We start from the raw sequence: 72,089 nt of genomic DNA on the forward strand, positions 1-72,089 counted from the left end.
TAGGTAAAAAGTTTCTTGTCTGATTCAAATTTATTCTGGTGTCATCTACCAAAGAGAAAATGAATACAATAATAAAGTACACTTTTCATATACTTCTCATTTCCCTATGGAAGGATGGCTCCAGAAGAAAGGGGAAATGTAAGTCATTGAATCAATGTGCTGGGTCTTAACAGCTTCTAAATCTTTTATATCTAGTTCAGTGTGTAAAGAAAAGACTGAAGGAATATTGGTGAATAAACCTAATGAAACAGAACCTTGAATCTACTCTTTTCATTCTTGACGTTGTATGTTTTTATTAATTGTGAACCTGTTAACTCCAAACCCACATCTGGGTCTGATCACCTTGATACTCAGGCACTGAGCCACCATTATGTTACAATGTCTCTGAAAGAAAGGAAGCACATCAAATGAGCAAAAGAGTTTAAAGTATTAACCTCAAGTTGATAAATATGTAGCTATTTTGAAGAAGATGGTGCTATGGAATGTTTCTTTAGCTCTAAAAGAGATTAGAGATATAAATATAAATAGCATTAAGGAGAACAATACTGAGGAAGGTGACACATTGCATAATTTTTAAGGTAACATTTTTAATGTTTATTTTAATATACATTTTTTCTTTAAAATGGTCATAGTTGTTTTGAACATTGATGTTTCATTTGACAGGAAGTAAAGCAGAATTATGATAGGGGTATTAACAATATAATTTGACAGGGTATATACAAAAATGTATTATGAAAATGTCAGCTCTATCATAGTTCTAGCAAGCTCGGTACTTGTTTTACTGTTTGATTTTTCTCTTCAAAACACTTCAATTTGCCATTACCTGGATTTGAATGCAGGGCTTTGTACAACTTGCTCCTGTGCTGGCATTGAACCACTAAGAATATAATTGTACCATGGCCTTCTGACCAGGGTGGCTTCAAACCATGATTTTCTCAATCCCAGCCTCCTAAATAGCCAGAATTACAGCTGAACCAAAAGCACTGAGAATCTTCAACATTTTTGAGTATAAAATATTGATCAAATCCTGTTTCCTCTACTTGAGTTGATGTCTAGATATTGAAATAATCTGACTTCCCATGTTATGTGGAAAAAAATTTTGAAATAAAATTATATAACCTGTTATTTTTTTTCTGCAAGTGGATAAAATATAAATATTTCCAGTCTATCTAACTAAATTGATGAAAATTCCATGACATTTTACTCTAATTTAATTGTAATGTTTGTCTAATTTTTACAGCTGAATTTGTAAAATTGTGTCTGGGTTTGGAGATTTGCTCTTTCCTAAGACCTTGTAATCAATAATCCTATGTTTCCATTTAATGTTAAGGATGGCTTGACTGTGCCAATGATGACAGACACGACTTTTGTTAACAGATAAAACCTTATCTTTAATTAATGATTCTGGGAAAAGAAAGAAAATCCAAAGTGACAAGGCCCTTATATTCTATTGCCAGGCAACTTGACATTTGCATTGAAATCCATTTCTTTTGTCATTTACAGAGCTATGCCTTCCCATTATCTTTTAACTAAAGCAATGTATAATATTCATTGAAGAGGAAAAATAAAATCATGAGTAAAGACATGTTTAAAGATAAGGTGCAGGCTGGGAGTTTGGCCTAGTGGTTAAAGTGCTTGCCTAGCATGCATGAAGACCCGGGTTCGATTCCTCGGTACCACATACATAGAAAAAAAGCCGGAAGTGGTGGTGAGGCTCAAGTGGTAGTGCTCTAGCCTTGAGAAAGTCCAAGGACAGTGCTCAGGCCCTGAGCTCAAGCCCAGGACTGGCAAAAAAATAATTAAATAAAGATAAGGTGAAGAGTTAAAAGGTAGGCAAATCATTTGTTGAAGGAGACCAAAACCAATTTATTAAAACAATTTTATTTTTAATCTTATGCAAAATTTTTAATAACTTGTAATACACTATTTATATATCTAATAGGGCATAATCAACAATGAAATTTTCTACTGAAGGTATTTTTTTATAAAATGTGTTTTTCCAATATGTAGACATTTATGGGGGATTTAAATTATGGATAATTCCAAGTATTTCAGCTGCTATATGTGTACTAGACTAAACGTCTTCATTTTACAGCTAAATTTACACTTGCACAGACTTTCATGAAAACAGATATTTTATGCTCATAACACTATTATATACATTTAAGTCTATCTGTATATTAACATCAATGATTTTCTGTTTATAACATAGCATATCCACCTATTTATACATCTAAGTAAATACTTGCAGATGGATATGTATACCTATGTATCCAATAATTATATGTAGAATATTAACTTTTTGATCATCTCCACGGAACTATTATTCATAATGAAAAGTTTTTAATTACTTTCAAGAACAAAGTTTTTAAGTCAATGATAGGCACTTTTGTATGCATTTATAATATTCTATGCAAAATTTCATGCAAAAATTGCATAGTCTTGGCTAAGGAATTTGGTATTTGTCTTTCCAATGAGCCTACTAATTCTCTGCTGTAGCTGGTTGCACATGTCCAACAGTTTTTGAAAGAACATGGGAAATAAATGAGAATATAACTAGTCAAAATAATCACTAACAATGGAAAAGAGTAAGCAGGATGAAATTTTTGAAAATGAACTCTTTTTATGTATGATAATGAGAAGATAAATTATATCCAATATATCCTTTTCATTTCCAGCTAATGACAAATTGTTTGTGATAATATATAGCTCTACACATTATTCTCAATAACTGAGATGTGGAAACAACCCACATGCTCCACAAGGGATGAGTGGATCAAAAAATGTGGTACACAATGAAATTTTACACAGCTATTAGAAAGACTATAGTTATGTCATTCATAGAAAAATGTATGCAAGTTGAGCAGATCATATTAAGTGAGGTAAGCCAAGCTCAGAGAACAATTGATCCATGTTCTCCTGATATATAGAAATTGTATCTAAAATGTGCTGGGTTGTAAAAATTGTAAAGGACTCTGGATACTCACAGTAGGACCAAAAAGAGGATACATTTGGAGAAAAACATAAAGGTGAAATAGCCTCTTCATAGTTAAATAAAATCATTTACATAGTGAAACAAACTCTAGATATGGAAATAAGAGAAGTGACATAGTACATTAAGCACAACAATCACCCATGATGAAGCTCTTCTTTCCATATCCTAGAGATCCTTTCATTTAGTCCCATCCTATATTACCTTGTGTATCTATAGGTCAACCATTCTTGAAAACAGTGTAGTGGTTCCTCAAAAAAATAAATGTAGAGCCACCCTATGACTCACAAATTCCATTCCTGGTCATTTATATAAATGATCACAAATCATATTACAGTAAAGCCACCAGAACAACCATGTTCATAGCAGCACTACTTATCATAACCATGATATGGAATAAGCCTAGATGTTCCTCAATGAATGAATGGTCAAGCAAATATGATATACATATATATATATATATATATACTGGAATTTTGCTCATCCATTAGAAATCATGACATTGTGCAATTTATAAAAAAATGGAAAGTCTTGGAAATATATGTGCATGTGTAGATGTGTATGCATATGTAAATATGTACATGTATAGAAAATTGAAATAAGTCAGTCCCAGTGAGACAATAGTGGCATGGTTTTTGTATGTGGAAGCTAAAATTAATCTACAAAACTGTAAGTTACTACATGGGTTGTTATGTAAATGGCTATAGGTGCTTTAACTAAAATACGATAGATTCATTGGAGAACGAATAAAATGTAGTTATTTAAAAAGGTAAAGGCAAAGCCCAATAAACTAAGTCCTAGTAAAAGAGATTTGCAAGTGGTGAGATGAGTCAAATTAAAAGAGGTAGATGAATAAAGAAGAGAAGAGAAAGAGAAGGCAGTCAAAAATTCAATGTATATACTACAAAATTAAGAAAAGAAAAGGGTAAGTCAGGAAGGTTGAGTGAGAATATTTAAAGGGGTGGCAGTTATAAAATTGCAGAACATTCATGAACTTCTCTGTTAAATGGCATCCTTTATAGAACTACTTAAAGTTGATAAAAAGATTATCTCCCAGGCTTCTGGAAGCAAAGTCTCTGATCGAGTAGAGAATATCAGTGGAAGGATAGTTAATAAGTGGCTATATAGTGAATGGTATAATCCCTTTTGCTACAGGAGATAAGAAGGAGCAGCACATTACTAGGATCAAACATAAGGTTGAGGTTAAAGTCCCAGTCTTACCTATTGCACATCCAGAAGAAAATATACAATCCACCCATAAATCTTTAAGAATCAAAGTGGATCATCTCAGCTGAAGTTTGGGATTTTTAGGAAAAAAATGACAAGTGTACATATAGAATATAAATGAATTCAAGATAGTAGGTGAAAGAACTCAGTGAGATGTACAGAGCAAATAGAAATGAAAGACTAAATCAGAACACAGAGGTCTGACAATATGTAAGGGTAATACCAGGAAACTCATTTATCATTCCTTTTGGCTACAGCAGTTCTAAACTATGGCAGAAAGCAGCTTCTGGATAATCATACTATCTCTTGTCAAAGTGGAATTGAATGAGCAAGATAAATTGACATATTGTGAGACAAAATGACAATGATTAAGTACTGGCCATGAACTGAACTACTTGATCCAATTACATGTAGCATACAGGGGTAGAGTGACCTTTAGAATGAGTCTAAGGTAAAATGGCCTACATTTGAAAGCTTCCTTTTCATAAAGCTTGAAAAGAATGGAGAGACTCCATGCTTTTATTAAAAAAAAAAAGTAGAGTACTTACAATCAGGCATTAAATTATGGCTGACCACAGGTCTTAAAATACTGTGGTAGTACAAGTATTACAATGGATGAATTAAAAGCTCTTAGTTTAATTTACAGATGGTATATCACTTAACAGTGTAATTATCTACCCAATCATTTTAGAATGAAATTGTCTCATGTTCATAAAATTTTTCTTTAAATGAATATTTTTTATTCAAGGCTTTTTTCTTAGTCTCAGAAATTGGATAACAATGTTTTTAAGGTTTGAGATTATTGTCTAGCAAAAGAGATAAAATATATGTAAAATTAGATTAAATTTACATTGTGGTCAATTTCATGATACAACCATATAAATAATATGCCATCATTAAAATTCATTCTATTTAGCAGTATGTACTCTATAACAAGCACCCTATGTTGACACTTAATATATGGTAATGACTTTATACTTCAACTTACTCAAATAAATATTTTATTTACTTCAGAATTCTACATAAAAAGGTATCATAAAAAATTGGGCTAATGAAGAAATAGAAAAAAAGAAGACAGGAATGTTGATTCATTTGAATAATTTAGTGATATTTGACTCTGTAATTAATATATAAATGGTAGAATAGTATATAACACTATCACTAAGAAAGTAGTATTTGAGAAAGTTCTTATAAAGCAAGATTTTTCTTAGGAGGTGAATCCAGAAAAGTACTTCTGATATATGTTAGTTGAATATAGAATAGTCCCAGTACATGGTCAAGGGTTGAGAAAGGAAATTTGGAAAGATCACACCACCTGTGGAAATGACTTGCATGTATTGCAGTTACGGATTGATATTTTGTTCATAATTTTTGGGTTGAATTCCTAACAATCAATACTTCATAATGTGACTTTCTGTAGAGATAGAACTTTCTTGATGAGCTCCTTCATGGCTCCAGGTTTCCTGCTCACCCTCAGTGGAACTATGTCATTTATGAGATTCATTAGTAATGAAAATTGTTTTTTGTGTTTTGGTTTTGCTCCCCTATTGTATCTTACCACATCTACACAATTATATCTAATCATTTCTGTTATTAGAAATGCGAAGATCTCATGATGCCAAAGTAAAAAATAACAAAGTAGGGTGTGTTGTTTGTTTTTTGGGGGGTGTGAATGAGGGAGGTGTGTGTGTGTGTCTGAATGATATTGATTACCGATAACAGAAAGCCTCAAGGTTTATTGACTGTTAGAGGTCGAAGGTTAGACAAATAGTTTTTCATATTTAGTATTAAAATAAATAAATAAAATACATAAATGTTTTTTAAATATTAGAAAAGATTTGCTTATAATTTTACATACTTGAAACTTATTCTTATTTTTACAAATAATTGATACAGCTGTATAAAGTTTACAAACACAGACTTATGCATTTTAGCCAGAAATATAGGAAACTATATTAGAATCAATTGAAATGATAGGTATTTAAGCATAATTATAAGGTGAACATTTAAAAACTGACTTATATGAATTATGAATTTATTAACACTCAGTTTCCTAAATAATCAAAATCCGTTAGAAAAAATAGAAAATACATAACAATCATCTTTAAAGTAAGCAGTATCCGTTAATGGCACCAGATTGTTATTAATGACATAATATTTTAATAGATAAAGACTGCTTTCTGCCAGTTCTGAGCTTTTAATTCAAGGCCTGAGCATTGTCCTTGTGCTTTCTCAAGGCTAGTGCTCTAAAACTTGAGCCAAAGCACCAATTTTGGCTTTTCTATGTATGTTGTACCTAGGAATCAAACCCTGGTCTTTGTGTGTGCTAGGTGAGCACTCTAACACTAGGCCAAACTCCAGGCCCCAAAAGAATTAGGTTTAATTGCACATTTCATAAAAAATTTTTGACCTTCCCTTATAATATTGTTAATTCAATGACAGTGAACTGAATAGTATACGTTTTAAAAATAATATTTACCTTTTATATATTCTGACATATACCCATATACTTTGTATGTTTTCAACTCTTTGGATTTTTTTTTGCCAGTTCTGGGCTTGAACTCAGGGCCTGAGCACTGTCCTTGGGCTTTTTCAGAGGTAGCCTTCTACCACCTGAGCCACAGAACTACTTCTGGCTTTTTGTCTGTATGTAGTGCTCCTGCATACTATGCAAGTGTTCTACCACTATACCAAACTCCCTGCCCTCCTTGGGATTTTTTTAATCCATTCACTTTTTTTTATTTTGTAATACCCCTGTAGGACAAATATTTTGTGTCCAAACATATTTCTTTATTATAACAAGACAGGGAAGCAAAACTATATTCAATTGAGTAGTCTTGGTCAAGTAAGGTCAGACTGGTTATTACGTTGATCCTTGTTTTCCAAGATCTCTCTATAGAGATTTCCATTGATTCCTAGCACAATCCAGCTCCCAGGAAGTGATTTCTGCGCTTCTATGATGAAGCCTTACCAGCAGAGAAAATGACGCTCATTTGGAGGAAAGGGATCATCTGCTTTGTGAAGCTCCTCTTTCTTTAAAGTGTGGTTTCAAGTCCCTTGTTGGGCACGCGCGCGCACACACACACACACACACACACACACACACACACACACACTCACACACAATCATTCTTGTCATTCCAGGAATTCAGAATGACTGACAACAACTGGAAACTTTTAAATCCATTCTTTGGCTGTAGGATGCCTTTGTTAGTCTTACATATATATACATTTCATGCCTGAAGTTATTTGAGATATAATTCATTTAAAAATGTGTATATATATATATATACATATACATATACATTAACTTTAGTTAGTTGCTCTGAAAGGTTATAATTCAACATGGCACTTTTAGCTAAGGTGTTGCATGAAATTTTAAGAAAATTAAGGAAGATAAGACAATATTTGAAAAGTATAGTAACATTAGAGAGTAGACTTAGAGACAGAAATAGAGCAAATCCAGTGGTTTAGGAAAATGATTGGCAGGGTTGAGTCAAAACACTGCAATTGTAGTTATGCTGTGTTCTTGACTTAACTTTTTTAAGAGCATGAACAATTATATGATTTTTAAAGAATTTATTAGAACATAATTAAAATTAGGCTGAGGGTTTGTATGTCATAGATACATATTAATCTATGTAATAAAACATTATGTCTATAGAGTCATAAATTTTTAAATGTCCATGTTTTTCACAACTGCAACAAGGATTTCATCAGGTAAATTCCTTTGTTCACTAACAAAGCAAAGCAACACAAGAAGCATGTGAAATACACTCATGCATCTGAAATATAGCATACTCAGAAAAATTAGCTAAGGAATCTTGGAATAAAAAAAATGGAATGAAACATTAAAGCTGCTCCAAAATATGAAGGTCTGTGACAAGACTAAAGTGATAACAAATAGACCATTCATAAAGTTTTTTAGTATTAACAACTTAAAATCCAGTGGGATAGTCTGTTGTAACTGGCAAAATATTATTTTTATAATTAGACAATGATAATTTTCTTAAATTTCATAGAAGAATGCTTTCATTTAGAGAGAAAAGTTTGTGACCCATAATTTACAGCATACTCTTTCTCTTCTCAATGTAAAATGTTTTAAAAATGTGGTAAATTTTAAAAAATTTGTATACTTACAAGAATTATATTACACATAATTTTAAGATCATGATCAGGGTTTTAAGTGTGGCTAATTTACCATAGACACTCTTACACAAAATTATCCGTTATGTAACTAAATATATTGATGCTATTTTCAGGGTTCTGTGAGAATAACCGTATGAAGATATAAACATAATTTTATGTTATTATAAGTCAGCATGGGTTAACAAATAGAGACAACCAAAACAATATTGCTGAACCAAAGTAGGTCATGCAATTCCTGAGTCCAGCTGTAAAAATGTAAACCACAGGAAGAATCTAGGGAAAAATTACCTGGTTCATTTAGGGGGTGGGTAGAATTGATAGTATCCCAAGATCCTCAGGATGGTGACAGGAGAAAAATAAAATATGAAGTTGCAATGTAATGTGCAACAGAAACAAATATATTCTTTTGTGATTCCTAGAAGCTGAAAACAGTTTAGGAAAAGAAATGATATCATACTTCTTCTATCTTCAACTACAACAACAAAAATAAAAACAAATACAAATACGGGTTTTTTTTTTAGGTCCCAGGAGTTATAGAAAGAGTTATTAGCAGCATTGACTAAATATGTGGAACAACTTAAAAATCTGAATATATTTGATTAGTATAGATAAAGCTATTTTTTCCAGGTGAAGTTAATATCCTTTTACTCTTTCTTTCTATCTTTCTTTCTTTCATTCTTTCTTTGCTTCTTTTTTTTTCCATTTTAACTTTGCTTATATGGCACTCAGGAATTGAACCCAGCACCTCATGCATGCAAGGTGAACATGCTACCACTAAGCCATATTCCCTGCTCCAATATTCTTTTTTTAATTAAAAAATATTAGTAAAATTTTTGTTTCTCTGTCATACTTCAACACCTAAAAGTAAAGTAAAAATATAAGTGTATTCTTTAAGAATCTGTCTCAGCAATTATATAGAAGACTTGTTCTTGGGAAATAAGACAAATAGACATAAAACAATTGTCTTTGATGGAATTTGAAATTTCTAACTCTTGAGTCTCTCTGAGGCTATTATCTTATAATAATGACACAGGATATCCAAATCAGTAAATGAATATATTTTACAACTCTGAATAGTCTTTCTTTCACCCTTCTGACATTAACTATTATTGTGAGAAAAAAATATTCCAGAGCTCTGAATGTATTCATATTTATTCTAACATTTTTCTCATTATTTTGTTGCCAGTTTATCCATAAGTGAATATAGCTGCATTGGACTGGGACTTCTGGGGACAGATGAAAATAAATTATTGTCCCTGGTATTTTGTTCTTTATTTCTCTTCATTTCACATACTATAGAGAAAAAAAATCAAAACAGTAATGCATGGTCTCTGTTATTCTATCTGTTCATGGAAAATTTAAAAGAAAAGAAAACTTTTTAAATAACCATGGCTGCAAACTATATGCAGAGTGGAATTGAGAAACATGTCTACATAGATAACTTGCTACTATGAATAATACATTATTCTGAATAAAGAATTAATATGATGTAGCCAGTTATCAGGACAAGAAAACCTGTACGTTTTTTTGTGTAGTAAGTTCATGAAAATTTTGCGATAATATACCTAAGAAAATAATAAAATTGCTGTTTAATATAATATATAAAATTCTTGTTTAATGCAGATTATATGACTTAAATAACATCAACACAGCTACAGGCTGCAAAATGAATATCCACTCACACATGTTGAAGGTGATTATTTTCCAAAACACATGCTAAAATATGATAATAGCTTCATATACAATCCATCCTCATGGTACTAATGTAGATATAGGAATTAAAACCTGTTTCTTTAAATACATACTTCATTAAAATACTCACGTTTTTGTCTTTGCTATAATTTGTTTTGGGGAAAATGTGATTATAATAGCATAGGATTTAAAATGTTCAGATTCATATATATGCTAGCAACATAGACATGTTTGTGAAGTCTTAAAGCCATTCAGGAACAACGTTTTGTGCATTGCTTCCATTTTTGTTGCAGTGCACCCTTTCTAGTGATTAACTATCAACAGTTAAGAAATAATGATTTAAATTCATATGGCCATAGGAAGCTAGCTCTTGAGTTATTGTGATCCTCTGCTAATAATATCATAGACATAGTCTAGTTGTTACGAATAAGGGAAACCTTGCTATGTGAATTTCTTTGGGTCTGGCTTGCTTTGCTTAATATAACTTTTCTCCAAGTCTTTCCATTGTCTTACCAGTGAGACAATGGCCATCTTTCTAATGGAAATATGTAATTCCATTGTGTGTGTGTGTATATATATATATATATATATATACCACTTAATCCACTAATCCACTGAGGGCATTTGGGATGGTTCCATATTTTACTTATAGTAAGTAATACTGCAGTGAACATGGTTGTGTGGGTAGCTTTAGTGTCCCCTTGTTTGTGGTCTTGGGTAACATGCCCAGGAGGGGGATTCCAAGGTCATACAGCAGCTCTATCTTCATTTTAGTCTTCTTCTTTCTCTTTATGTGGTACTGAGGAATCAAGTCAAGGACTTTATGCATGCTAGGCAAGCACTCTACCACTAAGCAACATTCCCTGTGTTTCATCTTTAGTGAACATGTTTACACTCCTAGCAATATTGTAGTAGTGTTCCCTTTTGGCCATATCCCCACTGGCATCTGTTATTGGTATTTTTATTTATAATGGCCATTAGAACTAGCACGAGACAGAGGCATATGCCAATATAAAATGAAGCTTATCAAAATGAACTCCAAGAAAGGGAAACAAGAGGTATTTATAATGTACAGTTTTCAGTTCTTTCTTCTTGTCTCTTCTGGTTTCTTTTTGTCTCCTCTGTTTATGCTGATTTTGTCACTATTTTTGATTTCTGTACTCTTTGTCTTGTATACATATTTATCTGATTTGCAACACCCTTCCATACATCATCTTTACAATAAAAAATAATAATATTGATTTCACTGATAGTGAAGTTCAACTGGATTTATGGGTAGATATGGAATATTACTTGGAATCATTCAGTTGAAAGATAAGCAAGTCGATTCTCAGAACAAAGTGTAATAATTCAGTTACTTCTAGAGGAATTGCAATTTCAAATCTATCTAGAAGTTCCCTCTACTAAAGTCCAATACACTTAATCACTATACAAAGGTCTGCATCAAAAGAAACATTCATTCTAAAAATTATAACTTTCACTGTTCTTTTAAGTCTGATCAGTCTTTTACTTTTCATTGATTTGATAAATGTTAGTAATGATTTCTATAAACTGTCAAATGCTCACATGTAGTTCTTTTACTTAGATATCAATTAGTCCACTGTAACACATATAAGACATTATCCTACAATTAAATGATATTCTGCTCATCACTTACAATGCATCCACAATTACAGAAATTCAAATTCTAATTGTCTTTTTAAAGAATATGTCACTTCCTATCTGCTTCTTTCCTTTACCAATTCAACCTCTTCCCATGGAAAGTGAAGCTCACAGGGCTCACTTGACCATTATTCTTGAAGGAAAAAAAAGGAACTTTCAAAGTATGCAAATGCTATGCAATGTTTCTTTCTACTGTTGAGTGGCAAACATCATCAACTATGTTATAAACAAATACATTTTTGCATTATACACACAAGTTGCTCAAATAATGTCCCCTGCACATGGCAGTTTATTGTCATATTTGAGATTGACAAATATTTTTATGTAACTACCTTCTCTCTTACATATTGAATAATACAAAACACTTGGATATTACATATGCATGATATAACTTTCATTTCATGGAAACTGACATGATACAAAGGAATACTGTTTTCCAGAATAATATTTTTGCTCAAGGTGCCAAAGTAATCAAGTGGAATTTATGTCATGACAGTGGGACTCAGAAAATTGTTCTCATACTTTCAAAAAGAGGAATTCACTTTAGATGTTTGCCAGTCTTTGGTGCCAAACACTGTTTACTGTCTGAAATTCATAATTATCTTTACACTTCAATCTTTTTAACAACAAAAGCTTATCATTCCTCCTTATCATCAAATCTTATCCATTTGAGTGCTAAAATAATGTTTTCCTGGGTCTTAGAACAAAGGGTAGTTTACATTATTTTCACACATGAAAATTTTGGTTTCATGTTAGTTAAGTTAGATTTATGCAAAATGGATGGAACATAAACAGCTACATAAACTCAAACAAATACGTTTTCTAAGCCTCTGTTTAGATCCTTAATGAAGCCTGGAAAAAATAGGAGTGTTGTACAATTTAGCATTTTTTAATGATCAATAATTATTTTCTTGTAAATTTGTTCTCTCTGTAGTCCTTATACGATTTTGTATGATCAACTATATAGTGCTCAGTAAAGCTGTCTGCTGAAACTTCATTCATCAATATATATGTTTTCTACAATCTAAATTAACATAAATCAGATGCTCAAGAAAGTTTTATTTGATCAGGAGTTGTACACAAAAAAGGTAATTAGATCAGAATCATTGCCCTGTCATTCTACCTCATTTCCAAATAAATCAAAACAAATTTCATTGTTTTATGTTCATACGTGTTCATGAAATATTTTGATTCTATTCATCCTCTCCATTCAACCTTCTCTGCCATTAGCACCCATGCTTTGGAAAGGGTGTATATGGTAAGAATTCTCATTATTGGTAGTAGCTGGTTGTTCAGTTAGTTTAAACATACTATTTCAACATTGTCATTTTTGAGAGTTGAAACTCCTTTCTTTATAATTTGCAACATAAATTCTAACAGTTTTTGTCTCTTTACAATAGGTCAAAATTTCTTCCTAGGCAAGACATGTAAAAGCCTGTAGAAATTTCTTGTGAAAAAAGTATTTTCCCAATTAAAATCTAGTTTTTCTTTCACTTTTGTCTAGAATGCCCTAGACAAAGTGGGGAAGCACAACTTGCTAGTAGTGATGGGCATAGATTTTTTTATTGTTTATAAGTTAACTACTATTTCTTTCTCCTACCCTTTCAGGGTTATAGACATTTTATCATACAGCAAGAGATAAAAAACACTTGATATGATATTAATTTCCCTAAACCAAATTCCTTACTCAGAAATGTGATGCTCCCTTGATGATGTTAATTTATAGATTTATTGAAATTAGTGGTTCATCTACTTTTCCTGAACTATTCCATTCTGGGTCATGGTTACCATTCCTTTAGTTGTGTTATTTCCCTGTCATACAATAGAAATATTATTACCATTACCTTTAACAAGTTTTTTAAAGGTTTCTCTTCAAGATGTCAGTTAAATGATAATACACTATCCTCATTATCATTTCTTCATCATTCTCCTCCCTTTCTATATCAAACTTCACTAATGTCAATTTTTTACTTCTATTTTATGTATGAATGGAATATTATGACGGTATTCACACACACCCTCCTCTTTCTATTTATCTATGCTCTCCTTTACTGCCCAAACTTTTCAGACAAAATATGTAAGTTTTCAAAATATGAGATAGGATTGCTTTGGTAAATGAGATATTGTCTCTGTAGAACTATCAACTCTGTGAACGCTTCTGTGGTAGCATATAAACAGTCATAAATGCTCCAAATTATTTTATTTATCCAAAACAGACTAAGCACAATGATTTGGCACTCCTGATCTTACCATATGATATTTGGTAGATTGAATTACAACTGACGGGATAACTGGTCTATCATTTGTGTACTGTTATAGAAGTGTGTGTGTGACTTGTCCATACATACAGTCAATACCACTTGCTCAAACTCATCTTCTCCACCAGTCTTCCTCCATAGAACTCATCCTCTAACCTCTTTCCACACCAGTCTACAAAAGCTTCCTGTTCTAGTTCTACACACACACACACACACACACGTGTATATATAAATATACATATATATATGAAGTGCTCGATCCTGTTTCCTTTTCTTTGCCCTTTCTTCCCCTGACTTTCTTTTGCTACTACTCACATTCCTATTTTATGTTCTTGTTAACATTTTGTTGAAGGAAGTTTCACAATAGTTTGTACAAGCATATATACTAGTTCAATCTATTTGATACCTTTGCTTAAACTTACACTTCCCCTCTCCTCCACCACCTGTCATTCAACAGCTCTCGGTGACTTCCATTCATTCACATCTTCAAAGTTTGAATGTGGACAATCTTGAAATAGACACATTTTCCCATGTACTGGGATTTGAGCTCAGGGTTTTGACATGGTAGGCAGAAATCTAAACATATCCAGATCTCTTACATTAGTTTCTTTTTGTCCTGAAAAGATAATTGTGTTTTTTCTCCATAAATGGTCTTGGTGTAAAATTTTCCTGCATTCATCCTCTCATATATCTGAGATTTAAGATTCCAAGCACTATGTTTGTCTTCTTGTTGGGAATGAAAATCTTCTTAATTTTGTTCTGGGACTGAATTCACACATGATCCTTCTGTTCTTGGCTTCCTTAGTAGCTGTAATTAATATACGCTATGATGCCTGGCCTCTCCAGAAATTTAATTTTTCTTTTATCCTATACATGCTCTCTGGGAATGTCAGAGATGTTGTCTTTGTATTAACTCTGTCCTGTGGCTCCTAACTGTTGCAGCAGTTCGAATTTTTATAACCTTGCCCTCCTATTCCATTGCAATCCATATTGTTCCAGAAATTATTTGAATAATCATAAAACAACTCTGTGCCAGAAAAGGCAAGTGCCACATTTTACTTAGCAGTGGCATTATTCCTGTGCTATTTGGATGTTTGTAAATGAGAACCCAGACTTAATTTGTGATACAGAGGCTTTTTTAAAAATCACAATTACTGCACCAATCAATATTACAACATAATAAGTAATGCCAACAAACTGGGTAAGATAAGGAAGTAGAAGAGAGAGAAGAATTATATATATATGAATATATATAATTGGAAAATATTTTTGAGTAATCAGGGAAAGAAATCTAAATTTTAGGAGATCCTCGATAATCCTTAATTATGTGACAATGTGAACTAGTTAAGAGTTATTCTGGCTAAATTACTGTATCTAAGAGGCTGAGATTTGAAACAAGAAAAAAAAAACTATGACTAAAATCACACACAAACAAAGTGATAGCTTCAGTACTTAATAAAGGAAGTCCAGGACACTGTCCTTGTGGTAAACTTAAGAGAATCTACAATCAATTAGAATAGTATTTAATTATCTTCGTGGTTGATTATGTATATAAAGAAACTTGTAGGAGTTCTATTGTGAAATGTCCTTCTTTGTAAAGACTTGGAACTATCTTCCTGAAAGATTTTATTTTTGTTTTTGGTTACACACTATTATTATACATTTTGATTATGCAATATAATTGTGCATGATTTGATTACACATTATTTTTTTATTGAAAATTCATCAAGTTAACATTCAGTGTGGTCTATGATATTTACATTTTTCCAGCTTTCCCCACCCCAGAAACACAAACAAAACAGTTTTATTCAAACTTCCTTTAATACATTTAATCTCATTTATGTCTGGAAATGATATCCTGTTTTGAATCATATATTTTATGTGGCTTAGTTTCAATAGAACGGACTAAAACTTCTTTTTCTTCGATACAGTATCATTTAACACTGTTAAGTCATTTTTTTTTTCCAGTCCTGGGCTTGTGCTCAGGGCCTGAGCACTGTTCTTGGACTTTCTCAAGGCTAGAACTCTACCACTTGAGCCCCAGCACCACTTCCGGCTTTTTCTATGTATGTGGTACCAAGGAATTGAACCCGGGTCTTCGTGCATGCTAGGCAAGCACTTTAACCACTAGGCCAAATTCCCGGCCTGTTAAGTCATTTTTATTTTGTACAAAGTAAAAGGAAATTAAAATTTTCTGAGAATTAATGTTAGTCATTCTAAATATAGTTTGTGTCATTTTAGATGGAAAAGAGAATAGTTACAAACTGAAAAGATAAACCATTAAATAAAGCCATCCTCATTTCTATGATTAAAACATCCATGTGTAAGTGGATGTGTAGATCCAGTATCACTTCCCACTTCGTATGTATACCAACATGACTTAAGTATTGCCTGGAGAAAAATATAAGTAAAATTATTTGCATTCACCTTGAAATTGAACAGTTTATATAATTTAACTTTTGTACTGGAATTTTGATATAACCTTTCTTCACATTTCTTTTTCCGTCCTTAAATGAGTGATGGGTTTGTATTTCATTTTCCTACTGTCATGTGGCAGAGGACAGGCTGAGTCAGTTTCCTACTCCCTATTGCTAAAACTACTCCCCCCCCCACCTCCTATTTCAGCCTTGTAGAAGCATCTGCTGCTATGCAGTTACCCACTGTATCATGCTCATAGGGTCAGAATGAAACCTATATTTCAGAAGTGGCCATCTGTGGCAGCAAAATAGTTTTTGCTCAAGAAGATACACTGCATAATCATATATAATCAAGCATTGCACTTCAACTGAGCTTTAGAATCTAAATAAAGCAATCATGTAAAAATGTCCAATGGTTAAAAACACTTATCCTTTGACAAGAGGTTTTTATGCTTTCTATATGTTCTAATTTGGGGAAAAAAAAGCATTAGAGAATTTTTAACTTTCTAGCATCATTATTGAAGTAAAAACCTAAATGAAACACAAAGAATATGAGCTTTGCTTTTACACAGAAAAGAAAATTATATTTAATGCTTAAAGGATTTTTTTTCCTTATAGGCTGTCTCATAAAACTGTGAAAACCTAAAAGATCACATATGTTAAATAGCATTTACTAGAAATTGCCTAAATCAATCTACTTATAGTCATATATCTCATTTTCTTCTTTCATATTTCATAAGGATGAAATATTCTCTCCCTACCCTCCTGTCTAGCATCTCATATGTCCTTCACTTTATACCATTCTATAGGCCTTGATTTAGCATCCCAATACAATACAGAAGAATAAAAATTCAGTAAACCAAGCCAGCAATGATGTTTACAAAATAAGTCATTTCTTGTAAAATTAAAATACTTTTAAAATGTTTAGGATAACAAACGAAAGTATTATGGATAGAAACGGAAATGAGCTATGAAATAAAACAGAGTAAGTCACAGTCAGTATCTGGAAAGACTGTAAAGGATTTGAGGAAAAGGAGGATGTAGTTGGGCAAAGACATACACAGCATAGTGGACAGATTCTGATAGGTTCGGAGACAAAATAATTTTAAGTTTCTTGGTTACATGGAAATTCCACTCTTCCCACATGTAAGTTCCCTTTCTCTGCTTCTCTAGTGTTTATTTTTCTTGATTAGTACTTCAATATCTAGTTCTTCCTTAAATCTAGATAAGGTCCAATAACTAAATTTTATCTAAGGGGATGTAAGACTAGCTTTTAGACTTGTAATGCAGAATGATAAGCAGAACATTGCTTCAACTTCTTTTTTTCTTTTTTTTAACCTTGTCTGAGACTCAAATTATTTGAACGTGGGGATACATGTATAAAAAACTGCTTTGCATAATTTTTCTAAAGTTTATCTGCATAATTCTGACTAGAATTACATGTAAAATGCGGTAGAAATAATTGGTGCGTGAATTCATACAATAAAGGTCTGTTGTAATGGCAAAGGTTCTGAAACATATTTAAAATACTGAGGTAGTAATAAGTACTTTGAAATAGGAAATATTATAAATGGAACTGAAATGCATAAATATTGTGTGAAAATGTTTAGTATGTGTTAGTATTACTGAAGTTTAAATAATAAATATTTGAGGATAAACTAATAAATTAATTGAAACCTATCTAGAAAATCCCCAGGTCTTGGTTTCAGCAAATAACCACTCCTTATGATGTAAAAAAATGGAAAAGGAAACATGGAAAGTATTATGTGGACATGTAAAGCAGTTTGCATTTTAGCCAAAATATCTGCAGTGTTCAAAAGTACTTGTAGAGATCTCCGTCATCCAAACAAGAAAAAGAGATTTATGTCAGAGTGAATCACTCATGAATGTAACTACATGAATACTATGAAATAGAATCTAATGTCTTTTGCCATTACTACACACTAAAGAATTATGATTCATAATTTAAATAAGTAAATGCCCTAGGCAAAGCATTTGAACACCCTCTCACTTTATTGATAGATGCATTTAAGCTAAACTGCTCACAGCTTTATTTAACTGATTAGTGACCTAAGTAAAATTACTGAAAATATATCTGTTCTCCTTTATAGTTGTGCACCATTGGCCCAAATAACTAGTAGGATAACAAAATTAATGTGCCCTCGGTGTGGAAGAAAATGGAATATGGAAATATACCTGTAATGGCATAAATTAAAGCAATCATAAACTTTTGAGCAAGTGACTCTTAGAGCACAATTTAATAATTTAAGAAATGACTCATTCCCTATTCTTATAGAACTTTCAAGATACAAATTTTGTTTAATTATTTCCATGTCATATTGGGACATGACATGTGAAAGGGTATGAATGTATGTGAATTAATGCACCTTCTAACTGGCAAATATCATGTAACCCTTCTATTAATTACAATAAATATATATATAATAAAATAACATGAATATCTGATTAAATGTTATTTTTTAAATCTTCCAATAGGCCAATTCACTTATCTTTCTTTTTGATGCCTTTTATTCCAATGAATAAATACTTTTTTCCCAATTTTGATTGAATAAATGAGATCAAATATGTCTTTATCTCTTGCACTCATCAATAGAATGGCTGTTCTTTGAACAGACAAAAGAGAATGAATATAATTTTTGAGCATAATTATTTTAAAATTAAATATATTTTATTTTTCAAAAGTAAAGAATAGAACGACTAGTCACACAATGATAATTTCTAAAGTATAATTATTCTGATTCATTTTTAAAATTTTGTGTTTTAGAATAATTTTGAAATGTGAAACTTGATAGCTAAATCTATTCCAGAATGATAAAAAAATTCTTTTAATTATATTCTCACAGCATTATAAAACCATGTAGTTATGAAAGGACCTGCAGGATATAGAAACAAAAGGTATATAATGAGTGATTTTTGTCCTTAATGTACTATATTATCTCTCATCTCTTTTGCTGTCCCTTGGTTATCTCATATTGTTTCAGAATATCACCTTGTTATCTGATATATTGTATATATGTTTATTTGGTTATGTGAAATCAGATAGGGAAGGGGGAAAAAAGATGAGGGGCAGGGGTTGGGGGAGGGAAATGGGGACCAAGACATGAGAAAGGGTATCAATGTCTGTGAAGTAATGCACCTTCTATCTGGTGAATATAATTTAACCCTTCTATTAATTACAATAAAAATATATGGAAAAAAACAAGTAGTTACTGAAATGATGATACAATGGCAAATTTAATGCCGTGAGAAAATGGCATAATGATATAAACAAAAAATCTTGTTCAATCTACTACATTCAATATCTATAGACTCAGAATTTAAACTACAGTCACTTAATCAAATTCTAGAATTTCTAATCTAATTTTGATTAGCTTTGCATCCTTTCCTGAGTATGTATCATTTATGATGATAGAAATTAAAGGAAAAAGTAGGGCCTGGGATTATGGATTAGTAGTAGATGCTTGCCTAGTCTGCACGAAGCCCTGGGTTTTATTCCTTGATACCACTTACTTGGAAAAAGCAGGAAGTGGTGCTGTGGCTTAAGTGCTACAGCACTTGCCTTGATAAAGCTCAAAGACACTGCCCAAGACCTGAATTTAAGCACAAAATTGGACAAAAATAAATATATAAGTATATTAGTAAGTTAAAAACTAAAGGCAATAAAATAAAACAAACACTACAGAAGTTTAAAACCATATACCAAAAAATATCCAGAATATTAATTAATCAAGGATTTTTTGTAACAATCCTAACTACAATATGTGTTTAGTCTATTCAGACATAAATAACAAAATAAAAAGATAAAGTTTTTAAGATATTCAACAGGAGCAGGAACAGATTTATAACTTTTCAGTATTAGCAATTTTTATCTAATTCAGTTGTTTTTTTAATATATCCAAATACATTCTCATATAAGCAAAGCAGTTTGACTACAGATCAATAACAACGTAAGTTGTATCAATATCAAAGTAATTGGTAATTAGTTTAATCCTAGAGTATTTCATACAAATCCAATTATGTTTTCCATTATAGAATCAAAGGCTATAAGGAAGTTGTGATTTCTAAAAAGCATCATTATCATCTCCAGAACTATTGTTGAATTGTCCAAATTGTTGAAGTCTGAGTTCACAAATTCTGAGCTTACATTGGTTTCGCCCCCAAATCCTTGAGCTTACATTTTTTACAAAACCAAAATACTTAAAGTGAAATCACCAGGACTGCATTGTTGCCTTTTGAGTGGCCTAGAGATTTTCAAATGCTGCTGTCATGAGAAGCCTTGACTATGCAAGAAGCCCATGAAATCGTATTTGGTTGGTTGAGATGCTACTGACTTTTAAGTAACCACTTAACTTCATTTGTCAATTAGACATTTTGCACATTAATTCTACATGTGACCTGAAATCACAATTTGCGAAGGGGTGCATCCCAGAACTGAGAAGTGTAAGTAAGCCAGGTAGTAGTGACAAAAGTTTAATGACCTAGATTTAGAAGATTAGCATGAGTGGATCTGTTAAGTGTGATGTTTTTTTTTGAAACAGTTTGTTACTATCTTGTTGACCTTCCTCATTTACAATGCCTATTACTTTCCTATTTCTCTTTTATTCCCTTTTAATTAAAAAAATTAGGAAACCAATTGTCATCAGCAAGAGGAACACACATAGTGTGGTTCTAGAAAGATGGATTTTGTTAGGATTGGTTTGATGTGGGTTGGTTTTCAAACAAATCACACACTTTCTGTGAACATAAAATTAGCTTGAGCTGAGAATGAGAAAATCAGATAGAAAATTACAATTTTCTTCTCCTGAGCATACTTCGTAATTGTTTCCATTATTTGACATGATGGAATATTCCTTCTTCCTAAACCATCTTCGTGTCTTTGGATTTTATTGTCTTCTGCTTTTATGTTATTTTTAATATTTAAGTTAATGCAGTACATTTTCCCTATTTTGATTTAAAAGGTGATAATGTATAGGCCTAAAAGGTCCTTTTCCAGTCCCCATATTTTGTTCTTTTCAGTTACTACTCCTTAAATTAAAAAAAAAATCTGTGTATTTTTTGGTGAATGAAAAAAATATTAAATGAAATACCAATAAAGCATATAAAAACATCAAGAAAGGCAGTATATATCAAATTAAATATATTCTACAGCTAAAAAATTTGAATCTCTCCAAAACAAATCTTCAAAGAAACAACCATCTCATTAAGAGATGGGCAGAAGACATAAAGAAACACTTCTCTGAAGAGGAAAAATGAATGGTCTATAGACACATGAAGAAATGCTTGACATCGCTGGCCATAAAGGAAATGCAAATCAAAACAACTTTAAGATTTCACCTCATTACACTTAGAGTGGTAATTATCAAGAAATCTTATAACAACAGATGCTGGCAGGGATGTGGCCAGGAGAGGTCATTACTACACTGTTGGAAAGCAGTATGGAGGTTCCTCACAAGACTGAACATAGAGCTCCCCTATGACCCAGCAATCCCACTACTTAGCATTTACTCAAAATCCAGTAATAAGGACATACTAAAGCCACTAGCACAATGATATTCAATGCACCACTACAAAGATGTCAACCCAGATGTCCCTCAGTTGATTGAGTGGATCAACAAGATGTGGTATTTATGCACAATGAAATTCTATGATGCCATCAGAAAGAATGGCCTCACCTCATTTGTAAGGAAATGGAAAGACTTAGAAAAAAATCATATGAAGTGAAGTAAGCCAGACCCAAAGAAACATAGGCTCATTGTTTTCCCTCACTTGTAGTAATTAGTACACATCTATGACTCTCCTAGCAGAGGATTACAATAGCACAAAACCTAGACACATAAGATGATATTGGATGAAACTAAATGAAAGGGACTCTAGGATGTGGAAACAAGAGCTTTATCTTGATTGACTGTTGTTCTTAGTGTACTATGTTGTTTCTCCTCTCCTTTGTTGCCTTTTGATTAATCTGATATTGTTATGGTATCTGACTTTGTTATATTGTGTATAGGTTTATTTGTTTATTTGAAATAAACAAGATGATTGGGAGGGTGTGGGGGAAGGAAATGGGGACAAAAACATATGGGGTATCAATGTGTGAGAAGTAATATACCCACTATCTGGCAAATGTAACTGTAACCCCTCTATACATTACCTCAATAATAAAAAATAAAAGGACAAAAAGAAATAACTATATTAATCAGCAGGAGTTTGAGAAGCAGAGAGTATATTCAAACTTGAATGTAAATGAGAACCCTCTTGGAGAAAGGCACAATCATCAAAGGAACTTTCACAAACAAGAAATGGATTTCATTCTTTAATAAAGAGAAGCAAAAAGTGAAGACAGCCAAAAACTCAGGAGGGATTATAACAAGTACAGTTAAGCATATCCTGGTTACCTGGCAACAGTACGATCACTTTATGCTAGTAATAGCCTAGCGGCAAAAAAAAAAATGCCCACAAGTAAATTAAATAAATAGCAGAAAGAGACCAAGTGGGGTTGCTTATTTCATCTCTTGGAAGAGCTAATGGAGAAGTTGCAGAAGATTTTTTTTCTTGCTGTTGTTAAATGTCATAGAGAAAGAATATAACCAAAACATTAAGGAATAAAGCTGACACAGATTATTCAAAAAACACTAAATGTTACTTAAATTACATTGTTTCCCCCTTGGCTCCTTGGCTAAAGCTTGCCTCTTTCTTCTTGGTCAGTATAAATTAATCAACCATTTCATTGTTTATATATGTGTTTCCATGGCTACTTTAATGGCAATTAGTGCCTGTAAAAAAAATAAAACCTAAAATTCTAGGACCAAAAATGTGATGCTTTTGAAGTATTTCTTATTGGAGATACAGAAACATTTGCACAGGCATGTTGTGGTTATTAATATTCATGTTAGTGGATTGTATTGGTGTATAATGGTGTATAGACTGAAAATCAAGGATATTTTCAAGAAAGCAAAATAAAAGTCAGGTAAGTACCTATAAGGTTTAGGTAGATAGAAAATTTAGATATACAAAAAGAAATAAAAGTGTCTGGCATTAACACTGGTGAAGGAATTTTTTAAAAGTGCTCATCTACTTTGTCCCAGCTTAAAATGCATTTGATTCTTTAACAAACCATGTTTGAAAAATGGGCAAAATAAAGATTTGGTGTTCCAAATTTACCTTGGAGGGAGATAAACCCAAATAGTGGAATTGAAAGTATCACTGTAGAGAAGAAAAACATGTGAAGGCGTATCAATGTTCAAGAAGTAATGTACTCTCTACCTGATGAATGTAACTCTAACCTCTCTATACATTACCTGGATAATAAAATAAAATTTACAAAAAACAAAGAAAAATAATCAGATATCACCACTTCAAAAGTAAATGTTTAACACTAGCCAGGGCTAAAGGAAAAAAAGTATGGACCAAAGAGCCCTGCTTTCTGACACAGACAATGAAGAGATTGAGATATCATGGGAAATAGTATGCTATTACACCAAGTTTGTGTTCATTTGAAGGTAACGTCTCAACTCAAATGGAAGAATCTCTGAGAGCAGAAAATCTCAGAGAAATCTCTTAGAATTCTGCTACTCAAGCTTATGGTCAGCTATCCTGAAGGGCAAAGGGGACAAAAAGACAACCGGGGATCTGGTCCCTCACTTTTAGAAGTCATTCTGCTTGCAGGCAAAATCTCTCTGAAAATTGTTAACAGGGAAGGAATTTACATGAAATTAAAAAAATTGCTGAAACATACATAGGGAAAGCATAATAAATGATGGCTTCCTCTGAGAAAGTTAAGAGAAAGTTCAGTGGTTTAATGAACTAAAACTTTTAGAACACATGAATGATAAATATTTAATTTGAATATAAGACAGATGCTTTCTAAAATAAGTTTTTGCAGTGACTATATAAATAATGTTTGGTTAAAGTTTAAATAGAGAAACTTAAGAGTTTTCTAAAGTTACATGTAGTGTCTCTACCAGCTAGTAATTTTTGTTACACTCTTTGCTTTTAAAAGAATCGAATGGTGCAGTCATCATGGAATTGTATAATACTGATGCAAGATGTTATAAGACATAAAAAGCATCCACCATTCCCAGGGATTAAAAATTGAAAGGGATATGGAATATTAAATAAGCCAAAAAAGCTCTTTTTTGTTCTTGAAGAATGTTTCCTTGAGTCTCATATGCAGAAAAGGTCAATTTTGCTTGTTATGTTAACAAATCTTACATAGGAAAGAGACCACACACTTATTTATATACAAGCACACACACCCAAAAATGGACATATTGAAGTGTATGTTTATATGTGCATAGATGTTTAGGTAACATGCATATCAGCTATGCCCCCATAGTTTCTGTGGCTTATAGCTGCGATAAGAAGTTCGGCAGGCTGTGGGAGAATCTTTGCAAAGTTCCTTTGAGTGAGCAGAATGTGGGAAATCACAGAAGATGGAAAAGCTTATTTTGGGGGAGTGATATTAAATGTAAAAAGTCAGCAGAAAGAAATGTCATTACATTGGAGTGAGAGATATCAAAGTTAAATTTAGACATATCAGAAGCTCTGGTTACCAAGTCTTCCAGAAAGGAGCTGTGATGATAAAGATCATAGGGAGACCCAGCATAGCTGTCAGCCTTTGAACTCTAACCAGGACCAAGCTGAGATGAAAGAAGCCACTGAAAAGATGAAGACATGCATTAGACACAACTTGGTGGAATTAAACTGCAAATCCCATTGCTCTCACACTGAAGTCAAGTCAGGAGAGAACAGGGAAAAAAGAGGCATAGATTTTTAAAAATGATCAAAAGACAGATCCTGCCAAATAGATAGCAAAGCTGAGCTCCTCCCTGGACCAAAATTTCTTGGCATCCTTACTGTTACAAAGGACAATTAAAGGCCTAAGATTAGGATTGGGTAGACGCTTTTGTTAGGAGAGATCCCTTTATCAAAAGATAGTGAGCAAAATGGAGATGTTTCTACTCCCAGAGAAGTTCCATTATCTAAAATCATTTCTTTATAAGAACATATGAAATAAATGCAATCAAAACAAGTTTAAATCATTGCAGGGGAAGACTAGGTAAATATGTTAATAAGATAGACTGAGATATAAACATTTGAGCAGACTATAATCATCAAGTAAATACATTATTTTTAGTCAGGCTAGTGGTATGGTAGGTGTATTCTTATTTTAGAAACTGACTTTGAAACTGTTTTCTTTTTTCTTTTTCTCTCAGTAACAATAATTAGATAACAGGTATTGACAACATTTGCAAAAACATAGTAGAATGATGTGCTTCAAAGGACCTAAGGCACTTATGTTACTAATAGCACTGTTGAGATTCTAGGCTGAAAATGAAAGGATATCTAGGATATGGAAACAAGAGCTTCCTCTTGTGTGATTGTTGTTCTTAATGTACTATGTTATTTCTCTTCTCTTTATTTGCCCTTTGATTAATCACATATTGTTACTGTATCTGACTTTGTTACCTGGCATATTGTATATATGTTTATTTATGTATTTGAAATAGGAAAGGGAAAAGGGGAATACAAGATGATTGGGAGTGTGTGAGGGGAGGAAAATGAGGACAAAACGTGAAAAGGGGTATCAATGTGTGAGAAGTAAAGCATCTATTACCTGGCAAATGTAACAGTAACTCCTCTATACATTACCCCGACAATAAAAATATATTTTCAGAAATACTTAACCAATGCATATTATTTATATTAAATTGAAGTCATACTTTCTATTTTGATATAAACATGTTGAGTGTTAAATGACATAGTTAAACTAAAACACTCAGCAGGCTCAGAAGCAATCAAATTTTTTAAAAAATGCAAAGCAAGGTTTATCAGTATCTATAATTGAATGGAACAAAACAAAAGCAAAGCAAACTCAGAATAAATTATAATAGTAAAAAGCAAGGAAAACAATAATGATTAGAGCAAAATAAATTATTTATTCACATTCTTAGTAATACATTTGGCCTTCATTCTAAATATATATATACATATTCTAAATTCTATATACATTATAAATAAATATGTATACATTTGATCATATATGAATATATATTTGAGTTTGCATCTATAAGAATATGAAGCTTCATTAATAAGGAAGCATGTTTTTAAACACATTTCTAAAGTCTACTCTTGTTATACTCATTGTGTTTTGTGCATTTTCACAATAGTTCAATGAATTGGTCCACTTTTCATGTCCTAAAGAATAGTATGACTCTGATGTTGATTGTTTTCCTGCTTACTCAGGAGGTTGAAATCAAGAGGATTGTGGTTTCAGGTTCCATTCAGCCTAAATGGAAATGTGCATGAGATTCTATCTCCAAAAATAAGCAGCAAATGGCTGGGCTACATGAATGACTCTGTTGATAGCGTACCAGTGGAGCAAGAAAATTCAGCAAATAAAGGCAATTGAGTTCAAACCTCACCAAGAAAAAAAAAACAAAAACCAAACCTACCTTGAGTCAGGAGCATAAGATAATTAGAAATAGCATTTTATTCTATTTTTATTTGTTTGTTTTCTTATTTGTTTTGGAGATTTGTAAGTTTATATAGCTTGCACAATGATACTGGATTTACCAAAACTGTTTTCTTATGATATCAATAATAAATATATTTGCTGACACACTGGGCAATATTAGGTTTCTCATGTTTAAACAATTGATTATTTTTTGACATACAGAAATGGATCATAGGCACAGAGTAACTTAAGTTTAATAATTCAAATGGCATCCTTTTCTTGATCATAGAGATTTCTGAAAATGATACTAGATTATAGTGAATGAAAATTAAAGCCATATTTTACTTGGGTTATTTTTGTTAGTTTTTTTTTATTACAAAGAATTGCAGGGCACCACAGAAAAGCTAGTCTTGTCAGAGTTAATATAAAATGCAATAGGAATCAGAAATTAATTGCCTTTGTAATTGTACACACATCTAACTTTCTGTAATTTATTTAATAAAATGACCCATTGTTTTTGTTAGTAGTCTTTCTGTATCATCATTCATGAAGGCTTATTTACCTTTCTTGATATCTGAATGTAAACAGCCATCTAGATATTTCTTTCCTTCAGATTTATAAATTCTGTCCATCTAGTCTTTCAAGGTATTTTACTGATAAAATGAAAAAGCTTACATATTTTTCTGTGCAACTCACAAAAAGTAAACAAATTTATTCAATTAATAAATAAAATGAGCTATAATTTTATAAACATTAAGTAGTGGAATAATTTTACAAAGTAATACAGATTTTCAAATGTTATACAAGGTTGAAATATAAGGAATGAAGTGAAACAGACACAAAATTCTATTATAAAATTTATTACAAAATCAATTATAAAATTCAATACATCTATTAGAAAAATTTTTGCCTCACAAATGCATAAAGAAAAACCCTGAAGATTTTCTTTTTTTTCACAGTTTTTTTATTGTAATTAATTAAAGGGTTATATGATATTTGCCAGATAGAAGGTGCATTAATTCATTAATTCACATATATTGATACCCTTTCACATGTCTTGGTCTCCATTACCCTCCCCTCCACCACCCTCCCATCTTGGTTTTCCCCCCTTTCCTATCCAATTTCAAATAACCAAATACAACTAAATCCAATATATCAGATAACAAAGTGAGATACTGTAACAATATGAGATAACCAAGGGACAGCAAAAGAGATGAGAGATAACATAGTACATTAAGGACAATAATCATTCATTGTATGGCTTTTGTTTCAATATCCTGGAGGTCTTTTCAATTAGCTTCATACTATATGGCCTTATGTATCAAGGTTTTGCTCTATTGCAGATCTCTGCTAGTAGAGCCCAAGGTTTCTACTGATTATGACAAATGAGGGGAACCATTGAGCCTAATTTCCTTTGAGTCTAGCTTACTTCATTTAATATGATTTTTTCTAAGACTTTCCATTTCCTAACAAATGGGGCAATGTCGTTTTTTCTGACAGCAGCATAGAATTCCATTGCGTACAAATACCACAACTTGTTGATCCGCTCATCAACTGAGCGACATCTAGGTTGGTTCCATATCTTTGCTATGATGAATAATGCTGCAATGAACATTGTTGTGGTAGTAGATTTAGTATGCCCTAGTTTCTGGATGGTTGGGTAAATGCCAAGTAGTAGAATTGCTCGGTCATAGGAGAGCTCTATGTTTAGCCTTTTGAGGCAATGCCATATTGCTTTCCATAGTGGTTGAATGAGTTTGCACTCCCACCAACAGTGTAGTAGGGATCCCTCCTAGCTACATACCCTCCAGCAACTGTTGTTATTCGTTTTCCTGATCCTGGCCATTCTAACTGGAGTGAGGTGGAATCTTAGAGTTGTTTTGATTTGCATTTCTTTTATGACCAGAGATGTTGGTCTATAGGCCATTTTTTTTCTTCTTCAGAGAAGACTCTCTTTAAGTCTTTGACCTATGGGATGGTTGTTTCTTTGGAGATTAGTTTTGGAAGAAGCAAAACCCTAAAGCAAAACCATAAAGAAAAACCCTGAAGAATTTCTTATTCCACTACCTTTCTGTAGAGTTTTTACTACAAAAATTATAATAATGTATAATTATAGATCCCTGTGTTTGACAACGTACTAATTACAATTACACTAGAGTATGCCACACACACACACACACACACACACACACACACACACACACACACGTAAACATGGCTAGAACATCCTGTGTCATTTTTTTTTATAGAGGAGGAAATTAGATATAAGAAATTTCAGAAAAGAACATATCATATTAAAATAAATCAAAAGAGTAATGAAAGCTTGAATCTTTATAAATAGAGAAAAGAGTTGTTCCTTGAAAAATTAAAAGGTCGGGGCCGGGAGTTTGGCCTAGTGGTAGAGTGCTTGCCCAGCATGCACGAAGACCCGCGTTCAATTCCTTGGTACCACATACTTAGAAAAAGCCAGAAATGGTGATGAGGCTCAACTGGTACAGTTCTAGCCTTGAGAAAAAATCCAAGGACAGCCCTCAGGCCCTGAGCTCAAGCCCAAGATTGGCAAAAAAAAAAAAAAAAAAAAAAAAGAGAAAAATTAAAAGGTCTTCTTTCTTGAAGTTAAACTAATAGTCTTACTGTATCAGACACAAAAAGAGTTCTGGACAGACATTTGTTTTTGCACATAGTCATGGCTTATTCTATATCAGAGTATGGGGCAGATTAATGTTACTAGGATCAGTGATATTATTTTGGCTCACATAATAACATAGCAGCATTTAGGTTTTCCACCCTCCACATTGTTCTAAGATTCATAGTGTTCGACATTTCCATCTTCCTAGTTAATGAAACCACTGTTTCCAAGTCTCTTAGATGCCCTGTACAACTCTCAAAACCCATTATGTGTATGCAACACAAATCTAACTTCACAAAGCAGATGCATTATGTAACTACTCAGCTCTTACACAAACAAAATACATCAAGAACAATGGAAAGATAAATAGTTTATATAGAACCACTGAAAAGGGGAAGAGAGGCCAGAACTCTTTCTTAGCCCAATGCCATTGAAATGAAAGGCACAGATTTTATTTATTGTGATAAGAAAACACCCTGAAATATGTTCTCTTGATATATTTGAAAGGTCTACAATGCAGTATTATTGGTTAGACATGAACATGAAGTTCTGTTCAGTAGATCTCTAGAACTTTTTAACAATTGCTTTTGCTCTTATAAATTACAAATATATTCCTTAGTATTAAGGCCAAATACATCATAAAATTTTTAAGAAGACTCATTGATATAAATGTGTTGTATAGATGTGTAAATTCAGATGAATTTTGTTACATTTAATTCCTCAAATTTTTAATGTGACTATAAAATACTATAATAGGAGTGAATTGGACATCCCTGATATTTTAATAAATATTTTTCTTCCTATGTTATGAGTTTCATCAAATTGGTACAAGTAAGTGTGTATGCAGAACACTTCTCGACTTCACAGAATACAATTTCCATAGGATTTGAGATATATATAGTGACTCAAATGCAAAAATCATAAAGAGCATCAGTATTAAACCATATGTTTTATTAGCTCTGTCTGTTTTTAAAAAAATGGTCTTAAAACAATAGTATTCTTGTAATACATACAATTTCAGGGACTCAAATGTTACTTTATAACATTATTCTAAGGAGAGGAAATAAAAAGTGGAAAAGAGGGAAGGATAGTCAGTCATCTTTAGATACTAAAGACAGAACAGGGAGCAGAGACTCCACAAGATATGCCTGTGGTGCCACAAAATTATGAAATACTCCAAAACCAAACTCACCATGAAACTACTTTTATTAAAGGCTACATGCAAATGGTAGCAACTGAACAAGTCCCTGATGAGCAAACCTATAAAAATTTGTGCAGAAAAGTAAATAAGAATATACTGAATTCAAACAAATTATTTTTATAAATATCCCTGTCCTGTATCTGTATTCATGCAAACTATGGAATATGAAATTAATTGAGTAAAAGTAAATTGATGTTACATGTCCAAAAATTTCACTAGATTCAATATGCAGTTCCTCTATAAGAAAATAAAATACAACATGCTATTTTCATGCAAAGATTTTGTAGCTTTACAGACTAGCACCAGGACATAATAGTTCTATCATTCAGTGGATGCTAAGAAATTCCATTTACTACCCCGAAAACCCTGACTCAAGCCCTCTACTTTTAATCCCAAGTACTCTGGAGTTTAAGATGAGGAGAATGACCATTTGAAAACAGGCATATCAAAATGGATAGAACCCACACGGTAGCATGTACATATAATTTCATGTATTTAAGAGATTGCAATCAAAATCATCACTCAAAGCAAATCTAGGCAATAGAATAGTGACCCCAACACAAAATAAGTCAGACATGATGACTCATCCCTTTAATCGTAGCTAAGGAAGAGATGTGCTTCAGAATATCACAGTCAGAAGCCACCTCCCCAAACTTTGAGGCCGTGTTCTCAATAAAACAAAAATTTCTGGGAGCATGGCTGAAATGGTAGAAAATAACAGATGTGTTAAGCCTGGAATTCAAACTGATTACTGCCAAAGAAAAGAAAGGAGAAAGGAGAAAGGAAAAAGGAAAAAAAAGAAGCAAAGCTAACACAAGGGAAGAGCAAGTCTCTGAAAAATAACAAGATACCATCCACTCCAAACTATATTTACACAAAATGTCAACAGGGTAATCATAACAGATGTCCATGGCTGAAGCAAAATTTCATGAAAAGCGATACATAGAGACCAGACTCTGATTCCAGCCAAATTCAGATGGCACCTTCTCTGCGATATTTCACATGGTACAGCCAGGATGACTTGGCATTTGCCAAGACTGAGGCAGACTTCATTGTCTACCATGCTTTTCTCAGCAGAGCAATGCCCTATGAATACACATGAGGTTGTCATCTTGTAAGCACAGTTGCACATGGACTTGAGCTTCTACATTCTGACCATGAACACTGAACTCTTGCAGTTTTCAAAATCAGTGAAAAGATAATTTAACAGACAATATCAATTTTTGTTTTAGCACAAGTAAAATTCTGGGCAAAATGTAAACATACTGAATGATGGTGGATCTCATTTTTTTTCTCATTCTAGTTTACATAAACCAGCCCACCCAAAGTTGAGAATTGCCTCAACACACTTCTCAATATACTAATGGTTTCTATTCTGTACCAAGATTGAATATTCGTCTATTGCTTAAGACAAGCTTAAAAGTTCATGGGAAGTGACAGCACGGTCATGCAGTGTGTAATTTTCAGGTCTTTTGTTTGGTGCTTTCACACAGATTCCTTTCTTGCTTCCATTTTTTTCCCCTCCTAAAGTCTAGAATTGAGTCAGTATGTCTGTACCTTATGTCTCCAAATTTCTACCGCTAGCTTCTGTTTATATATAATCATTATCTTATTGAATAATGAATATGGAAAAGAAACTTTCTGTCCCTACTGAAAAATAGTGAATTGTGTTAGTCAAAATGTCAGGTGATGAAGGAAAATTCCATCTTGTGATGAGATTGGAAGGCAGAAGTATTGGAATTGTTCTACCTCATATCTAGAATTGATTGCTCACCTGCTGTGAGCTACATATTCATAGTGATGTTAGAAAAGTTTGGGAATATAGAAAATATGTTTATTCATTTGGTAGTAAGGCAGCTGAATGTTGATATACAGAAAGGAAAAGAAAAACCAACAAAGACTGTATTAGCTAAAAATGCTGTGTGTCAGCATATATTATGTTCCAATCTATGTATTTTTTGAATTTCTTTTACTCTGTTTCCTCTAAAAGATCACAATTTACAGTAAGCAGAGACTGGTTGAATCAGTGGTTTTGCTATTTATACATGCTTTTGTTAAAATTGACTTCAAAAACTGTGACTCTCCTCTGCTCTCTGAGCATTACATTACTATGAAAATGTGAGTGATTGCTTTTTTATTAGCATGTTTCCAATAGATTATGATGTCTTAGCATATAAATTTCTCCCTTAATGAATGAGTCTTTTCATTAAAAGGGAGAATACTAATTCATATCATATTTCTCTCTAATCCCAAGCGGCATGTGCTAGGACTAAAGTGCTTATTGATTTAAATTTTATTACTTGTTTACTATGGAATAGAAAATGGGCTTTGCATTGTTTTTGAAATATTGATGCAACAACCTAATGTAAGCAGGCAGAAAGTAACATTACTGAGGAACTCAAATAAAATATAATGTATTTTTAATGAAAAGGTGAATTAGACAGCGTGAGCATATGGCTTTTACACAACTGTGCCCATTGTGTTGTATATATATATATATATATATATATATATATATATGACCAGAAATACCACTATTTCCTAATAGCTATTTTATAGGAAAAGTACAGTAAGCATTTATCATAATAATGCATAACAATGACAGCTTATGAAAATTATAGATATCTATATAATATAAATCTATCTATATATCTATTTTTCTTTCTATCTATCTTTTTATCTCTCTATGTATAGCCCCCTAAGTAGCCTTTTCTCAGAAATCCAGTTTCAGGTATAGAAAATCAGTCTCCCCAAATGCAATTATTTTATTTAAAAAATCAGTAGAAATCTTGGGCTCTTCTAGCAGAGATTTACAATAGAACAAAACCTGGATACATAAGGCCATATAGTATGACACTAAATGCAAGGACCTCCAGGATATAGAAACAAAAGCCATATAATGAGTGATTGTTTCCTTAATGAATTATGTTATCTCTCATCTCTTTTGCTGTCCCTTGGTTATCTCATATTGTTACAGTATTTTACCTTTTTATCTGATATATTGTATATATGCTTATTTGGTTATTTGAAACAGGATAGGGAAAGGGGGAAAACAAGATGAAGGGTGGGGGTTTGGGGAGGGAAATGGGGACTAAGATATGAGAAAGAGCATCAATGTTTGTGAAATAATGTACCTTCTATCTGGTGAATATAACTTCTACTAATTACAATAAAAATATATGACAAAACAGTACCCATTATACATAAAAAGTGTACATGGGATTATCTAAATTTTTTGAATTGAGACTAGTTCTATATATGCCAGGGACACATTTTGGCTCCAGATTATTCTTGTTATTTATCTTCCAGTAGCTTCTTGCTCATCATCTAGGAACAGTAAAAAGTCCCTCATGATACTAATACGTTGTTTCCTTCCATCTTTCTTGTTTTTCTAACCTTCTCTCATTATTAATGCTATCACTGGATCAAAATAATTTTAATCAAAATCCCCTATGATTCAGGGGCTTCAGTAAGCCAAACCTAGTCTTCAAATAGTCAACAAAGTTGAGTAATCTCCTTCAGAAAACTTGGGCAACCTATGGGAGACCAAACAAACGTGTTGGTTAGAAATCTCACCTCACGGCTAATGAGGATATGGGTTATACAAATACAACTCTTCCAATTGTACTGAATGACAGTCGAATTAGAGATCAGAAATGAGGATCCACCTCTGAGCACACCCATAAGCTTTTCTTCATGAAGCCAATACATTTTTTGAAAGTTATGTAAATGATTGAAGGATTCCTAATTATAAGATTAATTTATAGAAATTCTTTTACTTTATAAGAACTAATTTGTATATACTTTTCTAGTTCGATACTGCTAAGTGACCAATATATTTTCTGTTACTGATAATATAATACCAGGAACTGGAGAAATGAGAAGTGAAACTGGATTGTGTTTTTCAATCATGGCTCTGGCCCACGATTCAGAGACAACATTTGGTAAGAATCTTCTTTCCTGAAATAGTCACAAGGTGTTTTGTGGTATCATCCAGTGAGAAGCAGGAAGTGTATGAGGCATAGCAGAAATCACTTTTACAGAAGGACCACTCTTGAGATGAATCATTGACCTCATTAATTCATAATATATCAATCAAATAAATTAAGACATTCAGGAAGGAAGCTCTCTAATCACCTTGGAAATGTCCCACCTGCTTTCAATTCTTAATAACCTGTAATGATAATTAAATTTCAACATCAGAATTTGAGGAGTATAATCATTTATAAATTGCTGTAGCTACCTGTTCCTTGGCAATTTGACAACTGGCAATTTTGAAAATAACATAAAATTATTATTTTATAATTTCTATGGCCAAGATTTTAGCCCTTGAGCCTGGTCTTCTGCTCTTCAGGCTGGTCTTTAGGCTCTTCACATAAGAGTGTCTACTGAAGTAAATGTAAGACAAGATTAGTTCTTAGCTCAATCAGAGAGTTTACCTAATTCCTTTCCTTATAGATATTAAGAGTTCTTGTTCTGAAACTGCTAGCCACAAGTGACATCTAAAAAGATCTACTTAGAAAACAGATTTATTTTGTCTCCTAAAATTTCCATTTATGCTTGTATCACCCTATGGCTATACATCTGAGGTGATTTTGAACACTGTGAGGTAGGAGCATTGTGGAAGAGGGTCCCCTTCATGGCACCTGATAACTGAAGAATAGATGAGAAACATGAAAGATGAGAAACTAGAGCAAGATGAAGGAATGGATAGGCTCACAATGAGCTAATTTCTCTTAGTAGATCCCACCTTGTGCACATTTCAATACCTCCTAAGAATGCAACCAATATTTTAATGCATATATGGGGGGAATTATTTCAAATACTGACATAACAGAACTGTTTCTTCTTATCCTTTTTCTCTGATGTTCCCTTGGATGAATGGAAGGTTGTTCTTTGTAAGAAATCTAACAAACATTGAGGACCTGCCTGTAGGTTAATTTTGCAATGCAATGTAATCTTGGGGGAAAATTCTGTCATACTCAATTTCTGGGTTTAAAACTAAAAAGTGCAGGCCAGGCATAGATGACTCACGACTGTATTCCTAGCTACTCAGGAAGCTGAAATCTGAGAATCATGGTTCAAAGCCAACTGGAGTAGGAAAGTTTGTGAGACTCTTATCTCCAATTAATTACCAGAAAACTAGAAGTGACACTGTGGTAGAGCCCTAGCCTAGAACTGAAGAGCTCAGAGACAACCTGGTCTAGAGTTCAAGCACCACCACAGGCAAAATAATAACAGGAAAGGTGCATGAGAAAGAAAGTACTGTGAAGAATAGAATTCTACACTGAGCCTTTGGTATATCTTAACTGAGATCATAATGATATTGGACATGATTTTTCCTGGTCTTCTCAGTCTTTGTGGCATGTCCTGAAGTATATATGTTACCCAATGATTTTTGACTAAGTAGACACATCTAATTTATTTCTATTTAAATTTTCATTCTTCCCAAGAGAGATCACATATTTATTATTTTTATTTTTGTCTTTCCTCTACTCTAGGGAAATGTAAACATTTCCATCTTCAGAGAAATGGAAAAGCTTTTTATTTGCCCCGGAGAAAATCATAAATCATTTAAATATTCTTCCTCTTCTTCTACTTGCTTTGTTTCTGGAGAGGGCATATCTGAAAATCAACCTTACACATGCTTATCACACACATTATCACTAGGCTCTACTTTAAGGTAAACTGTTTTATTTATTTTTTTTTTTTTTTGCCAGTCATGGGCTTGAGCTCAGGGCCTGAGCACTGTCCTTGGACTTTCTCAAGGTTAGAGAGCTCTACCACTTGAGCCTCAGTACCATTTCTGGCTTTTTTCTATGTATGTGGTACCAAGGAATTGAACCCGGTCTTCATGCATGCTAGGCAAGCACTCTACCACTAGGCCAAACTCCCGGCCCAGGTAAACTGTTTTATTAGTGCATATTATGACTATAAAGTATGTTGAAGTCCCATTTTTTTGTACTTTTATTACATAAATGTCTTATCATCAGACATGGGAGAGGGAGTAGATGATGTCTTATAATGGCTACTTGTCATGGAATCTATACCTGAGTTCTCTGTCATTATTAAAATGTGTGACTGCATGAAATAATTATTATTAATAATCTGTATATAGTCCCTGAGAACTAACACAAGACATTATCCTTGTCAGAGGACCTCAGAAATAAGAAGACAACAATGAGAGTTTTGAACCTAACAAGATTCCATAGCTTTGAACCTCAGAGTTTCAGATGAAAGGTGACAAAAATTGCTGGAGGTTGTTGACAACACATTTCCATAAATCTAAAGCTTTCTACATCTAGATGTTCCCTAGCACTCTAAGGAATTTTACACAAATAGCAAATCCACATTTCCGGTATGTCTTTTTGTTTCAGCTTCCTTTAGGTCGGTACATTCTGAAACGGTACTCTTAACAGGTCTCATTCTTCCTAATTTGTCAATTTTGACAACCAAGATTTTTCCTTTATATGGGCTCACCATTTCCTCCCTGTGGGCACAACACTGCCTTTGCTAACAATAAAACCCCACACTAGAATATTCTTTAGCTGTCATTTAAGAAAACAAGAATTTGTGTTCTGAAAGTGAGTGTGGGAAAAAAGTATTTAAACTGTTACACTGCAATAAAACAGAAAACTTTGACATAGTTACCTCCACTTTCTACTGGGGAAAAAAAAAAACGTCTGATTTAATGCGTTTACTGTATTTAATGAATCCCTGTTTGTAATGTCTATTATATTTCCTACCCCATTAATTCTTTCTGCTCTGTGTTTAAAATATGTAAACTTTCCAAAAAATGAAACACTATATGGGTAGAGAGCTTGGCGAATAACTTAGTTGTGGCAATTTTTAAATGTCTATAAAATGTGTTCATAGAATATTTTATCGATTGGACAATTTTCAGCTATAAGCCAGATTCTAAATATAAGTTGGTAATTTAATTATCTAATAACAGGACATATTTACACTAACATTAATTTAGTGACTAGAAAAACAATAGTTTGTCATTATACACTTAAGTGAATAAATGGTCTCATGCTTTGTATATCATATTCATTTAAATAATGTAAACCAGTGATTAATTTTATGTCTAAACCATTAAAATGAGGAACATATCTATTTAACATGAAACATGAAAACCTTTATAGCTGTCTTAAATTCTACTATTTGGCCATATGATTGAGTGCTTTATGTATAGTTTATAAAATTTAGAAGAATCAGTAAGTTACTGTAAGCTTATAAGCTTACAGAAATGTATATTCATGAATAAAAATAATTTTCAAAAGATTATGTCTAAAAGAAAATTTTATAAAATTCAGTTTCAATTTGTACCACATTATTCCATTAATGCTTCACAGAATGTAATCAGATTTACTGTTCATAGCATAAAATAATGCATTGATGCCTTAGGTAAAACTTGGAATATTCTATGATAGTGAGATTTTTATTATCTATTTAATATCTACATTAACCTTTACTCTGACCCAAGTTAGAAAAATAGAAAATAAAAACATTTATGTGATGATAGGCTTATACAACATAGACTTAAAATAAAGGGGGAAGTTAAGAAACCATCGGAGAAGTTGGACACTTTCTGTGTTATAATTACTGGGATCATTTTTGAGGTAATTATTCTGATTATCTATGAGGGGCTGATAGGAAAAAATACCACTGTTGTTTTTTTTTAGTCTATTGATTAAGGATCTCTAATGATAGTAGGTGGACATTTAAAATAATTTAGACTATTTGGACATCCTTGGCTAGAACAATAGACATGATAGTTGACATTATAGGTAATTTTTACTATACAACCTTTCCATGGCCCTTCCTCTGTATAAAAACTCTGATGTCTATCTCTGTTCTTATAAGAACATGAGACTTATTGAATTGAGAACCAATTCTAAACTTCTTTTTGACTTTCTATTTTATCTTATTTTTGATTGTGAGGCAGGATTTTTGTTTTTTAATCTACAAGTATGAAGGAGGTACCATTTACCAAACCAGTTTATGAACACAATGCATCTTGATCAATGTTACCATGTTAACCCATTCTTCCAAACCCAACTTTTCCCTCACTTTTTTAAATTTTGTAGGATATACATTGGATGTTCTACTTCATTTATCCCCCTTATCCTCTTCATTTGTCTACTCTTTCCCTTGAAGTCAACACACCCATTTCAATATCCACTTTCTGTGTTTATTTTGTTGAATTTTGACATTGCCTTTCTAATTATAGTATTCAAATTTTCCCTTGAGTTTGCCATATTTCCATTAATAAATATACTCACATAAAATTCAAAACGTGGGGCTAGGATTTTGGCCTACTGGTAGAGTGCTTGCCTAGCATGCACAAAGACCAGGGTTCCATTCCTAGGTAACACATATGTAGAAAAAGCTGGAAGTGGTGATGTGGCTCAAGTGGAAGGACTTTAGCCTTGAGAAAGCCCAAGGACAGTGTTCAAGCCCTAAATTCAGTATCCAGGTCTGGCAAAAAAAATAAATACATAAATAAATAAACACTCAAAGCTTATGTTTATAAACGAAATCTAGCTTCCATGTATGAGGAAAACAAAAAACAAACAAACAAACAAGCATTGATCCTTTGTTTCTGTGGGCCTGGCTTAGTTTGCATATTACAAGTTTTTCCAGGTCTTTCCACTTCTTTACAAATGATACAGTATCAGTGTTTCCAATAGATGAGTAAAATCCTGTTAAGTGTATATTCCACACTTTCTTGATAAATTTGTCCATTGAAGGATGTCTGGACTTATTCCAAATCTTAGCTTTGGTAAACAATGTTTTAGTAAATATGTTTGTGCTAGTGGCTTTAATATATCCCAGTTTATAATGTTTAAATAAATTCCCAGTCATTTTGAATGCAACATTTCACTGGTACTAATATTATTATTGTGCAACAGCCATATCAGCATTTCTTCAGCTTTTTAAAGTTATGAAGTTTTCTTCCCAATGTCAATTCATTTCTTATTTTTTTTTTTTGCCAGACCTGGGCTTGGGCTGAGGGCCTGAGCACTGTTCGTGGGTTTTCTCATAGTTAGAGCGTTACCACTTGAGCCATAACATTACTTCTGGCTTTTTTCTATGTATGTGGTACCGAAGAATCCAACCCAGGTCTACGTGCATGCTAGGCATGCACTCTACCACTAGCCCAAACTAATGGCCCTCAATTCCTTTCTTTTTGTGTAGTGCTATTTTCAGTTTTTTCTGTGATCTCTTTGATTTTTTCATTTCATATTTTAGCCTCTAATATACTTCATTGAATTGTGTGATGATAATATTATAACATTAAATTTAGCAGCAAATGAAAATAAGAAAAAGAATTATAAAATTTACATTTCCTTTGTGAAGAAGAAATATGGTAGTAAAATATACAGCAAGAAAATGAGAATAAGAAGTTCCTGTTCACCTTGAATAATTATTAATCCTTTTCTTTTAGTCCATTCTGCTGATGGATAGTTGAGTTACTATCCTATCTTATATATTCTAATTAATGCTTTGCGGAAGCTTCATTAAATATTTAAAACCGAAAGTAGATCATCACCTTCATAGATGACAATCTAGGATTGGTCCTAAGGGAAACTACTGTTGCTAATATATCACTAGGCAGATGCATCCACTGTATGTTTAGAATCTACAGTATTGAAAGTATCTTACTCTGTTTCCTACATATACCTAGATCACTGACTTGACACTTAAACCAGACTTAGCTACTAAATACTATCAACCAACTAGGAGGCCGATCCTTAGTAGACACCAGATAATCTTGCGCCTGGACCTCATATTTTATAGTTTACAAACATATGCAAAATGAACTTACATGGAAAGTAACTACCCAAACTATGATATTTTGTTGTAGCAGCCCACATGTATAAAAAAACCTCTTTATAGATCATCTGCATTGAACTTTGTAAAAATCTCACTCCTACATGATTCAGTACATGAATCTCAAAGATTTTATAGAAAATTCTTTTGCACATATTTCTTTCTGTTTGATTCTTTCCTCATGAATTGAAGCTTCCTAATCAGCCTAGATATTAATTTTAGATTTTTCTCTCTACAAATACGTGATTGTGTGTAGGCACCGCAGCACAGATTTAGAGAGTTCAGCAGGTGAACACAAAACTCATTTTGTGCATCTGTATTTCCTTCAGGATCATTAACAATCATTAGCCTTTTGTTGTCCATTGCCAGGTAACAGATGTTCAGTTTATTTTGTCTTCTTTTGCAATTTGATTACGGCAAATGGGCAAGTTTGATCATTATTCCTGCAGAACTAGGAATTCATATATGGACCTAAATAGACTAATTATAATGTTATCATCCTATTAAAAGTTTTAGATCTTCATTTGTATGACATGCTTTAAGAATATAGAAAAGATCATAAAATAGGAACAAATGGTTTTGAAGGCAAAGTAGTTTCTGATATGTTGACTGTGTACAAAGTATACATTTCAGGTTTTCTGATAGTGTTTTACCAACAACATTTTACAGAGCAATATTGGAATTGTTGAAGGAGATAATTTTATATTTATAGTAAAATACAATATTTTGAGAAAATAAGACATATTTGGTTACAGAAACACAGAGTCCATGTTCATGACCAGCTAGAACAAAAAGAGATTTCATTTTAACAAATAAGCCAGGCTAATGGATGGTGTGGGTTAGAGGATTATTTTCAAGGTAGTTTCAGCAAAACAATGCAAGACTCTATCGGGATATAAAGTTCAGACACCAATTCCTCTGACAAAATCAGTGACAAGAGTGAAAGGGTTAAAAATATGGAAAGTATTGGACAATATAAAACAAAGATTTAGGGACTGGTAGTTTGGCTGAGTAGAGTGCTTGCCTACAACACATCAAGCCCTAGGTTCGATTCCTTGGTTGCCCACTACACAGAAAAAGCTGCAAGTGGGACTGTGGATCAAGTGGTAGAGAGCCAGCCATGAGAAAGCTCCAGGACAGATCCCAAGCCCTGAGTTCCAGTCCCAGGACTGGCAAAAAAAAAGTAAACAAAAACAAAAGTTTAGATAAGCCAGGTAAGGTAATTTGAATCACATCATCTTTTAGTGTCATCTTTTTTCAGTGCATATAAAGAACAATGGCAATTAACCTTAATGAGTACATATTATATTTGGGGGAACACTTCTATATGTGTATTGTTTCTAAGTTTGTACTTAAACTTTTCTTTTCAAAATTTATAATAGCTGCACCTGAAGGGATAGGAATGGAATGGTCCGAATCATGAAATTTTAAGAGCTATTTTAACATTTTCTGACTGAATTTATAAAATAACACCTTGCACTTAAGAATAATATAGAAATAATATTTAAGGAATAATACAAATTAAATGTAAAAATAAAAATAAGGTAAAGACTAACAAAAAGAATAATGAAAAGATTCATGTAAGAGAAGTATTCATGGCAATGTATATTACTAAAAATATAAAGCATTGTAACATAAGGAATAATACTAGCAATTGCCCAAAAGTCTAAAGGTTGAATTTTTTGTTTGCAAATTGATTTATAGAGAAAGTGCAAATTTAATCAAAACCATCATAAAACCATAAAACCATATGAATTTATATGTGTTTGGGCAGAAATACACAGAGAAGCTAATGTAAAAATATATTTAAATAAATAACAATAGCAGTATTATAAGGCTAAAATGATTTAACTCAGAGGCAGGATACTAAAAGATAGATACATATATGAATGAGAGAGATTAGAGAGAAAAAATTCATTCAGTGTCACATGATATTATATTAAAGAGGAGCCACTGAAGTGAGAGAGATAGCATCTTAATGACTGATATATTTTTATATTTTGCAGAAAAATAAAGTTGACATATATGCATACATATAGATACACACATAGACATACATCATATAGAGATACGATTGTACTTGAAAACATGAAGGTAATTGTAACACAAGGAATCAAACAAATGTTCTTCATAACTTTATTCATAAGTGATCAGATAGCAATATTTATAAAGAAAAGCCCATTTATATATACCAAGAGAATAAAATGAAAATTATAGCATATGGAGACAATTGCAATAATTACTATGTCAACACTTTCATAAAATAAATTAAAATTATAAAGCAAGGGCATGTAAGATTATTGACATATTTAAATAGGCAATGAAGAAAGCTACTACAATTGCAGTGAGCATATAAAAAGTCTGTCTCAATAGAAAAGAAGATATCATTAGTTCCACTCATTGACTAACATGGAATGAAAAGACTGATATTAATAAGAACTGGCAAGAGGGTCAAGCAGCCGGAACTCTCACACATGTTGCTGGAAAATTCTTTGGCAATTTTTCTTCCATGGATTACTGAAGCAGTACTGAAAGTTCTGAGTATGTAGAAATGTACATGAATATTCACCAAAGACCCTTAGGTACATAGGCAGTAAGAACATGATACATGTATGTGTGTGCATATGTGTGCATATATATGTAGAAAGTTTTAATAATAATAATAATAATAATAAACTTGGAAACAGTACAGTTGTCCTGAAACAAAGGCAAAAAAGAAGTTGGAAATGTAAGACAATTAAGTCAGATAGAGAAAATAAAAGAATTGCTACAATATACAATAATGAAAATTTTTGCAGAAAAACATAAAAGAATAAAAGACACAGGCCCAGCAGAATAAAGCCCAGTGATTAAATTCATATAAAAATCTTAATAAGTGAACTAATTCATGAGGACAGAAATAAAAATCATTTTATGGGCCGGGAGTTTGGCCTAGTGGTAGAGTGCTTGCCTAGCATGCACGAAGGCCCGGGTTCAATTCCTCAGTACTACATACATAGAAAAAAGCCAGAGTGGTGCTAAGGCTCAAGTGGTAGAGCTCTAGCCTTGAGAAAGTCTAAGGACAGTGCTCAGGCCTTGAGTTCAAGCCCAAGACTGGCCAAAAAAAAATTCACTTTATTTAGGGTAGGTTTAAGAACTGGGATTGAGTTTAACAATATAATATATTGCTTTTTAGTTTGCATGATGATAAAATTTTATGCTTGCTTTGTAAGTACATATGTTTAATACAGCTAAATTTCATAGATGCTTATAATATATATGTAAATATGATACTAGAAGAGAGTGATCCATCCTTTCATTCATTGCAAGCTTGTGCAAATAATTTCCAAAGGCTATATAATATTCATATCAGAAGGAACTTAGTTAATAGGAATAATGAGTAAAAATCATATGGCTCCCTCCAAGCACAAATAAAGGTACACATCACAAAAGCCAGGAAATTATCGGACTATTTGAATGTAATTCGGGCAGTGCCCAGGCCCAGAGATCAAATCCCACGACCTACCCCCCCAAACCAAACAAACAAACAAAAATCACCTCATGAAGATGATAAGAAACTCCAAAACTTATAACAAGGTATGTAATGTAGAGCTCTCTCTAGATCATTGATTTAAATATTCCTGATTTGCTAATAAAAGTAAATTCATTGACGCCCAATAGCTGCTTGCTCTTTTATGTACAAGGAGATGATAGCCTCGGCTGACATCATAAAAATCATTTCAGAATACAAATTACAAGAATAACTTTTCAGCCCATCTCTTTGGAGGCTAAAGATGGAAAGAGCTTATATGGATGTCAGAGATCCTTTGTCCTTAAATGTGTCCTTGTCTACATACTGCATTATGTATTAGAGCAAATCAGCATTAGATAGGGGTGTGCACATCTAAATAATTAACATTCTGTACTTTATTTTTACTTCAGGCAGAAGGTAAGCTTTCCTTTTGCTTAGAAGCTATATATTTATCTGTTGGTAGAAGGGAATATATATATATATATATATATATAATGTCAATATGTTAAAAGCAATCTCAGCACTGTTAGAAATATTACTCATTCTGTAACTTCCTGAATCCAAATGGAAAAAATTCCACTAAAGTGTCTCTAATTTTCCCCTCGGGATATTGGAGTGAAAAATCTTTGTCTGTCCATTATTCCTCTGTGTCATGACCTTATAGCGAATGGAGAAGACACAAGCTTGTCTTTCTCTGTAAATTGTGCTGACTTTGAGAAGACAGTTTGAAATGTTGTGGGACTTGTTTGGGAGGTAAGGAAATTCAGTTGGAGTACCATGCCTAAGCCCATTTTGAAGTCCCTATAATAGAATTCAGATACTTTTAGCTATGGAAAGATCATATTCTTACCTCCATCTACTACTCTCATTTGTATTTGGGTAGTTTTCCGTTAAGTATATAGAGGCCCCCAATTAAAATGAACAATCTATTTTATAATTTGGGAACATATATGGGAAGACATGTTCATTTCCAACATTTTGCCTTAACAGGCTTGTGTTTGAACACAAGATATCAGTGACCCAAAGTATTAGCATATAAAATCTATTTAAATCTAGAAATGTTAAAAGGCCACCCATTGAGTCCCAATGTGTCTTCAGCAATTGAACATGGAACTCGCTTGTTCTGTGGATGTCAGTAAAAGCAATGAGTAAAGTTTGCATTGTGCTGAGTTTTCTTATCCCTAGAAGTACACTGCTGTTTCTGTCTTCCTTAAATACTTTCTAAGAAAAAAGAGCTTGCATATATTTCAATATATTATGAGTAAGATGAACAAAATTAGTAAATCATTTTCATAAAAAGTAGACATTTAATTCAGAGGAGCAGAATAGTAGAGCAGAAATAAATGTACAGATCTTCTGAGGACTGAAGCGTGACAAAGGGGCCAAATACAAGCATTAAAGAAAGGTGACGTCCTTCATCAGATATAGTTGGGGCACTGGCCTTGTGCTACAAGGAGTTTGCCACAGGAGTTTTCCTGTATGACCTCTCAGACCTCATCACTACGGATAAGAATATTGAACTTCCTCTGGAAAATTAACATAGAACTCTGAATGACCCTGCTAATCTTACTCCTGGTTACATCTAAGGGAAATTAAGTGATCATAGGAAAGAAAAGCCTTCACATGCATGCTTATTTTGGTGTTATTTACAATAGCTAAGAGACAGAATCAGCCTGGATAGAAATCTATAGCAGATGAATGGACAAGGAAAATATGGTATAACTACAAAATGGACTGCTATTCAATCATAAAGAACAAATAGTATTGCCATTTACAAGAGTTATACTGAGTGAAATAAGCCTGGCAAAGAAACCAATATATTGTGTTTTCTGTCACATACAGAAACTTAAAAAGAAAACTTTTGTTTCCTACTTGTTCTGGAAATTAGAAGAACAGTCATGGAGTGTAAGTGGAACAAAGAGTGGGAAAAAAAGGTCAGCAAGACAGAGCTGTAATGTGCATGGACATAATAAATGAATGGAAATGTCACAGTGCAGCTCACAAATTTGTACCATTAATATATTAGTAAATAGAATAAGATTAATGAAATCCTTTCATAGGTGTTAAACAGAATAAATAAAAATATTGAAGTCTAGAATAAATAAATCCTAATAGATCATAGGCCTCTATCAATTGCAAGCGCCAGTTTTATCTAATCCTAGGAAAATATATTAACAGATTACTTACTGCGACAGTGTATTCATAACATCAATCCTTATTTCAAGAGGGATTTTTGTTTGGAAATGATTATAAAATAGTCACTCTTCTTATATTTTACTAAACCCTCAACTTTTGCTATTGAAATTACCTATCTAATTAGGTCTCCAATGAACAGGTTTGTAAACACATTCATTTTTAACCTTAAAAATAATTTTCCACACTCCAGGGTGTTGTTAAAAAAATCAGCTAATGAAAACATTGCTTAAGCTCTGTGAGAAAGCTGCAGTTAACCAGAGATCTCTAAAGAAAAGAAAAAAAAACTATGGAAACATTGAGCTACAGCCTCATGTGGAAACACTGTAATCCCCATGTGTTTGAATAGAGAATTTATTTCCTTAACTTAAAAGTAGGTAAGTGGTACTTGTATCATTGTATTACTCCCATTAATCATCAAGTTTTCATACAGAGAAATACAGTTAAGCACAGAAGCTGGTTAAATAGTTGGGGATAATAATTTGCATAACATTATGGGAATGTGAAATAGATTTCTATTAAAATATGTTGAATTCTGTGGATCAAATATCCTGCACAATGAAAATTGTAGAAGCAATGAACATTCAACCACTTCACTCCAGCTTTCTTTCTCCAATTACCATTCCCCCATTGTAGAAGCATATTAGAGCTGATTTTGAGGGCCAGATAATTTATCATAGCATATATATTCCTTGTTGTCAATATGTGTTACCACTTTAAAGAAATAGTAAATATATATATACAGATATATTACACCTATATATGTATACATATATGCAGGCATCTGTCACATTCTGGGAGGATATCAGATTGCAATAGAAATGGTTCTTCTGAGATTATGAGATTATAGAATTCTTATATGATGAATCCAAGGGGAAAGAAGAGGAAATTTGTGAAACATAAGTTTTCAACACTTTGGAAAGTTCTTAGGTCCAGCAGGATCAATCAGTACTTTAATCCATTCATTGAATTATGATCAGAAAACACAAGAACTCAGCTTACAAAGAGGTAAAAGAACAGAGATATTTGGTATGAAAACCAAGGACAGTATACACACACACACACACACACAGACACACACACACATCTAAAATATTGCTGCTACCCAGTATTGCTATTAATAAGAGGAAAAGACAGGTCAAACTCCTGTTCTTAAAGACATCACCATTGCACTGACATCTAAATTTTTCATGCAAAATAGCAATACTATAATCAGAGCCTAAGGAGCATAAGAGATTTTTCTCAGGAACTTACCAACATTCTGCAGGATTTAGCAGGCAAAGAAAATTTCTAAATTATTTAAAAGCTGTACATGGAAATTCGAAAGGAGCAGAATCATCCTTTAGGATGAGAAATTAGGTTCTGAATGCTTTCAGTAAGAGCACTTAAATGATTATAAACATAGGAAGATATGGCTGATTCTGACATCACAATGTAGATCAGTTCAAGGGAGGAATGAAGAATGGTCTCCAGAAGGGATTCAAATTCATCAGGATCCAAAAGAGGAAGTGAGAAAAAATTACTGAAGAGTATTTATGCCTCATTTACTTGACCTTTACAAGTAGGTTTTTAGCAACTTTGCTTACAATGCAGATTGAATCTTAATCTTAATGAATTGTTAACTGCAGGATCACATTGGAGGATGCAGAACTATGTTTCATGTTAGCTTTGGTGAAATTGTTACTCAAGTATATATATATATATATATATATATATATATATTAGAATATAATATATATTACATTATTATTATTGTTCCAATACATCTCTTATCTCTGAGCTCATACATGTAAATAACCTCAAAATCTGGGATCTGAACCACCCAACCAAGTACACTCTAAATAATATTTTATGCCAGCAATAATTATATTTGGAGGCGAACAATACATTTTGTACTGTAAACTAGGGATTCCCAAACACAGGTAATGCAAAGCATCTCAAAATGTATGAAGACCACTCTGTAAATTACACTGGATAAATTATTGTTTGGAGAAAGGCATATGTTTTGTGTGTCACTGATTGCACTATCTATGGAAACCTGCTGATTTCAGCCTATTGTGATTTTAACAATTGGAGGAGGATATATTTTATCTTAATTTGCCAATAAAGAGAACCAATTAAGTTTTATATTATGACTTAATTATCTTTCAGCCATAATTTATTGTCCTCATCTGTGGATTCTGGTCATGAATTCCAAAAGCTAACATATCAGAGGACCATAATTTTCCAAGAAGGTTCTTTCCTTGGAAAAATGCCATCTGGCATTTCTTTTTTTATAAAGGTAAAAAGAGATGTAGTCAGTCTGTCTCTCGGGCTGCCAAGAAACTTTTTCTGCTTGAAGGATACATAAACCAATAATAAAACGACATCTTTTTACTCAAGCCAGAACGTTGCCTTTCTATTCCTCAACTATAAAAATAGATCCTGCCTTGGTTAGTTATTAGACTTTGCTTTCCTCTTCTTCCTATGCTGTGGATCCTCCTACATCTAACTCTTGATTCCCCAGAAAGGATTCCTCCTCCATTCTTCTCAGCACCTACACACTTTAGCCTCAATGTTGTAGATTACACTTGTGATGTACCCTTTACAAACAAATGGGCACTGAAACTTGACATGTGTGTATATATAGTCATATCTTTTAAAGCCTGTTTCATGTACTACTGTCTAATAAGTCCCATTGTCACAAGTTTTATTACCAGAGAGACAATTAGAACTGGAATATTAAAGACACACCAACTCTGTCCAAACTGGTCAGTGAAACCCTGGCTTTTCTGATGCCGATTACCTTCATTCCTCCCTGTATTCAATGCTCTTTATTGAAAAATAGTTACTTTAGGTAGGAAATAATAAATAATGTAGGTCTTGGCCTTAAAGACTCCAGTCATTACTGAATATCGCGTGATGTCTGAATATCCACATCTGTAGTGGATATAAGAATGGTTACTGTTGGGTGTGGTGAAGGTCAGGGATGCCGTTATGGCTATCAGAAATTCTGAGCACACCTCTGGGCTTTAATGAGAGTCAACTGTGCCTTTATAGGAAAATCATTTGACTTCACTTTCCCCATTTGCAATATAATAAAATAAAAAGGACTACTCTTTCTCAAATTAGTCTAAATCCTATTAATGCTTGCCCCAGTACTTGGCCTGAACTCTTTTTCGGCAGTTATATTTTCATGGGCTCTGATCACAGTGCCCTTCTTCAGGGAGAGCAGCAGCAGGAGGGTGGCAGAGAGAGCACAGTTTTGGAATCAGATGTAGTCATGTTTGAATTCCAGCTTTGTCCTCACTAGTTGTAGGAAGTGAGCCAATTTCCTTAACTATGCCAAGTTTTAGCTCACTCAGCAGTTAAATGATGACAATAATGTCATTCTCACAGAGTTCCGAGAATGAATTAGATGGCATAAAAATGTTAGAAAACACTATTTTCTATCCTTATTGATGCTAGTTTTCTCTCCTCCTTTAAAAAATAGATCTTTCTGAAATTCTCAGTCTGGTTTCACCTATTTGTTTTCTCTATTCATCTTCAAATACAAATATTATTAGTGTAGTTATATGGGGATAAAGTTTTCAGTAACCTGGTTTCAAGGCTTCCTCATAATTCTGATTACTTATAAATGGATATATTTTTATTAAATCTTTCATTTAAACCATGAATGTGAAGTTCATTTCATCATCTCATAATTCTGCAAATAATTCCATTGGCTTGTAGCAAATAGCATAGTAGTCCAAAAAACTATGCCTGCCTTTCTATTTCCTGTTTGAAGGTGATGTCTTCACTGTCCTCCAAAGGAATGAAACATTGAACTTATCTTTAATATCTCATGTTCCTCTTTCCTGGACAGTTAATATATTACTATTAAATTTTCTGGCTCTTTATTTTTATAATTGCCTGTTTTTTTCATGTATAATTGCTTCTTTTTGTGTGAGCTATTGACCTAAACTATTTGTTAATTGTATCTCTTTTTCCATGAGTTGTAGGGAATCAAACACAAATGTCTAAAATCCAATTCATATCAGGGAAAAAATCATAAATCAGTGAAATGGAAAATTCTATGTGCTGCGTTTTGTCTATGGCAGAGCTGAATCTTGACTTCTAAAATTGCTAACAAGACTCTTTTCCTGTACATTGTGTGAATATGAGTGTGTGTATGTATGTGTGTGTGTGGGTGGGTGTAAGTGTGATTCTAGAGGAACTTCTTACTCAAAGTCAGGGCTCTACCACTTGAGCCACAGTTTTGCTTCTGAATTTTTTAGTTATTAATTTGAGATGAGTCTTAGAAACTATCCAGACTACTCTGTTTTGACCCATTATCTCCAGATCTCAGCCTGCTGAGTAGCTAGGATTTTAGTGTCTATCTATATCATTTTTTAAGTTTTGTTTTCATTTATGTAAAAATCAGGAGCTCCAACACAGTTGCAAAGATGTTATTAGGACAGTAGGAACACATGAACGTGTATGACAAAGATTCCAACAGCAAGAGTTGCATTTATGCCAGGCTTAATAAAAATCCTCAATGTATTTGAATTGTATTTCTTATTTTCCATTTTTGCTTATAATGTGGAAGATGGTGGCAAGGAAGACATGCCAGAATCATACTAAGCATATGAATGCTGAAACTTATTTGTGTACTAATGTCCAAACTCCTAAACCATAATAATCGCTATTGAGTAGATAGTACAAGATTATTATTTTTCTATTAGAACTTCCATAGCAAAAATAAGAATGAGAACTAAACAAGACCATAAAACTCCCAGTACACATGATATAGATTATAAATTTCCCCTTAATAACTATCTGTCTCTAAAATTTGTTTGAGTAGAAACAAATTGTGTTCATAATATCCATTCATCAATCACATTTTCATTAAGAGCTTGACTTACAGAGATCTACTTTAACTTAAATCAAAATTCTACCTCTATTAGCTCCAGACCCAAGAACGAAGGTGAAGCCATTTCATGCAGAAGTGGAAAATAGGCAGAGAAAACCAAAGGGGCAGTTACTTATTTCACCAGCAGAACAAATGATTTGAAAATCCCACTGAACTCTAAAATGTTGAATTATCTAGCTTCTTTCAACTCACTAAAAAATGAACCTTCATCTGTGTATACAATTGTTGATAATTATCATAAAAACTAATGTGGAATATTTGGTCTCAATGAAGAAATAATACTGTAATATGTCTTTAAAATTTCAAAATCTTACAGTGATCAAAAGAGTTTGGTACTGGCACAAGAACAGGCCTAAAGACCAATGGAATAAAACTGAGGACCCAGATATTAACCCACAGACCTATGGCCACCTATTCTTTGATAAGGGAGCCAAAAAAATGGAATGGAAGAAAGACAGCCTCTTCAACAAATGGTGCTGGCAGAACTGGTTAAGCACCTGCTGAAAACTAAAGTTGGATCCTTCTTTGTCACCCTGCACCAGGATTAACTCCAAATGGATCAAAGACCTCAAGGTAAAAGCAGATACACTGAAAACTTTACAAGAAGGAATAGGAGATATACTAGGTCTCCTTGGCACAGATCGAAACTTTCTTAATAAAGACCCAGAAACAAAACAAAACAGAGAAAGTCAGGATAAGTGGGAATGCATTATACTGCAGAGCTTCTGTATGGCAAAGGACATAGCTAGCAAATTAACTAGAAAGCCTACAGAGTGGGAGAAGATCTTCATTAACCATACAACGGACAAAGGCCTCATATCTAAAATATATCAACAGCTCAACAAATTGAATCACTCCAAAAGTTATCTCCAAAGAAACAACCATCCCATTAAAAGATGGGCCAAAGACTGGAAGAGAGTCTTCTCTGAAGAAGAAATAAGAATGGCCTACAGACACATAAAGAAATGCTCAACATCTCTGGCCATAAAAGAAATGTAAATAAAAACAATTCTAAGAGAGAGACAAGAAGATGGAGCCAAGACAATAGGGACCCAGCCTAGCTCTCTCCCACAAAAAGAGAGACTCAGGAAATCCCACAACCCAACTATCTTAAGAAACCCATAACTACAAATTCAAGAAGTAAGGGAGAAGTACACAAACTGGAAAAGAAATCCAGATAAAGCTTATATCCAATCTTCTCTAAGAATCCGAAACGCAAGGACCCCTCCCCCACCCCTTGCCACCAGCTCCAAGCCATGAAAGCTACTGCAGAGTGCAGTGGGACCAGGAAGCCCTGAGCTCCATCAACTCCAGCAAGCAGCAGAATCCAGACACAGGAATTCCACACAGACAGGGCACGGGCAGCGCAGACAGGGCAGAAACTTCCAACACCGCAGAGCAGCTCACAGCCAAACCCCAATGAGTAAGTAGTCCAGTGGGTTCCCCAAACCCATCAGGAAAGCAGAACTGGTGGCGAGCTACAGAACTTAACCCAGACTCCTCCACCAGGCCCAAGAAATACTGGCAAGTGCAGTAGGGAAAGGAATTCAGAATCCTGTCCCTTCCCCAACAGCCCCCTCCCCAAACTATTGACTGGAGACTGACAGGCAGGCGGGCGCTAAGACCCAGCACCCCACCAAAGGGGGCGAAGGTGTCCCTGCTCCCACCTGCCCAACAGCCTCCTCTCCCAGGCCACTGAAACGGAGGCTGAGAGGCACTAAGCCCCTGCCTTGCAACAGCGGGTGGGGATGTGCATGAGTCTGGGATCCAGCATCTGACTGATGAAAACCTAAGAGGGGAGCACTCCTGCTGAGAGTCTCCAGCAAGACAATACCAAGGGGCCTCCCAAGGAGTCAAGCAAAGGGGCTGAAACACAGCAGGGAACTGAAGGGCAGAACAGCAGGGGCTGAGCTTCCCCTCTGAGAGCCATAAAGGTGTGGCTCTGCCCTCAGAGCCCATGTGCACAATTGGGCCCCACCCCTGGGAACAGGTCAGAATCCAGTCTGGCTGGTTTAGCTGAGAGCTCCAGGAAACTCCCAAACCCCAAGCCCTGGGCTGGGCCCCACCCCTGGGAACAGGGTAGGAAAACTAGTCATCCACGGGGCTAGCTGAGACCAAAGCGTACAGCTCCATCCTATGGCCCACTGTGGGGCCACTGGTTGGGCTGAGAGCTAGCCATGGGAATAGGCCAAACACCTGTAAAAGCTGCAAACTCGGACCTCGTCAGCGGTGGAACTAAGTTGGCTCGAGAACCACAAATATACACAGATTCCCAGAACCACCTGTCCCAAACCAAGTAAAGACTGCCTTCTACCAACCACAGCAACCTACAACAGTCTTTGATGCCTTGGAAAACTCAACAATGAATTATGACATATATAAATAATCAAAGTCCCACACAAAGCCCAAAAGGAAACAAGAGTGAATGGACGAGAGAGATGTCACCATCCCAAGAAATGACACCTGAAGAGATACGAAACATGACTCTATTCTAGGAGATGATTATAGACATGATTGAAGAGATTAAAGCAATTTCAAAAAACAATTCCTGGAACATGAGCAGGAAATTCCCAAGGAGGTCCTCAAATTCAAAAGAGAAATGGAAGAAAAGATTAATATCCTCTCAGCAGGCATGGTCAGCTTTTAAGCAAAAAATGGATGCATTAAGCAACAGAATGACTGAGAAATAACAAAAATAAAATCAGAAATATCAGAAATTGAAATAAGACCCACTATATACAAAATTAATAAATTAAAAAGATGGTTCTTTGAAAGACTCAACAAAATTAACAGACCACTGACAAGATTAATAAAAACAAGGAGAGGGGAGACTCAAACAAGATTAGAGACCCCACGGGAACAATCATGACTGATATCCAAGAAATTTAATCCATAATTAATAAGTACTACCAGGACCTCTCTTCAAAGAAGCAAGAAAATCTAGTAGAAATAGATGACTTCTTAAATAAATGCAGGCTACCTGCATTGAAAATGATGAGGTAAACAAATTGAACAAACCAATTTCATACAAAAGAAATTAAAGAGGACACCAGGAAATGGAAAGACATCCCATGCTCATGGGTAGGGAGAATCAATATAGTGAAAATGGACATACTGCCAAAATTGATATACAAATTCAATGCAATCCCCATCAAAAGCCCAATAAAATTCTATGACTTTATAGACATAATATTTTATTACATACATTAATATGTATCTATGACATACAAACCCTCAGTCTAATTTTGATTATGTTCTAAAATCTAAGTGCCAGTGATTGTATATAGAGATTCCCTACTTGAATACTTGTTAAACATGTCATTTGAAATATGATGTAAAAATTAGTGTTAATAAAATCTTAAAAACGATTTCTATTGTCTAACTTACCTACTCTGTGATACCCTATTAAAATATAATATCCTGACTAATACACCAAAACTAGAATCCTACTGTTATCCATATTTACTATTCAGAAAACTAAGCCTGTGAGAAATAAAACAAATTTGTGTTTAGTTTCTTGGGAGATAACTGGTAATAACTTGAAACAGGCTTTAGTTTTTCCTTCTAAAAGCAATCATTTGATTTGTTTTCTATGCGTCATTCATAAAGCAAGCACATTCATAATTTTATCTTTAAACAAATACAAAATTACTAGTAATTATAACAGGTTATTCATTGGTCTCAAAGTTTTCTGTTGTATCAAAATCAGACAAATCAGAAAATGAACTCAATCTTCCTCGGTAGCTCTAGGTAGAGTCAATTTTAGTAATCAACTTAGTATTTTAACTTGACATATCTATTAGATATATTTTGAACCAGCTAGTTCAAGTTGCTAGTGGAATTCATATATAGTGGGTTTTAGAGTTATAGATTTTATGTACTTTGATATTCTTATTCAATGGATAAACACACACACACACACATACACACACACACTGGTGATAATTTTTTACCATTCTGTGGGCATTCTATTTAATTTGTAAACTATGTCCTATGTTAAGCATAACCTCTCCAGTTTGATGAGATTTCATTTACAATCCTTTTTTGAATTTTTGTGATTCAGGATCTTAGAATCTTTCTACTTGTGCTTAAGAGCCCTAGTTATTATCCCTTGCTGTAACATTTTCATGGTAGCTAACCTTACATTCAGGTCTTTGATCTGTTTTAATAGACTATAGTAAAATTTCATATATAAGGGTCTAGTTTCAATTTTCCACATGTATGTAGCCAGTTTTGCCAACATCATTTGTTGAGGACTTTGTCTTTATTCCAACCTATGCTTTTGGCTCCCATAATTAATTATTAAATGGTTAGAGGTCAGTGGGCTCATGTCAGGATCTTCTATTCTGGATCATTTGTCCTCAGGTTTGTTATTGTGCATGTACCAAGCTCTTTTCATTATTAGAACTCTCTAATAGAGTTTGGAGTTTGGTACTGATAATTCTCCAACACTTCTTCCTGTTAAGCACTGATTTTGCTACTACAGGTCTTTTCTTACTCCATGTGAATTTTTCAGTTTTTTCTCTACTTCATCAAAGAAAGTATGGTGATTTTGCAAAATTTAAGCCCTCCAAGATAAACTCTTAGAGAAACAGCAACCAAATTGGTAAGTGGGATAATGAATTAAAGACACTTCTGAGAAGTGAATATGGCCAGCAGACACATGAAAAGCTATTTTATGTGTCTAGCCATAAAGGGATTAAGAATCAAAACAATACTGAGATTCACCCCAATTAGAATGACCTGTATCAAGAAAACTAACAATACCAAAAACTAACATAGATGTGCCCAAAAGGAAACCCTATCACACTGTTGGTGTGAATGTAAGCTTCTTCAATTATTTTAGAAAAAATTTAAGAGTCCTCAAAAAGTACTCATAGAGCTATGTTATGACACAGCAATTCTCTTCCTGGGCATTTATCCAATAGAGCAATAAAGGTCAAAATGAAGCTACCAGTGCTGCATTAGTTTTTAATTTATATTTTATTTTATTGTAAAGGTGATGTTTAGAAGAGCTACAGTTACTTAAGTAATGTAAGGAGTACATTTTTTGTCAAATATTGACACCCCCCTCATTTTCTCCCAGTTTCCCTCCTCCCAAGTGTCCCCCATCCACAGTTAGAAAGTTCATTTCTAACATAGTGGTTTGTGATTATCTCTGTTGCACTGGTTCACCCTTGGTCCTTTGTCTCACCATTTTGTTTTTCCCTTTTCCCAAATCACATTAATGTATATAAAAGATACAAGGTGCCAAAATAATAAAAAAGGGGATAAACCACAGGGAAAAAATAAAAGAAAAAAGACATCATTTTATGCAGGGTGTAGTGGCTCACACCTGTAATCCTAGCTACTCAGAAGGCTGAGATCTGAGGAACAAGGTTCACAGCCAGCCTGTGCACAAAAGGACCTGAGACTCTTATTTCCAATTCATCTCTAGAAAACGGGAAATGGGGCTTGGCTCAAGGATAGGGTAGTAGCCTTGAGGTGAAGAGCTCAGGGACAGTGCCTAGGCCGAGTTCAAGCCAAATGACCCACAAAAATAAAATAACATAAAATGACCTCACTTTACATAGTACATTAAAAAAAACAAACTCTAATCATGACAAGCCATTTGTTTCTATATCTTTGAGTTTATTTTGATTGGCATCATTGTATATGGTCATATGTTCATATGTATTGAGCTATTATGATCCTCTGCTAGGACAGTCCTAGACATTTACTAATTATTACAATATGACAGAATTATTTACCATAGTCAAGATACGGAATCAGACCAGATGTTCCTCATTGTTCAAATGGATCAAGAAAATGTGATATAAACATGTGTATATATCAGAAAGAATGTTGTACCATTCATAGATTAATGGAAAACTTGGAAAAAATTATATATAGTGAAGGGAACCAGATTCAAAGAAACATAGGTTGTATTGTTTCCCTCATTTGTGGTAACTAGAATGCACCTACAAATTTAAAAGTAAATAAGCTGGTTATTAAGCCAATTAATTAATTGAAATGTAATAAACTCTATGGCGATTTCATACAAGAGTACAAATAGTATAATTCCTTTAAAAAACTATGTCAAAGCCCAGCACAATATGTTCCAGGAAATGTGTACTTTTAAGATGGGAGTGTGGGGCCAAAAGGGGAGGGGTAGGTTGAAGAAGCAAGAAGGAAGAGAAGAGAATACAGAGAAAATTCATTATGCATACCACAGAATTGAGAAATATAAGGGAAGGGATGGTTCAAAGATGTGAGTGAAGGTAAATGGTGACCTAGACCAAGATGCATTGTACCTATATACAGCACTGTTAAATTTTAAAAAATAAATCAATAATCTAAAATTAAGGAAAGCAAGGGAAGAGGTGGGTTGGCAAGGGTAGGTGAGAATGTTGAAAGGGTTGACATTGATCATGATACACCATATTCATATACTGCTTTGGTGAATGGCAACTACTTGAACATAATAGAACTATTCAACACAAATACAACACAAATAAAGTCAACATGAGTAGTAAGTACTACTATTGTCCTATCTTATGTCATCCACTACAGAAGATGCTTCATAACGCTGAGCAAAGCTTGAGGACAGAAAAGTGGAAGAAGTCATAATGAGTGTGTTGATTCCACACAACAGAAATACACTTTACAGACTATTTTCTTTCTTCCTTTCTTTCTTTTTTTGGATAAGCATTTTAGTGAGACATTCAAGTCTTGAAATAAAATAAAATCATTCACTGTATTGTTGGAAAAGTGGTCAGTGGTACTAAAAAAGAAAAGAAAAGAACTTTACCTTTCTACATCTCTATTTATGTTTCCATAATATCAAATAATACTACCCAAATTACTTTTTAAAAATATTTTCCTAAAATGCTGTGATTAAATATAACAGAGTTGGTTTTTACACTTTGTAATGTATTTAGGTGACAAAACCAGAGGCTGGAGAGAAGGTAGGGTGTCATAGCTTACACCTGCAGTCTATGCTAATGTGGGATTCAGTCACATCTCTGTGTGCATGGTAGCCTGTCCCCAAACTCCATCATAGTAATCCCCTGAGGAGTATTCTGGGAGAGAGCTTATCATAAAGGAAGTGCTAGGCAGTCAAGCTTGGCTTAGTAAAAAGGTTTCCATTATCAACCAAAAAGAGCGATTCTGAGTACAGTTCATCACTCATATCTCTTTTTGAGCCTAACCATCCATGGACTTCTGTCACAGTCCTGTTAGGGAAAGAGAGGCATGAGGGAAGCCAAATAAAATGTTTTTTTTTTCAATACCTATTTTTCAAATTAACAATATTTTTCACTTAACATTTTGAGTAGAGTGCCTTTAGATATTTTAACTTCTTCCCAGTGTCGTCTATCTCTCCTCTCTCTCCTTTCTCCCTCTCTCTCTCTGTCTCTGTCTCTGTGTGTGTGGTGTGTGTGTGTGTGTGTGTGTGTGTGTGTGTGTGTGTGTGTGTGTGTGTGTGACTTTCTGTCTCCTTTGCTCTGCTGTCTCTAATTCTTTCACTTTCTCTCCCTTGCTCTTAATCTGTTCTCTTTTATACTTGCTTTATGTTTCCTATCTGCCATGAGGTGAAAAATCTCATCCATTAGCGCTCTCACTACAATGAAACTGTCTACAACCATGAGACCAAGCAATTGTAGATGAAATTCTGTGAATCTCTGAGCCCAACCCAATCCTGTATCTTACTAGTATCTCTGAAAATTGCCCACTAAGTCATTTCACTAACAGCAGATGAAGATGAGTAAACTATCAGAATATGAAAAAGGGAATTTACAGATGTGATTAAACAAAGGATACTGAAATTAGCTTATTATACATTTTCAAGGAAGTCTAACAGAGCTGCAGCAGTCTTAAAACAATGGAGGGAGGTAAAATGAGTTATAACAGAAAAAAAAGATGTTTTTTTGAAATCAGATGTTGCAGTAGGTAGCTGTGTTCCATGAGTCCAGAAAAATGGGCAAACCAAGAGTTAAAAAAGGTGATGAAATAAAGTCACCTGGAGCCTCTAGAAAGATTCAGGTTTGCTGACACCTTGATTTTAGCACCATGAAATTAATTTCACTTCTGACATGCAGAATTTCAAGGAAATAAGCTTTTACTTTTCCTTCAATGAATTTGTGGTAGTTTCTTACTACAGCAATGGAAAGCTAATGTTCTAGAAAAGTGAAGATTGTAAGTTAGGACAGGAGCATGGGGGAGTGTTGGCCGTGGGAGGAAGGGTGGAGACAGGAAAAAGTATGCAAGAACAGAAGGAATCAAGTATAGTTTGAAGGAAGAAAAATGAGTGAGAGTGAAGAAAAGGCACAAGAACAGAAAACTACATAGTAATCGAAGTATGTAGTAGTGAAGCTTATTTACAAGCTTACAATTATCCTGACCGTCTTTAAAAATTACGATCTCAAAGTGGCACTGTGGCTCAAAGAGTGGTACCTCTGAGCACAGAAAATTCAAGGACAGAGCCCAGTCCTGAGTTCAGGACCCACAACCACCACCACCACCAACAACAACAAATTTGCAATCTCTACATTCTTGGAATATTGAGTGAGAACTAAAAGTATTTTCTTTTTGCCAGTCCTGGGGCTTAAACTCAGAGCTTGGGCACTGTCCTTGGAAACTTTTTGCTCAAGACTAGCACTCTGCCACTTGATCCACAGTACCACTTCTGCCTTTTTCTGTGTATTTGTGTATTCTGTGTATTTGGTTCCGGGGAATCAAAAGCAGGGCTTCGTGCATGCTAGGCAAGCACACTACCACTGGGCTATGCTCTCAGGCCAAGAACTAAAAGTATTTCTATGCTCTACAGTGTCATTTACATTTAAAATGGTTTACAGACCAATTGTGGCAATTATTTCTAAATATAAACATCAATCAAAACACCGCAAATATATACAAATGATACTTGTCAATTATATCTCAATAACAATAGTTGTAATTTTTAAGTGTTACTATAAAGGTGATATACAGAGTGTTAGTGTCTCTCTCAGGTAATAAGAGTCAAGTAAAGAGTACATCTTATTAAACAATGTCATTCCCTTCTTTCAATTTCTTTCTTAATTTACTTCCCATCCAGGCTCTCAATTTGTATAGTTCAATTTCAACATAATGTCTACTGTATACAACTCACCGTTGGTCCCTCCATTTCTGAGCTTTCTTTTATGCCTTCAAAGGTTAAATGAGCCAATAAGACAAAAAGCAAAAAAAAAAAAAAAACTCTCTTGTTTCCATTTCCTGGAAATCATTTTGATAAGTTTTATTTTATATGATCAGAGGTACAAAGGCATTGTGCCCTTGATTTCCTCCCCTCAGAGTATTCTCCTCTGGTCTCATTGTATGGAATGCTTAGAGTCCCATACGATTTATCACTTCCTGGTGTATTTTAGATCCAGCTTCCACATATGAGAGAAAATTTCCTCATTAATTTCTCTGATCTTGGGCAATGGGTTTTTAATATATCACAAAGATTTTCAGTGATCCCTTGTTTTTGTAAAATGTTCATCACTGCAAAGAAGTTTGAATTGAAACTTTCTTTTATAGGCATATGAAAATATTACCAAATCTAAAGAATATAATAAAAAAGTATTAATATGTAAAATTAACAGAGAAATACTACTTTCTGTTCCCATATATACTATCTCAAAAATATTTCATTACTCTACTGATAGCTTTAATTTTTATTTTTATGAGACCTATTTAGCAAATGTGTAACCTTTTCAACTTCATGAAATATTGTGCCTAAGGAAGAGCTTCTCATTAGTCTACTAATGTATTTCCAACTTTACATTTTTAGGCTGTTTTATCTGTTTATATATTAAGAACAAAACGGTTTGATAAGCTTCATTATATTGTAATGTGGATTTAAGACCTCTGCTTTTCTTTCTTTTTTCTTTTTTGCCAGTCCTGGCTTGAACTCAGGGCCTGAGCACAGGCCTTGGACTTTCTAAAGGCTAGAGCTCTACCACTTGAGTCACAGAACCACTTCCAGCTTTTTTCCAGAAGAATCGAACCCTAGTCTTCATGCATGCTAGGCAAGTATTCTACCACTAGACCAAACTCCTGGCAGACCTCTGATTTTCTAATGCTTATAAAAATTGGTTTATGCCCAATGTGGGGGTGCTAACAAATTTGAATCCTATCTTTAAATAATTCTTCAAGGTGAGTAGAGAGACACTGTGATAAAGAGGTGAGGAAAAGTCATTGATCACATCTGAATAACAACATATCTCCTAATATTTATTTTTAAGATTCCATTATTTTACAGTACTGATACATTATAACATAGTCAGGATTAAACTTGTGGCACTAAGGACAGAGAAAATAATTAGCAGTGGTTTTAGTTTTCACATTCTTTTGTTGTTGATGTTTTCAATAAGAATTTCTGTCCATTTCTCATCCTTCGTGGTCCACTATGAAAGCCTCAATATGAAATTTAGTCAGTGATCATCATTATTTCTAATAATTACTATAAAATGTTTTTATTACTACCATGAGGTAGTTCTTAACTCTATTCATGTTAGAACCTCTTTTTCTAACCAGCTTGAAATAAAATGTGACTCATAAAATGATCATTATATAAGGCAAAGGAAATATGTATAGACATGATATATGTCACTTCCAAGAACCTTTACGAGCTATGACATGACTGACCACAGTCCTCTTGTTTCTTTTTACAGGTGGTAATGAAGCATGTGCTAAATGGAATCCCTAGAAACTTATGCTGGACACAACAATTTAAATGAAGAAATTTATGTTGGACACAATGATTTAAATGAAGAAATATTCTTTTATGAAAATGATCAATAATCAAATTGTAAAGAATTGAATCCTGCCTTGGAAAGCAGCAAAATTAAATTGACTTTCTAAACGATAAGTACATTAAACTTATATATATATATATGTAATCAAAATGTTTACAATTCAACAATTTCATTATTTATCATCTAATAAGGTCTTTAGGTTGGTATGGCAAAAAAGTGTTATAAAATAGTTCATAATGACTAGTTGTCACTGGAATATACTAGTCCAAAGTGCTTGCTTTATTAGGAGGCTATGACAAACTGGAAGGTTTGTTGATTAGTATATATATATATATATATGTATTTATATAAATCTATAAGTATTTATATATATTAGTTTGTACCGAGGCCTGTTTAGTGCTCATAAACATAGCTGTAACTCACATAAAAACAAATGTGAAAAGTATGCAAATACAATAAACGTGCATAAGAAGTACAAAATAAATTACCATCTTCAAAGATAAAGCAATAGAACAATTCTGTGCAGTCATATGTGGATGCACTATTATTTCCCAACACAAAGTACTCTATGATACTGTAGTCATTCTTCCTTTTCAATTCAGTGGTGCAACATCATCAGGATTTGAGTATTATCTTGAAGATTGATTGGTGAGTTTTCAATACAAACATACATTTATTCAGAGTTTAATACCTAAAGTGAGATTCATCTAAGATTTTTTTAAATCAGAGGAAACTTTTTTCTTTGTTATTTTATATGCTGAAGCCTGGTCATGCTGTATAGATAAAACTAGAAGGTTTTTTTTTTCCTTTTTATTTCAAAGGTAATTGATATGAATTAGTAAATGTTCTCAGGCTGCAGTCCCACAGAGTGACTGAGGTGTTATCAAAGAATTTTTCATCTTTCTACTGGCCTTAACATTTGCCTGTTCACTTCTTATAGGAGGGGAATTTCACCCCATTTGCTTCTCAATGAAGAGGGGGGAATTTTAGGTAAAGATAAAAGTCAATACATCTAACAATATTCTTGGCCTTTAGGATTTTATGATGGCAGGGTTGTACTGCCATGTGAGTTTGTGGAATTGTAGAATTTATTAAGACTAAATTGAGCATTTAAGCTGAAGCTATCATTCAAAAATCACAGTAACTAAATTATTTTAAGTATCCTCCCTCCTCCTTCCTTCCTTTATTTCATCTTCCATGCTTTCCCTTCTTTAACACTTCTTTGTCAGTAGAGCAATACATTGTACTAATGATCATGCTGTTAAATATTTTATACAGATCCTGAGCTGATATCCAATATATGAATACTAGTATGTTTCAAAGATTTTATTTGTAGGGATTGGAGAAGAATGGATCTATAAATCTGTAAGGAAGTTACATTTTTCATTGAGTCTCACTAGGTAATATTGAAAACAGTAATAATATTTAAAGGAAATTTTTGAAGCCAATAATTCTTGTGTTTATATATTTCTTCAATTTGGGCTTAATATAAATCATGACATAACCATGCATGATTTCACTGGCTTTCTGTTTTTTTTCAGTCATTGTAAAATTGATCTCTTTATTGTCTTCTGTAAGGCTTCACATACTTGCTGGCATTTACTTGTTTCTCCTTCCATGAATATTTGTCTGTAAAATACATATATTTTTAAAGATTTATGTTATTTTCTCCTTGAAGCTTTTTCATATGATAGCATTCCTTTGTCATCCTAATATATGTCACCAATGAAAAAATGGTCTCTTTGGTGCTATTTTCATACTGTTTTTACATAGTCATGTCTACAGGTGTACGTGAGTCATATCAGATGTAATTCATTCATATACTTAACATAAGCAGACTCACAGTTGGGAATTTTATTCTAGGAGGGGATTATTCTAATACGTAATTAGTTGCATTGAGGCAAATCATCTAATTAGAATAGCAGGCAATCATTGATGACTACTTTAAGAAAATAAAATAAAATATAGTATCTTGTCACTCAGATGTTCTTTAATTCACAAAGTTTTAAAAAGTAAAAACTGGCTAGCCAAGTACCATGGCTCATGCCTGTAATCCTTGCTACTCAGGAGGCTGAGGTCTGAAGATGAAGGTTCAAACCAACCCAGGCACAAAAGAGCCTGAGACTCATCTTCAATTAACCTCTAGAAAATGGGAGGTGGGCTTGGCTCAAGGGTAGGGTGGTAGCCTTGAGATGGAGAGCTCAGGGACAGTGCCCAGGCTGAGCTCAAGCCCCATGGTCCACAAAAAAGTAAAAACTTACTTTTGAGAACTGTGATCTATTTATATTTAAGGGAATTTTGACTGTAAAATTTTCTTTCTAATTAATTAAATGACTATTATCAACCAGTCTGTGACCTTCAATTTTTACATGAAGGTAATTATTAGTCATGTTTTAGATTTTAAACTCAATATCTACTTATTTTGCACCAATTATTTATTTATTTATTTGTTATCTTTATAAATGAATAAATTTTATAAAATTTTACTGATGTATTTTACAACCTATTTTCTGTCATCTAAGTGTCAATCATTTATATTTTAATAATATATAATATGAATTTACCTATTAACATGAGATATGGAACTGACTTTATGGTTGTTGTGTGGCATATGTCGAATGTTTAAAGCACAGAGGGAGAAGATTAATTTCCATTTCATATACAACTTTATTCTTTTTCTTTGTCAATTATGGGGCTTGAACTCAAGGCTTGAGTGCTATTCTTGGACTTTTTCTCAAGGGTAGCAATCTACCACTTGAGCTACAACACCACTTCCAGCTTTTTTCTATGTATGTGGTACCGAGGAATCAAACCTGGGTCTTCGTGCATGTTAAGCAAGCACTCTACCACTAAACCAAACTCCCAGCCCAATATACCACTTTATTCTTAAGAGCTGCACATATTTCATTGACATTGGATCATTCAGTAAGTCATCTTGTGCTGTAGTTAATTGTTATTTCTCACATAATGAACTTTCATTGCTTAAGTGTAAAAAAAGTATGAGAAAAAAATACTTTAATCTTTTCAACTATTTTTGCCAACTGTTTGTCTTGTTTTCTTTCTATCCATCCTTAGTTTTCCAAATCAAAAATTTTAGAGATCATACTGAATGCAGTCAGCATAGAGGAGTATGACATCAATGTGTCAATGATAAGCTCTAACCTGTGAAGGATGGATATTATAAAAGGAAATTTTAACAGCTAGGTTCTCATTTTTAATGTGTGCATGTTTTTATGTTGGCATAGCTATTCATATATATATTTTACAGATATATGTATATAATATAATGTGAGATATGATATGGTATATTATATTATATGTAAATATATTATATATCATATACTATAGTATATTATAGTATAGTCTTTTATATAATATTTATATATTATATAAATGTATGTTTATGTATAATGTTGTATGCAATGATATAGTACAGTATATAATATAGTATTTTGTACATTCCATATTATATAATACAAATTTTATTTTACATTTATATATAGAATAATGCCTTGTTAAGGAGAATGTATTTTTCAGACTATCAATAACAGAAAGTTATGAGACTAATTTTTAAAATTAAATTGACATTTGCTAGGAAAAATTAAATAAGCAATCTGTAACTTAATTATTATGTAGTAAATCAAGGATGAACACTTACAAATTTATGTCTCATGTTTTCCTTTCTTCTGTCCCATTTGTTTTCTAGAAGATATAGATATTTTTATACATGTCCACTGTGGGGAGCCTGGCCCCTCCCACACGGTGGCGGGACCTGGAGGCACATGTCCCCCTTTCATTGTGGGGCCGCCTGCAGTGCTGGTGGCTGCGTGACTCAGGGATATCCACCGCATGACCGGATGAAGACCGGCATCCATTTTGGGGAGTGCTGCCATTGTTAGCGGAAGCCTGGTCTCTGTGTGGCTGGATGCATGAAGGGTGCATGACTGGAGCTTGTGAAGCCGTGATTGGAGGGCCTGAGCGAGCTGGCATGAGTTGATTGGCCCACTGCCTGTATATAGCCTGAGGAGAGGAGGAAGGGGAAGGAGACGCCTCAGAGAGGAGAGGAGAAGAAGAATAAAGGAACCTATTTAAGTTAGCATTGTGTCGCCAGTCTTCCTTGCAGGACAGGGATAGCGCGTGATATCTGGTGCCGAAACCCGGGAATTATTGAACTGTAAGTATTTATAGGTAAGTGAAAGCGAGCTCCGCTTGGAGACCCCGATCCAGGATAGGGCACCCCCATGTTCGCGGTGAGCGACTAATCTCAAGCTCGCGGATTGCGACTACCACGCTCACGGAAGGTGACTAAAGAGAAAGGACACAGGTGTGTGGGATGGGATCAGAAGTGTCACGAAACAGGATGGAATTTACCATTGAGGGTCTGTTGGAAGCTAATGGGACCCCTTTAAAATCTTCCACAGTAAGGAAATTCATCAAAATTATAGAGGAGAGGACCCCATGGTTCTTGGAGCAGGAAACCATTGATGCCGAAGTGTGGGAAAGGTTAGGGAAGGCTCCCGGAGGTCAGAGGAGGAGACTCTGCTACCCCCTGGCTGCCTTGCTGTGTGGGGATTAATAAAAACTTGCCTAGTCTCCCCTAAGGAGGATTTTAGACAGTCAGCGGAAAGGGGAAGTGAAATTTTGAGAGAGGAACAAGAACGACGATCTCGCTCTCGCAGCAGCCATATATCCTCTTCCTCTTCCGAGGGGGGGGGCTCTCCGAAGAAGAGGAAGTGATACCTAAAAGGGCGGAGCTTTCTTTGGGACCTCCCCCTGCTTTTGCTCCTGGTCCTACAGCGCTGCCTCCTGACTATCCAGGCAAAAGGCGAGCTAATTACAATAAATGGAACCTAGAGCCTCGCATAGGTCATTTCTTTCCAGTGGTTGAGGATCAGCAAAACCAAAGATATCATCAACAGCTAGATTTCAAGCAAGTAAAAGCATTAAAGGAGGCTGTTTGCTCCTATGGGCCCAGCTCTGCCTTTACCATTGCCATGGTGGAAATGATTGCCCAACTAAATAGTTCCAGAGTGTATCCTTTTGTGTTTTCCACAAATTCCTCCTCAAAAGGAGGGAGGTGTGTGTATTAATTGTAGTAAATCGGTGGAGTTTAAATCTACTCCTGTTTGTGTTTGGTCTCCCTTTCTGTTTTTGTTGTTTAATTCTTCAGGAGAGCATCTAAATTGTTCACAGCAAACCTGCCTGCTTAGCACCTGCTGCAGTGGCAGTGTCCACGATAGTGCGGTGCTGATGCGGCTTCCCACGTCCATTCCGATTCCAGCATTGGTGACTGATAAAGACTTATCGATGGTTCTTAGAGAAAGAAGAGATTTTGGTGTTCTTGCTGCAACTGCTGCGCTGCTGCCGTGGTTTCATTGGCTGTGTCGATTCCCACAGCTTCTACACTTAACCAACTTTCTGAAAATACTGCTCAGGCTTTGTCTACACAGATGTCTATGAATGGTCATTTTTTAGGGGACTGATGATTGTGAATCAACGGGTTGATTTACTTCAAGAACAATTGGACATTTTGCAGGAAACCGCTGGAGTTGGATGCATTTCCACCATGCGAGGGTTATGCATCACCCCCCATTCAATATCAGAATTGGACACATGCCGCTAATTTATCAAAATTATTGGGACAAATGCTACATGGCACTTGGACTATTCAATTTGAAAATTTGACTGAACAGTTACGTTTGGAAATAATCGCTGTTAATTCCAGTAGAATAGAAGTTTTGTCCATGCCAGATATGTTATCCTGGGTTTCTAATGCTTTTAGCTTTGTAAAAGAGTGGGCAGGTTTTGCGGCTCTGGTATTCTTGGTAATCCTTGGATTGGTAGTGATGCTGCGAGTGATCTGTGTGATGTGTAACAACATGGCCCGACAAAATACTATCATCAGACAGGCTTTTGCGCCACTATCCACTGGAGACTCCCCTCAAATCTGGCTCAGCATGCTGGACCGGTAGTCAAAGATGGGTAAGGACAGGGGTAGGCATATACCAACCTAAGACAGAAACTGCAACTTGAGCCTTGCAGCATTTCAATGACGGGTAAGGATATGTCCTGACTCCTCCACTTAAGACAGGCACGGTCCCTTGCTTCAATAAAATAAAAGAGGGGGAGCTGTGGGGAGCCGGGCCCCTCCCGTGCGGTGGCAGGACCTGGAGGCACAAGTCCCCCTTTCACTGTGGGGCCACCTGCGGTGCTGGTGGCTGCGTGACTCGGGGATATCCGCCGCATGACCGAATGAAGGCCGGCATCCATTTTGGGGAGTGCTGCCATTGTTAGCAGAAGCCTGATCTCTGCGTGGCCGGATGCATGAAGGGTGCATGACTGGAGCTTGTGAAGCTGTGATTGGAGGGCCTGAGCGAGCTGGCATGAGTTGATTGGCCCACTGCCTGTATATAGCCTCAGCAGAGGAGGAAGGGAAAGGAGATGCCTCAGAGAGGAGAGGAGAAGAAGAATAAAGGATCCTGCTTAAGCTAGCATTGTGTCGCGCATCTTCCTTGCGGGACAGGGATAGCGCGTGATATCCACGTGATTCGTGTTCACATGATGAACAAATGTTGGAGATTGATCATCATTACTAAATTCATGAAGTTATTTAAAAATTTGTTATCAGTATAAGTTAAAATATGTCTTAAAATACTGTCAATTTAATAGTAATACATCACAACTCTTTTATATTATAATCAGTATAAGAAGCTTGAGGATGTGGGGCTGATCAAGCAAATGGTTTATTATAACCTCGAGGAGGCTGCACTTGACACAAACATTACTGGGCTAAGCTTTGACAGGTTTTCTTACAGGACAAGTCCCTCATAACAAGAAGCCATCACAGGGGGTCACTATGCAGAAATACGGTTGAGTGCCACTTTGATGGGGAGAGCAAAGAGTAGGGATGTGGTGTACAAGAGTAGGCAGTGTACCAAGCAGTCCATTTGTAGTGTCAAATGAGCTAGAAAAGGAAGCAACAGCTAAGGTCTCCATAACTCATGGCTTCTTTATTTCTGGTTGAGGTTTATTGACTATATGACGCAAATAGTCTAAATGGTTTAAACACATGAATTGGTTATGTACTGATAGAAAAGTCTGATGTAAAGGTGTTACATTTGGCATGGCTAGGCTTTTGAGTCAATGTTTATTGGCTTGAACGGAAGAAATTAATATCCCTTGGGCCATCTAACACTCATTAATATAACAGCATGTAAAAAAAAGTAATACTGAAATGACAGGAAACATGAGCTAAAACAGGAAAAACAATAAGGTAAGTTAATGAAACTTGACTACTAACTGCCAAATACAGGGATTACAGTTCTCTAAGTTCAACTAAATCATAAATTTGAAAGCTAAATTTTAATGACAATTTTAATGTTTTACTTCAATAGTGGCATATATACACCTCACCCCACACTCCATTTTTCAATTTTTTCCATTCTATGATAACATATGGTATTAAAAGTAGAACCAAAACTTTATATTTCTCTTTTTTTTCTTTTCTTTTCTTTTCTTTTTTTTTGCCAGTTCTGGGCTTGGGCTCAGGGCCTGAGCACTGTCCTTGGACTTTCTCAAGGCTAGAGCTCTACCACTTGAGTCTCAGCACCACTTCCAGCTTTTTTCTATGTATGTAGTACATACATAGAACCCGGGTTTTCGTGCATGCTAGGCAAGCACTCTACCACTAGGCCAAACTCCCGGCAACTTTATATTTCTCTATGATATTTATATTTTATATAGTTGCAGATCATATGAATTTTCTAAATAGTCAGCTATTATTGTAAAAGTAAATCATCTTCTATATGAGAAAAATTGTCACCATGTACAAATGAAAGAGCATAACCCCTTTCTAAAGCATCCAGATGCAGTGGAACCATTTTATTGATCTATCCATTATTAAAAAAACATACATGGGATGTACCTGCATTCCATAGTCAGGAAAACATGAAGAGGTGGTTACTGAAATGGTCCTTTCTAATGGCTCCCTAAATAGGAAAGATAAATAGAAATAGGGAAACCTTTACTTTTAAATCTCATAATATATACATGTATGTGTGTGTGTATATATGTATATACACATTATATATATACATATATATACATATATATATATAGTTAGTTAGTTGTGACACTAGAACTCTGGGCCTGAGCATTGGCCCTGAGCTCTTCAGCTCAAGGTTATCGCCATATCTCTTGAGCCTCAGAGCTACTTCTGGTTTTCTGGTGATTAATTGCAGATGAGTCTTGCCAGCTTTTTAGTGCTGCTTCTAACCATGATGCTCAGATTTCAGCCTCCTGAGCAGCTAGGATTGCAAGCGTGAGCCACCTCACCTGGCATATAATTTTCAATATTTTTATTCAGTGAGGACTAATTTAAAAGCATTAAGATACTATATCTCCCTCCTATAAAATAATTCTATCCATCAGTGAATTCACTTCCTACTGCAGCTCACCCTGTGTTACAAAAAAGAAAGTCATGAAAAAATTCAAGTAGTTACCTTCCAATACTGCTGATTCAAATACCTGTGAATATTTTATGCCTATAGTTTTGATAATTATTTTCTCCAATGGTCACTCTTAATACACTCTGTCTACAATGCCTTAATTCCAAAAAGAAAGGAAGGAAGAAAGGAAGGAAGGAAGGAAGGAAGGAAGGAAGAAAGAAAGAAAGAAAGGAACAAAGGAAGGAAAGAAGGAAAGAAGAAGGGGAAGGGAGGAAAGAAAAGAAAGAGCCCTTATCTCACTTGTCATGAAAAGGAAACAGCATATCTATTTTATGCTTGTTATCCCAAGTATCTGTCTCCTGCCCATCCTTGACTCCAGGTAGCTCACTCTTCTCATATCCTAGCCAAACTAAATCGATTTTGTAGCAAGTCATGTCTTCATTGCTCTGAATGCCACACTGCAATAAAACAAAGATTTCCTTCCCATGCTTAGACAGTATTTGTCCCAGCAGAATCCTTGGTAAGAGAAGGTAAGAGTACACACAGGCATGTAGCTTCTTCCTCAGAATGGTTTTGCCTGTGACTCAAGGAATCTGAGTCATCTCTGGAGTGGCACCTCTACATAAAGCTTCAAGTCCAGGTTATCTCAATGCTGCTGTAGAATTAGACCCAGAAAAGATTGACATTTGGTAAATAGAGGTTTGATGGCTTTGGTTTGACTAATCCCTCATTAGTCACCAGCCCAGATATGACCTCTAATAAATTTATTTGCACATTGAGATTGACTTTTCATCTTTGAGCTATGGGCAATATACCAATTTAGAGACAGATAATTCCTTTACAAATCTTCAGGATTTGTAACTGGCACAACATAACCACCATAGAAGATCATATACCTAAGAATTTCAGCTGTTAAAATATCAGCAGAGAAAAGAAATCATGAGACTATAGATAAAAAGCACTGGCTAGATGTAAAATGAGAGATGATTATTACAGTAATATTCCTGATTGTATTCTTAGTCTTTTTTTCAGATTTTCAAATCTATTTTCTTCTAGTAAAAAAATAAAAGAATAGCATTCTACTTTGCTAATATACAAGTGGTAGAAATATTTCTTTTTTCTGTAATGTTATAAAGATATAGACATTATTTTAATAGTCTGGGGCTTGAACTCAGAGACTGGGAACTGTCCCTGAGCTTCTTTTGTTCCAGGCTAGCATTCTACCAATTGAGTCACAGTGCTACTTCATCTTCTGTTTATGTGTACTCAGGAATCGAACCCAGGGCTTCATGCATACTAGGCAAAGCCTCTACCACTAAGCCACATTCCCAGTCCAAAATACAGATTTTTATATTTTGAATATAATTGTGATCAATTGAAAATGATCACAATTGTAAATAAATTTGGTGGTACAATGGTGCTATTTGAAAAATATATCCAGATATGAGGATACATACTTAAAATCCAAGCACATTGCAGATATTGGGCCTTATCTCAAAATTACAAGTGCTAGAGGCAGAGTATTTAGAGTGGTAACAGCTGTATGTTTGATTCCCCAGCAGCCTGATTAAACCCCAAGCTCCATTCGTCCAATTCCTCTTAAAACTTGGCTTTTTCCTTGGTCTCAAGTTTTCATATTTGAATGTCCTTAGAAAATGCAATATATTTTAGACGTATGCCAACTTGTACTTTGTTTTTCATGTAAGAACCTGTGTCCTCTGCATCTCAAAGATTCCAGGCTTCTGAAAA

This window comes from Megascapheus bottae, chromosome 13 (genome assembly GCF_031878675.1).
Source record: "Megascapheus bottae isolate mThoBot1 chromosome 13, mThoBot2.hap1, whole genome shotgun sequence".
Lineage (NCBI taxonomy): Eukaryota > Metazoa > Chordata > Mammalia > Rodentia > Geomyidae > Megascapheus > Megascapheus bottae.